At 41.9% G+C, this 64,550-nt stretch overlaps 4 protein-coding genes across 6 annotated transcripts in view; 2 read left to right on the top strand and 2 right to left on the bottom strand.

Annotated features, from left to right (window-relative positions):
• Positions 1-6,312: 6,312 nt before the first annotated feature.
• Positions 6,313-31,810, top strand: LOC137875503 (A-type potassium channel modulatory protein KCNIP1-like). Of its 2 annotated transcripts, none has more exons than XM_068714809.1 (8): positions 6,313-7,028; positions 27,532-27,656; positions 28,646-28,715; positions 28,806-28,876; positions 28,976-29,083; positions 29,208-29,312; positions 29,645-29,707; positions 30,208-31,810. In XM_068714809.1, exons 1-8 carry the CDS (start codon positions 6,971-6,973, stop codon positions 30,253-30,255), a joined length of 648 nt encoding a protein of 215 aa, XP_068570910.1. In that variant the 5' UTR covers positions 6,313-6,970; the 3' UTR covers positions 30,256-31,810. The 2 variants fall into 2 exon arrangements, with proteins under 2 accessions (XP_068570910.1, XP_068570911.1); XM_068714810.1 differs by lacking the exon at positions 6,313-7,028 and adding an exon at positions 16,153-16,498.
• tlx3b (T cell leukemia homeobox 3b) lies at positions 31,784-35,821 on the bottom strand. Its single transcript, XM_068714808.1, has 3 exons — positions 35,112-35,821; positions 33,930-34,167; positions 31,784-33,244 (listed from the first exon to the last, which is right to left on the bottom strand). Exons 1-3 carry the CDS (start codon positions 35,536-35,538, stop codon positions 33,061-33,063), a joined length of 849 nt encoding a protein of 282 aa, XP_068570909.1. The 5' UTR covers positions 35,539-35,821; the 3' UTR covers positions 31,784-33,060.
• An 11,925-nt stretch (positions 35,822-47,746) lies between these two features.
• hrh2a (histamine receptor H2a) lies at positions 47,747-57,323 on the bottom strand. Of its 2 annotated transcripts, XM_068714806.1 has the most exons (6): positions 57,234-57,323; positions 55,203-55,341; positions 50,327-51,582; positions 49,972-50,143; positions 49,455-49,631; positions 47,747-48,436 (listed from the first exon to the last, which is right to left on the bottom strand). In XM_068714806.1, exons 3-5 carry the CDS (start codon positions 51,330-51,332, stop codon positions 49,622-49,624), a joined length of 1,188 nt encoding a protein of 395 aa, XP_068570907.1. In that variant the 5' UTR covers positions 51,333-51,582; positions 55,203-55,341; positions 57,234-57,323; the 3' UTR covers positions 47,747-48,436; positions 49,455-49,621. The 2 variants fall into 2 exon arrangements, with proteins under 2 accessions (XP_068570907.1, XP_068570908.1); XM_068714807.1 differs by lacking the exon at positions 55,203-55,341 and having other exon boundaries at positions 57,234-57,320.
• A 3,559-nt stretch (positions 57,324-60,882) lies between these two features.
• Positions 60,883-64,550, top strand: part of dock2-like (dedicator of cytokinesis protein 2) — a 90,424-nt gene continuing 86,756 nt past the window's right edge. The window contains exons 1-6 of the mRNA XM_068714803.1: positions 60,883-61,156; positions 63,325-63,408; positions 63,869-63,909; positions 64,108-64,163; positions 64,254-64,350; positions 64,438-64,550. The exon at positions 64,438-64,550 is cut by the window's right edge and continues 36 nt beyond it. Coding sequence (XP_068570904.1) covers positions 61,114-61,156; positions 63,325-63,408; positions 63,869-63,909; positions 64,108-64,163; positions 64,254-64,350; positions 64,438-64,550 — 434 coding nt within the window. The 5' untranslated portion in view covers positions 60,883-61,113. The remainder of the gene's footprint in view (positions 61,157-63,324; positions 63,409-63,868; positions 63,910-64,107; positions 64,164-64,253; positions 64,351-64,437) is intronic.

The following is a 64,550-nucleotide window of genomic DNA, read 5'->3' as shown; positions in this document are numbered from 1 at the left end:
TCTCTTCTTCCTGATCGTGAGTTTCTCAGACTGCACAGCAGAGGGCGTTAGATTCCTCCTCCTTATTTCTTCCCACTACTGAAGTCAGAGCAGATCAGAACAAAAATGAAGTTGAGTCTTAACCAAACAAAGCATTAAATATTCAGCGTCTCAAAGTGCTTGCTGATGAAGCAGCTCTTCCTCTAATGGTTAATGAATGATGACGGACACTGAAGGTGAAATTTCAAGCTGTGGGTTCACCAGCATCGGCGAGGACTCAGATCTGAAGTGTTTCTCATAAGTGCTTAATGAAACATTCTGCTGCTCCTCTTTTTTTTCTTCATTAAATATTCCCTTTAGGTCCTCCCTCTTTGAATCAGGGGGACTTGGCTTCACTTTTGTATTCAGAGAGGAGAAGGAGTGAAAGTAGGATGGAGGAGTAAATGAGAACAGAGGGCTGGGAAGAAGTGTGTGTGTTTGTGTGTATGTGCATGACTGCACTATTTGCACATACTGTATGTAGGTAAGCATGTGTGTATCTTTGTGCACACAAGCTTTGATGTGCATATTAGTGTGTGTGTGCTGCTCCCTGTGTGTGTGTGTGTGTGTGTGTGTGTGTGTGTCTGTGTCTGTGCACTGCTGCTTAGCTCCAAAAAAGCTGTCATATCACTTTTAATGCGCCATAGGGGACACAGAGTGCATGTTTAATACGAAATATAATGCATAATAATTCATATGGCAGAGGCACTCAGGGGAGGGGACACCGTTCTGTCCCCCCAGCTCTGTAATCAATCCCCAAGCTGCATAAAACACTTCCATCACTTTTTATCTGCTGAGGAGGGAGGAAAAGTGAGACATAGAGAGGCAGAATCAATGGAGGTGTTTGTATTCAGTTCACAGAGAACAATTGGGTACTTTTTTGTTTTTAAAGAAATAAGACTTTAGTTAGTTTAGCTGCAGTTAGCAAAAATGTAAATTGCATTTTCATCCTGGTGTGTGTCATGTGCTAACTGTCTGCGTCTAGGAACAGTAGTGACAGAGCTCGAGTACAGTTACCACCCACAGAGAAGCTGAAGATGTCTGTTAAACATTTATGGAAGTAAAACAGTAAATAGTTCACACAAGCTGAAGGGTTAACAGCTTGGTGTTAGTGTGCTTCTTAGTTTATGTCCTGTGCAAGTTCATCTCGAGCTGACCGGGTTTTAAAGAGCTCTGAGAAATGTGTCATCTGTGTGTCATCCAGAGGGAGTAGGTTAGATGTTGGCCGCAAAGAGGAGTTTTTCCACATCCTGACAGGTGACATAAAGTATGTGGGCGGCGTACAGCAGTGAATCTTCCCGAGAGATTCAATGTGGGACAGGAAAACAGCAGCCGTGGGCGTGGCCTTGAGGAGAGAAATAGACTGCTGTCTTGGAGAGGAAGCTCAAAACAGTACAGACTCACCCATACATGTCCCTGTTCTTTCAAACATAACACATGCTACCAGGATCGGTCCGGTAGGAATGGACACCAATACAAAAGCTGTGGCTCAGTGGTGGAGCGGGGTCTGTGATGCTTATTGGAGCTTAAGAATCTACAGCCATGCTAGCATCAGCATGCTCATAATGTCACCTTAATTGTGTTAGCATGCTTTTTAGCACTGAAGTAAAGCTAGTCCTACAGCTAGTACAGCAAAAATGTCCTCTGTAATATATCTTCCCTTTACTCTGGATTGTTTACAGACATCCTTTTGTGCTGCAACGAATGATTAACCTGCCTATTATTTTCTCTGTTACTTGATTAGCTATTTGGTCTCAAACGTCTGAAGATAATGAAACATTCCTGTCACAAGCTTCCAGAACCCACTGTATTTTAGAGAGAGATTAGTTGAAAACACAACACTGTGATATTCTCACCTCTTAAATTGATATGACGTTAGCTGTAGTCCCCGTGTCACCACACATTGGTAATGGCTTGTGGACTACACTTTGGCTTTGGAAGCCTTGAGTTTGGCATTTTGGCCGTCGCCATTTTGATTTTTGGCCCATGCCATTTTGGCTTCTTGCAATCAAGGGTGCACGCATAGTGGAAGGGTTAAAGTTGTAAGTTGTAAACGCAGACACCTCCCAGACTGGACAACTCTGTGGTAGAGACATGTCAATCACAAGGTAACCACGCCCTAAAGCATTTGTATTTATTTTGTCATTTCATCGTTAACTCTTGTGTCCATGGCAGGATCTTGTAGGAATGATGATATTTCTATTCCAGTGCTGTGATTTGTCAGTGGTCAGGTCTTTTGGTCTTCATTGGCAATATAATAATAGAGATTATAGATTACAGTCCAAATACCACAGTTTACAATCATAGAATACTGAGAAATCAGCAAATATGAGAAGCTGGAATCAGCGATTTCTTTTGCATTTTGCTTAAGTCAGAATGATTGATTATCGAAAATGTTGCAGATTAAATTTATTGGATCGATTTACTAATTAATTATTCAACTAGTCATTTCAGCTTTATTGCGAAGAAATAGTCCTAAATAATCCCATTTATTTATTTTTTTTTCATTTTCAGTGTTTTATCACCACAAGTGAAATTCCATTTACCGCAATTGTTCTGGTTTTACAACAGAAGTCTCAAAACGTGGATAACCAAAACAAGACTAGCAACATAGCTTGGTACTGATAAAAGTAATTCATTTTTTTGCAGTTTGAGTGAAATGATCCTTTAAGTAAAGATGATTCGTGTCAGCATTTGAAAAAATAGCTTTGGCAGTGTCATCTCACTCGCTGCACATTTATTGCAGTCAGGCCTTGCTGCACAGCTTGGACTCGGTAAGTTTGTAGTGAATGTAGCAGCAGCTGATCTCAGCAGCATGACACCTCATTCTGTCAGGATGGTTGAGTCTCCTCCACTCCTTACTCCAGTAAATCAACCTGTTTGTTCTGATGACTCAGACGACACTGAGCTTGTTTGAGCCAGGTGCAGTTTTCCCTCCTCGTACGTCTCTCTGTCCCGCCATCTTGTTTCTGTCATTTCCTCCACTCGCTCCTTCACTCCATCCACCCCCTCCCTCCTCACCTATCTCTCCTCCATCTACTTTGTCCCACTAGTTCCCTGCTCTAATTCGCTTCTCCCATTTCCCTCCCTAACCTCCTCCCATCTATCTTACCTTTCAAATTCTCCACTGTCATAGTCTCACTCTCTTCTCTTCCCTTCCTGTAGTTTTATTATTATTGCTCCCCTGTCTCACTTTCTTTACTCGCTCCCTCTTTCCTTCCCTCCCTGCCGCCCTCCCAATTCTCTACTCTCATCTCCTCTCTTCTGTGTGGCCATCACTGTCACAGTTTCCATCCAGCCTTCGTCTGATAAGACCGGGCAGCGACTGACCAGCCAATTTATTATTCACTGCCTGCTCGCCACATTTCCTCTGCTTGTCAACACCTTCTTTCTCTGCTGTCAAATGCTTTCTGCCTTTCTGTCGAACTCCATCCTTTTCCTCCCTTACCCTCCATCCATTCATTCAGGCAGTCATCTCAATCTAGTAAACGGTCCATTGTGTAATGGTTAATAAATGATGAGAGAGAGGTGGGCTTGCACTCAGAATGATCAACAGCACCTCGGACAGGACTGTGTAGCAGCACAGACGATGTCAGGCTTAATGTCTTGGAAGAGTTTGGCCCTCGGCCTAATGTGATGAACCTGTTGCTGCTTAGTGTTATTGCACTGCAAGTGCAGGTCTGCAAAGCTATTTCAGTTTCCTTGTTTAAACCACTTAGACATTAATGCCTCAATTACTTTGTCTCTGTGTGTGTTTATCAGCAGGATATCTCAAAGACTTATGAATTAGATTCCTTGAAAGTGATTACAGAAGATATTGGTAAAGATGTCTGGATATATGTGATAAAATATACTAAACTAAGGTTCCTAAGGTTACCCGCTTTCTTTATGTAACGCTAAATTTCACTGATCGGTACATTCCTGATCATTTCCAAACTATTTTTTATGTTTTTCCAGGAAAGAAGCTGTGGTATTAATTATAGGTAAACTAGAGAGTGATAGGACACACGTAATTCCAGTTGCTAACCTAACATAAGTATGTCTAAATAATACAGACAAGCATACAATTCAGCATATACGAAGAGTATAATTTCCAACAATAAACGAATGAAGAATAAATATTTTTGTGGGATTAAACAAAGTAATCCTTTTAAGGAAATCAATAAGAAAGCCAACACAAATAAGCAGTCTCTGAACTTTCTCTCTGTTTTCACTCTAATAAGTACCAAATTAAATTACAAAGAAAGACAATTGTCAGCATTGTGTGTGGCCTGTCTTTAGGTTTAAGGAACAAAACCCTGCTGAGGCTGTACTGTAGGAATTATGACTCTTGTCCATCAGGAGCAAAGGAGGAAGCTGCATTAGAGATGGGGGTGGTTGGATGGATTGTAGAGACCATGTCTGCCTGACAGTGTCTGACTATTAATGTGAATATTGATCTTTCTCCCCTCCTCTGACTCCTGGTCGCTGACTTTGACCTCTTTCCAATTGATGTTGTGACCTCTTTTGGTCTGATGTTCACAGACAGCTGATGTTGTCTGTTTCCAATGCTCTTTCCCTCCCAGGGTTACCCAGGGTCCATTTTACCCATGTAGCGTCTAAAACAGTTACTGCAAGTGACGCCACCACCCAAGTCTTCTTATCTTTAAGTTGTAAGCAGAGATCCCACTTATTACAACCGACCAAAGTTCTGTTGTTTTTTTGCTCAGTTTTTTCCTTTAGATAACTTTGCAGAGACAACTTTTGGGGTTTTTCAGTTTATTCAGTGGCTTTCCAATGTGTTTGATCAACCAAAGGCTTTCCCTCCACTGATAGATGTGTATGTAACCCCTCCACTGAAGTTAAACATCATCACTACAGCAAATCACGTAGTCTTATCTCGTCTGTTCAGCCGAGCTCTCAGAATTTAATCAGCGTTTCAGTGTGTCGCCGCTGTAGTGTGTATTTAAGGAAACCTGTTTTCTGTCAGTTGATACATTGCCACCTTTACTCGTGGGTGTTTGTATGTGTGCATCCGTGCTTGTGTGTGAAATGTGTTTGTTATTGTTTGATTTTGATTGGAAGCTGCTGCCAGATCTGCCTCTGTCTGCATAGAATAGGAGAAGGAGGAGGAGGTGTGTGTGTGTGTGTGTGTGTGTGTGTGTGTGTGTGTGTGTGTGTGTGTGTGTGTGTGTGTGTGTGTGTGTGTGTGCGTGCGTGTTGGGGTGAGCTCTTGCATACCCAAGAAATGTCTCTCACCATTACCCTGCTGTGGTCCTTTTCCTCTCTTTCTGCCTCTCTCTGCCTCTCTTCTCTTCTTAATTCTCTTTCTGTCATCCACTCCACACCTCCTCCTTCTCTCTCTTGATTTGTCTCTGTATTGATCCGCAGCGTGCAGCCAGTGGCTTTTAATGAATGCCATGGCCTAATGGCTTTATCATTGGCCTTGATGGCTTCAGCTCAGCCACAGCCATGGCCCGGCTGTAAATTGTTTTCTTAATTCAAGCCACGTGAGGAATTTCAATCGGGGCTGCAGTCGATGGCGTCGGTGCAGCCCGCGAGGCGTAACATATAGAGGGCAGCAAGAGGTTAATAGTGATTGAAAGAGGGGTACATGTGTGAGGTGGACTTGCGTCATTCCCCTGGTTGTGTTGTCCTGTATTGGCCTGATTGTGTATCTGTGTGATGGATTTATCAGCAGGCTCAACAGCAAAAACATGTCCGTTACACCGCGTTAATGTCGGCGCTGACATATGCGAGGAGGTGTTTCTGCAAATGTAGTGGTGTCAGATGTACGGGGCTTTGTCCGTGAACCACACGCTAGCATAATAATTACACACACACACACACACACACACACACACACACACACACTTGCAGACACACACCACCTGTCAGACTCATGCATGTAGAGATAAAGCAGTAAATACATACTCTACACAGTCAGACCATTTGCCTGCTGAATAGCAAAGCGGGCTGGATCAGTCTAGTCCTCCCTTAGCTCCCCTCACCTCTTGCACTCTTCATCCCTTTCTCTCTCTCTCTTTTTCACCCCCTTCCCTCCCACCCTCACTCTCTCACTTTGCCTCTGTCTCCTCTTTCTCTTCTCCTCCCTTTTTCTGCTCTTCGTCCTCGTAAAATTGTCACTTCCTTTTCCTCCTCTCCTCTCAATATCCCTTGAGGTTTGTCCTCCCCTCCTCTCCTCTCAATATCCCTTGAGGTTTGTCCTCCCCTCCTCTCCTCTCACACAACCCTTCTCTACCATTCGCTCTCTCTGTCTCTGTCTTTTCCTGTGAAACAGTGTGCAATCCCTCCTCTCACACCAGACAGGCAGGGAGACTGAGACAAATAGTAGAGGGGAAAGAGGGAGCAGAGAGAAGCAAAGACAGAGAGAGGCAGATACGTAAAGAGGCACAGAGGAAATGATGGAATGAGCGGAGGACACTAAGAGAGAGAGAGAGAGAGAGAGAGAGAGAGAGGGAGAGAGAGAGAGAGAGAGAGAGAGAGAGAGGACAAAGACGAAGACGAAGACAGGGAAGAGGGAAGAGGGAGGGTCTGCATGGTAGAGAGAGGCAGAAGGGAAATAGGCAGTTTCGGTGACAGCGTAGAGGGAGCTCCAGTTTGCATGTGCGCCAGCTATTTCATTCACACTCTCTCGCTCTCTCACACACACACACACACACACACACATACACATCCTCTCTCTCTCTTTCTCCCCCACTCACTCACTCATTCACTCACACAGACACACGCACACACCCTTGAGCAGAAGCAGCAGCATCGTGGGTGTGAAGCAGCATGAGATGTGATATCTGTTCTTCTACACATACCGCTGGCTGAGGGACTAACTTAATTACAGCACACCAACCCACTATACGCACACTCACTAGCACACCTTGATTATAGGTGGGCAGACACACACACACACACACACACGCAAGCACACTCCACCTGTCTGCGGCCAGGAGTCAACATGGGTCTCGTGGTGGGAACCTTTTCCATGCAAACTAAGCAGGTGAACTACCGCAAAGGTAAGAATGAATTTCTTTCTAAATGACCAAATTTCTCTCTCAGACACACACAATATCCGTGTCTGTGTGTGTGTGTGTGTGTGTGTGTGTGTGTGTGTGTGTGTGTTCACATGCATGTGACTGCCTTATGAGAAGATCACCTGTCATGCTGCGTGTTTATGCCTTAATTACGGAGTCGTGTATGTCATGAATATTGCACAAGAAGTGCATTATGGGAATGAGCTGAATGTATACAGAGTGGGGATGTAAAGTTGGCAAAAATGTTTTATTCATAATTGGTTTATGATGCAATCTCTAGGCCATCTGCCCTGTGGATTTAGAAATATGTGTGTGTGTGTGTGTGTGTGTGTGTGTGTGTGTGTGTGTCCTCTTTTAAGTGCAGCCGTGTCATTGGGCATGTCTATAAAAGGTGATGGTATTTACCCCTGTCTGCTCTCCAAACCAACCTGCTTCCTGTCTGCCCTGCGACTGTTTGAAAGGAAGAACTGGCACTGACATGTGTGTGTGTGTGTGTGTGTGTGTTTTATAGACATAAATAAGAATGTGCAGCTTTGTTCATGACAACAGTTATGTGCAAAATTCCCTCCTGAAACATACGAGGGTGTAATGGGGTCAAACATGTTGTGTATGTTGTGTGGAGGCTGTGGCAGAGGTGCGTGTGGGCAGTAAATCAGTGCGGAGTAATCCGTCAGCCTTTGGCCATGGTCTGTCTTGTGTCTGTTGACCTCAAACCTGATGGTTATCATCAGCAGACACAGAGCTGCACCCTAGGGACTGAGGAGACCAAAAACAGTCAGATCATGTTTCGCCACACTGTCACATGTAGGAAACTATCAAAACATGATATCATGTAAAACAGGCCATGTAAATGTGCTGTGAATCTCTCAGCTGTCTGTATTTTCTGTGATATACCTGTCAAATACTACAGACCATGTGGAGTATTTGAAATAGCTGTAAAAACACTTTAGAGACCCTATGAATGGTTATAAAATACAGGCATATATAGCATCCTGCGTGGGTTGTTTATTTTAATTCCCGACCTGCGTCTCATTTCACTGCATGGCAACAGCTCTCAGCAGCTACTTCAGATCTGTGCTGAGCAGATGAGGCACTTTTTCAAGATGGAGCCTAAAATATGAAACCTATAGAAAGATTACTGAGGCAACAGGGAAAACACACGTGGCAGCCGTGTTGTCAAACTAACTATAGTTGGTGATGGCAGCAATGCTTACAAAGCAACTGAGATGTATTTTTAGCCCATTTTACAGTCTCCTCTAGTTAGGGTAACCTCTAAATAGACAAATACACTTTGAAGTTTGCACTGTTAGGGTGTCAGTAGGAGGCTGATAGATGCGTAAAAGTGGGAGTGAAAAATTGAGAAAAGTTGAGGAGAGGTTGCTCCTCCGGGGGCTGCAGTGTGAGTGCAGTGAATGTGTGTGCGTGTTTCACCATCTGCTGCTGTGGTATAAAAAGTGTCCTAATGAAAGCAGGGCAGGATTCATTTTGCATGGAAGGTTGGCCCATCCTCAAAAGTCCAGTGTCTTTAGAAACACCCAACATGAGGTAACGGCCAGCTGAGTCAACTTGCTGAGAATACAGAACTTTTCATTGTAAACAAAACATTTTCTAAAATACAGTCCCTCTTTGGGCAGAGGAGTGTCAAGATTCAAAAGTCTACAAAAAAGTGTGCTGCCGATCATATCTTTCATATTTTTAAACCAGCACACAGACTACAGATGACACCCGAGATTGTCACACTTGAATGAATAAGATGATGAGATAATTGCTCTCTCCGGCGTTGACTGTTCTCTCAACCTCTGTATTCACTGTCTGTCCTTTTTAATAAGTAAAATTACAAACATTATATACACCTTCTTTATTTTAATATTTGTGTTTCAGTTTGCATCGATTTGGATTTGGATTTGATTTATAGAAATGTGTCTCAAACTGTACAAAAATGAAGCAAACTCTTTTACTGTGTTACGTTTACATCTCTGTGGTAATTACATTGTTTGAATTGGATCCTATCATGGGCACAGTGGACAGTACCTGCTCTTCCTCTCTTCTTCTTTCTCCTCTCCATCTCCATCACCTTCTTTAAACAAACGTACAAACAAAAAGAGTGTAACTAACCTCCACAACCAGCAATTATTTCACGACTTTTGTTATATACCCCCTCGTAAAAACGTACAGCGGTCCGAACCTCGGTGACCTCAGTGATGCATAAGTCTGTGCCTCTGGTAGAGCAGGTTTGATGGTTTGATCCCCAGTGCTTCCTGTCTAGCTCAAAACATCCTTAAGCACTTAACTCCAATTGCTCTTCATATCTAGGCTTGTGCCATGCATGGTGATGATAGGCACTCTGCACAGTGCTTTGGTTTAAAAGCATTAAACAAAGGCCGTCCATTTACAGTCCTATTCCGAGCTTTTTACAGTGATGAAATGCGTGAAAGTAATTCATAAACGTTGCTGTACAAATTGACCGCTGTACGAGCTTACTAAATGAAGCCACACTGATGCTGTACATAAAGTTGTAGCTTCCCCACTAGAGAAGCTAGGCAGAGATATTAGCTAATGTCCTGCCCATAGGTTGGCGATAAGCAGATTATCTATATGTATTTGTCGTCATCCGGGGCAACAAAAAAAAAAGAAATACATCTACTGTCACTGTGCACAAACTACTCTGCTCCTGTGAAATATTTCCCAGTGGGTATGTAATAAACTACAAAACCTGCACCTTGCCGACACATTCATCTCCCTGTCTGTTCGCTCCATTTGTTTTTGCCTCTGCTTTCATTTCTCCGTACTCTCTCGCTCTGTCAAGTGGATTTTCACCTTCTTTCTGTTTGTCTTACCCGCTCTCACCTCATTTCACCTTCTCATTTTGTCTTTTCTTCAAGTTTTTCTCTTCTATTTCCCGAGCTGCTCTCTTCTTGATCTATGGCTATTCGTCTGCCTTTGCTGTTTATATCAAGATTTCTGTCTCTCTGCGTCTGTCTCTTTCGCGCTCTCGAACCCTCACATCTCTTTGTGTTTTTTTGCCCAGAAGATAGCCTTGGCCTACTCGAAGATCACTCCAACTGCTTTCATGTTGAGTTTTAGTTTGGGGCCGGTAGAATATATGTAAATATATGTGGGTCTGCTGGAGAACAAGTGTGTTTGATTCAATGTATCTGTCTGCTGCAGGGCTTAAGAGCTGACTGGAGAGGAGCCCTGTTTCCTTGATAGGCTTTACAGTTTCCACCCCTCTATCTCATCCCTACACATCAAATGAAGTGCACCAAAAGGGCCAATTAGGACAGCAAAAGAGCTTTATTAGGCACATGGCAACATAAAAACAGGTTTATGGCTAATCCCATGCCCGAAGCATGTGTATGTTAGTGTGTGATTTAGTATGGGCCTAATGATGGAATTGTGATATTACAACTTCATATCTCATATTTTTTTACACTCAGTCTCACAGTCTAGATTTTCACGGGAAGCATAATTTCCATTTAAAAAAATCTGCCTGTCATTTAAGATCCTCTGTTAGCGTTTGATCTTTCAGTGTTGAAAATGAAACCCACATTGGAGCATTTCATTAAATAAAAAATCTATATATTGCATAAATAAAGATACTTTATTTGCATAATATTTGCAGGCAAATACGTTGCTCACTTCTTCAAAGATAAACAATATTTTCGATGCAATATATCCCCGTAGACAGCTCAGCCCTGTGTTTGCCTTCAGGCCTTTGTAATACTGAAGCCAATGAGAGAAATGCAGATGATGAATATAGATAGCTACTTAGCTCTGACTATATGGTCAGGTCTGCATGAACAGCTATGACAGCAGTGACGCACATCATTTGAGCTAAATTAATGTGACAGCTGGAAAGAGACTCAATGTTGTCAAAGTAGCATTTAACTGTACGAAGAACTGAAATCTCAGTGAGTTTGAATTGAGTCAAAACTGTCCTCTTTTCAGCAGTTAGTGAACATTAAGAGTAAACAAGCTGTCCAATGAGCATGTAGTATAGCTCTAGTAATCCACTGAGTAAAACAAAAGCACATCAAATGCACTCCAAAAGCTGTTGCTTCCTATTGGAAAGACGTGATATGTCGTTTTAATTTTATTTAGCTTACGTTCTCATACCAATCTGTACAGTATCTGTGTAATCTAAACATTGAGGGAGGAAGTTATGCAAACACAACAAATTAGTCATTTATATCTGCATGTTCATTACACTAATTAGGCCCTACAGGAAAGGTTCCGTGCCTGAAAAAAAACAACTATTTTTTAACTTTTAAATGGGGCAACAGAGGAACAGAAAATAACTAATCCAATAGCGTCACACAGAACAGTATTTTTTTTTTGTTTTTAATTTTTATTCTGAACGAACAAGCTACTAGCTTATGAGGGGTCTATGTGTTACCAAGTAAATCTACACTTTAGAGCTTGGTTTGTGACCTTTGAGAAATAGGAATCTGTTGCAGACAATGTGAAGGAAGGACAGAAGAAGAAGAGCAGCTTCAATTATCTGCTAGATAAAAAAAGAAATATCTTAAGTGAATGTGTAAGAGAAAATGAGCAATGGGGGTCGTTTATCATCTCTGACATTCAAACAGTATGTTGTGTTTCTGTTTGTTTCACTGCGCCACTGTTTGGGTTACAGAACAATGTGACAGTGGAAATAACTCACTGATAAATAAGTACGTCATCTGACTTTATGGATGTGTGTGTGTTTGTGGTTTTGCTGTAAATAATGCATGACGCATCCTTGTGCCCGTATAATCAGGCCAGTGAGTCAGGGTTCACAGTTATGTCATTCGCTTGATAGGTATCATATTCATCTCTGCAAAAACAAAGCCACAAAGCAACAAAGAAATACAAAATATTACAATTTAGCATTGTTTACAATCGTTACACCGTAGGGCTGCAGCTGTATGATCACTTACAGCTCTGGGTGTGAAACTGCCCCAAAACTGTAACTCCCCTCTTAGCCTCTTCAGTGACTGACTGTCACTTTGAGCTCCTTTTGTTATTTCTGTTTCAATCCAAAACAACTCTTTCAATAACCTATTGAATCAGGAATCAGTATTTACTGCATCTCCTTCATTCTCACAGTATGTGTGTGTGTGTGTGTGTACTAAGGCAACACTTTCAACGTTAAACAAGCTAAGAGAATAGCAGCGGTGCATAAACTCGTCGATGAGGAAGACGACTCTATTCCCTCTGCCGTCTTTCTCTCTCTGACTCTCTTTAGTTTCTGTCATCGATTCCCTCTTTAATCACTCTCTATCACCCATCTAAACTTCCCCTCCTGCTTTCTCTCACTTTGCATTGTTTTCCCCTCTCTACATGTCCATCACTATTTCTCACTCTCCATTTATTTATGTCCTTACTTAGCCCCCCCCCCCCCTTTTTCCCCTCTTTTTGCTATCTCCCTGATGACAGATCAATAGCAGAGGCTCCTTTAATTATTCCCTTTTTCGTAATGTGATGGGAGCCGGCAAGAGGCTCAGCGTACATCCTCTAATAAAGATACAGACGGGTGTCTGTGTGAGAATTCATTTGGACAGCTGTAGATATTAGTATTGATTTTCCTAATGGACATGTTCTTCTCGGTCCAAAGCCTCGCTGGCCCTCATGAGTAATTGCCAAAGCCTGGTGTGCCGACAAGACAGTGTCATCCAGCTACATTACACATTCATAATCTATAACTGCAGAATGGCACGGTTAGGACACGGTCTATGTTGAAGGCCTGCATGTGAGGTCTGAATGTGCTGCTTTGAAGGAGTGAGCTGATTTTCTGAAGCTTCCTCTCGATGGTTTAATCTTAATAAAAATCTTTAGAGTTTAATTTTCTCTCATGCTTGCTCCCCTGTTTTTTTTTTTAAACCTCATTCTCTTTGTTCTTCTATCCCCTTCTCTGGAAATGTAATATTTGCATGTCCCACTCACGCTCTTCTCTGCCTTTTCTTTCTTGTGATGCCACTCGCCCACTCTCCTGGCTCTTGTTACCCACTTCTTTCTCTATCTTCCGCTCTCTGCATCGCACTCTAATCTCCAGCTGGAAGCTTTCCTGGTGTGTTTCCTCCTTATCCTTCTTCATCTTTCACTGCCAAATATGTTCCCATCTCTCCCATTGCTGCCTTTTTTCCTTCCTCCTGATGCGCTGCTGTCCTACCTCTTCCAACCCTTGCTGTTTGCTCCTCTCCTCTGTCTCTTATCTTTCCTCTTTCCTCAAAAGTGTGACAGGGGTCTTGCTAAACAGTCTGTAGCTATTCCCGCACATGCCTGCAGGGAAACACCAGGCAATTCGGCAGCAATGTTGCACACACACACACACACACACACACACACACATACACACACACACACACCAACCTCTGGCTCTTTCTCTCTGCTCTACAGACAGACTTTGAAATGATTTTTAGAAAGTGAAACATTTCTGTCAGTGTGTGGAAACGGCCTGTCAGAGACCGAAGGGAGATGGAGATGAGAGATTGGAACAAGCCGGGAACAGTGTTTGAAACGACAGAACACGAGGCTGATACGTTTCGGAGAGATTTATTGGGAGAGATGTGCGGATAAAGGTGTATTGGTTTAGGCCGTATGCTTGGAGACAAATTTATAGAGAAGATAGTGGAGAGAGATGGATAGATAGGGTTTAAGGCTAAAGATGAAGTAGGTTGCAGTGAAGATCGGGAGAAATAACTGCTTGTAAATTCCTATATGCACACTGTCTTTTATAGCAGAGCAAGCAGTGTGTGTGTGTGTCAGCAATCAGCCATTATTTCTGCCCATGGTTTGTGAATGTGCAGAATGTATGTGCATATGTATGCTTCTCCGTGAATAGCAGCACGTGTGTGTGTGTAAGCAGGGTGAAAGCGTTACTTCCCACTGCTGTCCATCCTGTCTCGCTCGCTGTTGTACAAAAAATATCCCACACATCCGAGCATTCAAGAGCCGATTTTCACAGAAGCAGATTGCAGATTTTTTTTTTTTTTGTCACCAAACAAAATCTTTCCAGCTTAATCGTCCCATATGGCTTCCAAACAATCACGCCTCGTTCATTATTCACCATCAGCAGACAAAAAGTGGCCCATATTCGAAGCAGTTGCCACACTTGCAGATGCATTATTATGGACGGCTGGCTTGATGTAACAGGACAGCGTGTCTATTCTCCAAATCGATGACTGAAAACTGACTAATGCATCATTTGCAGAAGCAATTGCAAATCTATTAGACATTATGTTTTGCTCATTTAGTGGCAAAAAAAGAGATTTGAAATGTTTTCACCCTTGAAGCAAACTGTGACTTTGATCATAGTTGACAGTGACATGTTTACATGGTGGGTCCTCAGGCTTGCTGCTTTTATATTGGAAAGCCATCATGAGTGGATGAGATCCAAGCATCCAGCTAGTTCCTGTTGAGTGTCGATATTATTATCTGAACGCACAGAATTTCTCCATTACATTCATTGCACAGCTATAGTTGTTATAGCCCATTACAGATTCAAACTTAGACCAAACCACACATGAAGGAGATAACATGTGTTCTAACTCAACCAGCTTCTATCCCAGTAATGCATTAAGAATTCTAACCCTATAATATAATTATGTCAGTGGCAATTCATCCTGGACAATATTTTGCATTAATGGGGGTGTTGCACTTGACTTCATTATATTGAGAGGTGTTTATCATTCTTTCTGTCCTCCCTGTTTACACGGGGGGGGGGGGGGGGGGGCAGAATATTATAAACAACTCTGATTATAATGCAGTCACACACAAAACAACACTAACTGAATGATTGTATGATTTTCGGCATCATAAAAGTAGACGTTTGTATTGGATTGCATTAGATTGTATCGGTGTAGCTGATACAATGTATATTGCAATATAACACTGAGGGACCGTTCCACATTTTACTTTTCATTAGATTCTGCTGTTTATACTTTTGTACATTTGGCTTGAGCACAGAATGCAGGACAGTGTGCTTTTACTTAAAAGTAAAACAATCTGAGTCATTCTTCCTTGGTAAATGTTTTGTATGTGCAGTGTTTGACAGGTGTACGAGCACACTACACATTGTTTGTCATCTGTAACTGTTTTAGAGTTTGTGTCGTTGTACTTTCATCAATTCAGACCGTATACCTTGTTTGTATCGATCAGGCTTTAATTATAATGTGATTTCATCTGGTGTGTGCGTGTAGCTCTGACAGGCAAGAGCGTGCACTCCTGCAGTATTATCTGACACTCGTCATGATCCCTCTATTTCTACCCTATTAAATATCTCATTCTTCTCATCCCATGCCTTTTCCTGCCTTTAATCTCTCTCGCTCTCTCTCTCTCTCTCTCTCTCTCTCTCTCTCTCTCTCTCTCTCTCTCTCTCTCTCTCTCTCTCTCTCTTCTTACATTCTTGACTTTAAGCCTTTTCCCTCCGTTCTGCTCTCTTGCTGCCTGCTGTCTCTCTTCCTCCCTTCCTTCCTTCCTTCCTTCCTGCCCTGGGAGCCAATCTGCTACAACTCACACACTCTCTCTCCATCCCTTCATCCATCCCCTGTTAAAGTCTATGTGGGGGTATTATGGATGGATGACCAGGAATGATGGATGGAGTGAATGGAGGTGTTGATGGATTGAAGTGGCCTTTTTTATGAACAAGCCCTGATGTTGAGGGAGAAGAGAAGTGACGCACGGGGCTCTTCATCATTTTTGTCACATGCGCATGTTTTCTCTTCACTCCATAATTCATATTTACCTCTCAAATCAATACTTCAGGCTGTATCTATTTGCATATGTGTCCTCCATCAGAGGGCAACAGATGCTGTTATGTGTGAAATGTAACATGGCATGTTTGTTGTTGTTTTTTACCAGAGTGAATCACGGTGCGTTATCATTTACAAATCAATGGGTACACTCATATTCATTTATAATTTAGTGAATCAACATCCTGGCGATTTCATACTGAATCACTGATGCTCTGCTTGGCTCCTGGCTTGCGGATGTATGTGGGAGTGAGATAGAGATAGAGAGAGAGAGAGAGAGAGAGAGAGAGAGAGAGAGAGAGAGAGAGAGAGAGAGAGAGATGGAGGGAGGGAGGCTACAACCCCTAATAAAAAAAACAACGGAATCGGAGGGAGGGAGTTATAGAGTGGGAGAGTGAGGGGAGAAAAAGGGGAGAGAGAGGAGCGCCAATGAGAGGAGGAGCGCCGTGAGATAGGGTGAGAAAGCGTGAAAGGAGAGATGATAGAGAGAGGGGTTTCTGCCGAGAGCAGCCATTGAGAGAGGAAGAGAGGGAGGGAGAAGAGGATGAGAAGAGGAAAGGGGGCGAGGGAGTGTGCGTGTGCGTTCTAGCCGTCCAAACACGTGACAAAAGAGATACAGACTTCAGCATACAGGCGCGCTTGTTTCCACGACGACAGCAAACATGGGGGCTGTGGTGGGTACGCTGACCATGCAGACCAAGACGAGGAGGCTGTCCAGGGGTGAGGGAATACATACACACACATGCATGTGCATATAAATATAAATATAATGCATGCACACATATGGGCAGGGAAACTTTTGACAATGTGTTTTACTGTATCATCCACACACACACACACACACACACACACACACACACACACACACACACACACACACTCACAAATATACAGCGCACGTACACAAGCTGCCCAACACAGATTAATAGCAACTGATATTTCAGTTACGATACAGTGAAAAAAAGAGGGCATATGGTTTGTATGTGTGTGTATGTGTGTGTGTGTGTGTGTGTAAAAGAGAGACCAACAGGTGTTCTCGGAGGAAAAAGAGCATCTTTTTAATCCTACAACAAAGTTTTAATGCGACAGTGTGTGTGTGTGTGTGACAGTGTGTGAGTGTGTGTGTGTGTGTGTGAGTGTGTGAGTGTGTGTGTGTGTGTGTGAGTGTGTGCGCGCAGAGCAAACCGAGGGAGGAGAGTGAGAGACAGCTTCTTTGGCCGTGTTTGAGTCAGCGTGTGTGTGGTTGACTGATGTGTATGTTGCTCCGTCTATCTGGCTGTGTGCGCATCGACGCTGGTAAACACACACATGTCGAAGGTATTTGTCACTCTGCTCACACACTGCTTTTCCATCTTGCTGTTACCTTGGAAGCACGGTAGCCATGGCAACAATAGATGTCAAATTTGGGGTGGGGGGAGGGGGCTGGGGGGGGGGGATTGGGATATTCCTAAGTAAGTCAAGGCCATGTGAAAGAGGCCAAGACAGTGAGAGATGTTAATTGTGTGGATGTTTTTTTTAAGACCTGTTGCCTGTGTGAAATGTCTTACTCCGTCCTTACTCATTCTACTAAAAGCCTGTAAACCTCATTTACATACATCTAAGGAAATCAAACTGCACACTGAGCAGAAGTCCAATGCCAGAGTGAAAATATGCCTTATTAATTGTGTGCAGTCATTTAAACATATTTGTTGCAGCCGGCTATTATTGGTTTTTCAGTGCAAATTAGACCATGCAGGACGTTTTCCAAGTGTGTGCATATGGCTCGTTTCATCTTTTGAATCAGCTTTTTTTTTTTGTGCTCCACAAGCACAAAACAAACACCTTTCCCCATGGGTGATAAAACGCCAAGGCGTAAATGTGTTGCTATTTTGAATAATGAGGTGATTGTAGATGCACTCCCATTGTGCAAACGTGTGAAATCTGACTCGTCCTGCAAATGAAAGCCGAGCCTATTTACCTCCACGAATGCCCTGCAAAAACATAAAGGAGTGGGATGTGGAGCCGCGGCTATTTGGAGGTTGTTTGTAATTCTGGTGTTGTGGTGCTCGAGCATCGCTGCCGCTCGTGCTCTAACATGTTGTCTGTGTGCAGGATTAGTGCAGCCGGGCTTGTATGTGTGCAGCTGCCCATTCTGTGGTGTTGCAGATAACTTATTATCCAGGATTGTGACACTGACAGTGACACACAAAGGGAGACGGTGCACAGCTGTAATGTTGTGAGATTAGATTCCTACAATGATTGATCCTCTGAGCACGAGCTCATCACTGTGCGCTGGAGAAGAAGAAGAAAAAAAATGTGTTTGCGCCGCGCTGAATGTTTTCATGCCTGCTTGTCTGTTTTCATCAAGGCTGCTTGTTGCTCTCTCGACTTGCTTTATTTTCTGTCAAGTGGTCTTTTTTTTCCCCCGACAGCCTCTCTTTGTCTCTACTTTTCTCCCACCTGTTGTTTCGTCTGGCAGGCTAGCTGCTGTTTTCCTTCACATCTGTCGTGGTGACCTCCGACAACTCATCTCTCCTGCAATCTTCTCACCTGGCATTTTTCTCTCCTCCCTGGTGTATTTTTCATTTCTTTTTCAGCCCCCGTATCTCTGAATTCGTCACTTAGGCTGCTGCCTGCAGCAATGTTGTCTCAATCATCTCCCTGTCTCCCTTCCTTTTCTGTCTGTCACTCCTCTGCTTCCCTCTCTTATCTTGCGTTCTTTGTGTTCTCTGCTTTCTCCTTCCCCGCCTCTCAACCTTGTCTTCGTTTTTTTTCCCACTGTTTCTCATGTTTTTCTCTTCCATTTTATCCTGCTGCTTTCTCCTCTCCTTGTTGATTCCCCTTTTCTCCCTCCCACTCCCTCTCCACGCGTGTTTCTCTTTATCTTCACTTCTAATTTCCCCCGCCACACTCTCACATGGCACCGCCACAATCTGCTTCTCCTGGCAACCTCATCCACATACCTCTCTTCCCTCTTCTCTCTCTTTTATGCCTCTATTCTTTCTCTCATTTGTGCCCTTTCTCCATCACCCACGCTCCCATTAGCTGGTGTGAGTGCTTATTAAGTCATTTCGTCATTCTCCTCTCTTGGCATCCAAGTGTGTGTGTGTGTGTGTGTGTGTGTGTGCGTGTGTGTCTTTGAGTGTGTTTGTGTACTTCTGCAGATTAGACATGTATTTACTCAAAAATCAATATTGGCATGCTGGTACCTACGTGTGTATGAGCTGTATTTGACTCACTCTTCCCAAACATAATCAGCAGTGGCACACTAACATGTGAGGAAGTGAAATGTTGATTTCTGTGTGTGTCTCCGCCTTGCGTACACACAAACACACAAACACTGCAAACACCCTCCAGCACTTCAGTCCTCATTCACAGGCTGAGGGTTAGTAAGCAAACAGATATGTGTGAGCATGCAAGCATGAGAGTGTACAGTCTTTTATGTGTACTTGTGCTTGATATTTCATCTATGACCCTTGAAATAATGTGTTCATGTTTGTTTTGTTTGAGGGTGTGCGACTGCATGCATGTGGCTATCTGCGTGTCAAAGTGTGTTTGTGTGTGTGTGTGTGTGTGTGTCATCAAGCAGAGCGTCTCATTGGACTTTCAGTGAACCACCCAAAGGCCCCTCCCTGTGTCCACTGGCTTGGATGTTTAATGTGGAAGACAATGCATCCCAGAATGAGAGCTTGAATTGTTGTGCAGCTTTTGCATGGCGCAAATAGGACTGTTCCAGCTGAAATCCATTTTCAAGATAGTTGCTCCACTCCACCAGGGAACCCATGGCCAGTAGAGCTGCTACCTTCTTGGAGAGCGATCCCCGCCTTTAATGAGGCCGGTGAGAGCGAGTCCTCTCCATCGCCGCCAGGACGGCAGATTAGGCTAATTCAGATTATGCAAATGACACACTCTCTGGCAAGGATTACAGGCCACTATACTAGAGGAAAGCGAGAGCATGGCAGAGTGAGGGAGATAAGAAAAGGAGGAGAAAGGAGGATTCAGTGGGCATCAGAAAAAAGTTAGAGATGGAGGAGAAATGAGAAGCTAACATTAACAGCCAGCGGTAGTTAGAGGAAAGTTAGGTGTTAAATGTTGTTTCTGGGCAGTGTGTGTGTGTATTCATGTGTGAGGTGTGTTGTGTGACAGGGTGCTGGCTGGGGAGAGCGACTGGCAGTCTTTTCTTTGCTGATAGTTCAGGTCGTTGCCTAACTCTGTAAACAATGGTTGAGGGTCTTGGTCACTGTCAGACTCCGTGTCTGATACTAGCTTGTGTAATATTGGACGTATAACTATCAAGGTGGCTGTTTAGGTTGGTTTTATCTCAGTGTTCCTAAGTTTACAGATTTAGTTTTAGAACACAGATCCTGCAGGTTTCTATACAGGTTTCTATACTTAGAGAAAATAGTAAGTATGCCCTACAATTAGACCTTGGGGAAGTGTCTCTTACACTGCAGTAAGATCCAAATTATTCACATTTTCAAAACTGTGCACTTGGACTGGCAAAGGACATCCACTCTCCCTAATATCCATGAATGGATTAAAGAACAGGCCCAGTGGGTCAAGGAGCCCCTATAAGCTTGGTTTGATATGATCATTTTTAAGACGTTTTGTTTGTAAGTCAAAGCCGTCAGTCAACTGACCAGATAACATTTGTTTTCAGCTGATCCCAGACCATAGCCTGCTGCTACCATTTGGAAAAATTCACGTTATACTGCGGTAAAGGACGAAAAAGCAGATGTTCGTGAAGTGTGAATTCATCATGCTTGAAATGTTATATAGATGTGAAACAGAATATTTCACATCAGCATGCGCTTTTATGTTTTGTTTACCACATGTCGTCTCTGCTTTGTTTTCAATGTTTCTTTTTCTAGCATCTTTTCATGTGTACATTTTATCAGTGCACGCTGCAGTGCATCTGTTTGTATGAAATATGCTTTATAAATTACGTTTTATTTCTACAGTATTATTATGTGATAGACATGTGAAATTGTGTTTTGCATGTCATAAATTCACAAGTTATTTTCAAATGCCCTTCATTCGAAAGAACTCAGGCTGCATTAAGTATTTTTTAGTCTGTTTGACATGCTCCACACATTATTTTTTAATATTTTTGGTACAGTATGACTGAAAGTATGAGAGTGTTGATAAACTGTGGCAGGAGCTTTCTTGCGCACTATGTTCGTGAAGACAAATGTTGCTGATTGGTCACAGTGAGAGACAGCTGATTGAACAAACACAATATACATTTAATCATCCACAACAGGGAGCATCTTTTGAATGTCTGGCAAATTAAATTGAATGCTTCTCTTGCCACTAAATTGAATTTTACCCAGCACTACCACTTCAATCCCAGAACAGTAAATAAAGCAAACCTTCAACTGAAGACTCTGTGGAACCCTCTTGATCCAGCAGAGCCCCCTGCGGCCTGCGAGTCCGTGGCTACACTTCACCTCGTCGGGCAAACGCAGCTCCTCTCCATTCACATTAAGACGATGAATGAGTGCCCGCTGGTAGTGCATGTTTATTTCATCATTTAAATGCTTTACATTTTAAGAACACGGCACCTTCTCACTACAGACAGAGCACATAAGAGAAAAACAAAAACATTAAAAAAAGGATCCGGTTTGCTCTGTCCCCTCAAAAGCATGATACATAAGAGTCTTAACGTTAACATACAAACAGTGTCCATTTCTCCCTCTTCTCACGACATCACTCCTCTTGTGCTCTTCTCCTGTGAGTGAACAGTTCCATATCATACATTTCATTCACAATTATCAGCCACCCATCTTGTGATGGTGGCTCTTCCTTGTACCATCTCTTCGTAATAGCCTTCTTATAAGCTGCTAGCAAGATTTTCAGCAGGTACCTGTCATCTCTGAACACAATATCTGCTGTCATATTACCAAAGCAGAGTAACATACATGACTTAGGTATATCATAGCCCAGAATTTTGACTATAACCATATGAACATTTCCCCAAAACTGTACAATTTCAGGACATGGTACCAAAATACATGGTCTGCATGTGCCTCACATTTCCTCCGACATGGCTGAACAATAGACAGACGTTTCTTTGTAATTTGGGGGGCAATAAAGAATCTAATTACATTCTTCCAGCAATGTTCTCTCCAAGTACGCTAGGATGTTGAGGACTGTTGTGTCCTCCAAATATAAAACCATTCATTCTTTGTGTTCACACAATACAAAGTTATTTTTCTCATTTCAGTTTCAGTATTATTCTATATTTCTTTGAATTGTAAACTCCAACTATGGTTGTAATTATTCCATTTTAATCCCAGTTAACTTTATGCTGTATTTCTCTGTCAAAAAAGTCCCTTAATTGCGTCTGAAGTGGTTTTGGTTATTTAGTGAAGACTTGTCTTTCAGCTCCTGGAAACTCACAACACTCCCATCTTAATTTAACTGTGCATATTGCTGTTATTCTATATGAAATACATACATTGCTCTTCTTCTAATCTGTATTTTCGTACCAATTCAAACCACATCTCTAATGTAAATCGGGTGACAACATCCATCTGTTCATGTAAATCTTTTGCTATATATTTCTGTCTCCAATAAGGCTTTGAATTTCCCTTCCTTTTACATATCGTTCTAGGTTTTTCCATTGCTTCATAATCATTGGTACACCAATAAATTACTGGTGTAATTTGAGCTGCATGGAAATATTCCCTGAGGTTTGGTAATGACATTCCCCCTTTTTGTTTTCCAATGTGTAATGTTTATATAGATCATCAATACTTTTTGTTATGGTAACCCCGAGATATGTCATTCTTTTAGAACTCCAATTCAAGTCAAGTGTTTGTCGTATAATTTTGGATTGTTTGTAATTCAAATTCAAATTCAGACAAATTCAATTCATACCCAGAGTAAGAGCCGAAGATCTCAATTTAGTTGATTAATAAAGGAAGGTGTGTGTCAGAACACGGCACATTTTATTTGACAAAGACATTTTGTTCTCATCTTCTGAGCTATGTCATGATACGACTAAACATATCAGCGAAATCTGAGGTAACACACGTAATGAAATGTACAACACCTCTTTATTAGAAGCCTTGATGCACACTAGTGTCCTCTGTTAGTCACTGCTGCCCCCTGCTGGTACATGTAGGTTATAGCAGGTTATGTCTACTCTTCTCAGCCAGACACGTTACAATATTTAGACAATATAAAGGGTGTGGGTCCTTTTGTCTCACTGGGTGTCTTCATAATTACTGATCTGGATAAAGTGCTGTTTACAGTGTAGAGTAAGTCATTTTAAAAGGACGCAGGCTTGTTTATTTAGAAAAGTCACTTTGTAGTAAATTAAGCCTCCTGTTGTTTGGGGAGGACTGTGTGTCTTAATGGGGCCGATTAATCAAGTGCTGATCTGCTCATGAACACACACAGACACGCTCTCACACACACATGCACAGTCACAAGACAAACACATACGGTCGTACAGTAGAGGGTGAGTTTATCATTGTTACGTCCTGAGTGCTCAGGTCGGACACGGGGACTGTAACAGAGGGGGGATGTGGGGAGACGGGGGAGGGAGTTAGTGGGACGGAGCAGAGGGCAGGATGAGAGAGAGAGAGATGCCCCAGGGAGTCAAGAGACAGGGGGATAAAAAGACAGAGTCAGAGAGAGGCAGGCGAGTGCTGGTCTCACAGTAGGAGAAAGCAGGATGGATAGAAAGTTTAAAGGCTCAAGAGAGAGGGAGAGAAACACATTGTAGTCAGAATAGGGTGGCGAGGCTGAAGCATGTCCACGTTTTAAAGTTAAGAAAGTGGACCAAATAATGGAATAAGAGGTGAGTTGGAGACACAAAGCTTCTAGAAGCCAGTGGAAAGAAAGAAGTTAATCAGAATGGAAAGAGAGGAGCAGAATGAGAACAGCTTACATACTATAGCCGTCATTCTGCTGTGCTGTGGGGCCGTCAAAATGCTGCATCTGCTGGGAGTCATCACTGTAGAGGGTGAGTCAGTACTACAACTGCTATCACTGTGTTCACACAACCAGCAAGGTTGGAACGAGGACTTGTTTTCACCGATGTCTCTGAGCAAGCTATTTAAATAATGACAAAAAAAGGGTCTGGATTATTTATTCGGAAATGTTAGGTAGGTGAGACTTCTGTTGCTACTTCTTAAGACAGTCAAAGGAACACAAATACATAATGGAACAGTGAATACATTTAAAAAGCTGCAGGCTGACTGTTCACACTCCCAACTGTAATGAATTCTTGACTATTGACAATGACTAGTATAGACTTGTGGTAGAGGACTTGCATACTTTTTCTGCTACTTTAGACTAGCCTGTTTGTTTTCTTCCTATTATCATAATGTTGCATATTGCATTTATTACTGCATGTACATACTGTGTATCTTACTTTTGTACATGCTGAAATAACTTTGCCCTGCTGACCAGTGTGATCATAAATTCAGTGATGAGAATAAATTACTGAGTGAAGGGGTCAAAAACAATTTCAAAGGGACAGTTCGCCCCCAAATCAAAAATACATGTTTCCTCTTACCTGTAGTGCTATTCATATTGATGGTTTTGGTGTGAGTTGCCTAGTTTTGGAGATGCTGTAGAGATGACTGCCTTCTCTTGAATTATATCGGACTACATGGTACTCGTATTTCCATATACGTACTGTATGTCGTATGTATTTGTTGGTGCTTTGAGCACCACAAGCCGATTGCCATGTAGTCCCATTATATTGAAGAGAAGGCAGACACCTCTACAGCCGATATCTCCAAAAGTAAGCAACTCACACCAAAACAATCTAGATTGATGACTGCATTACATTTCGGAGGAAAAACATGTAGTTTTGATTTGGGGGTGAACTGTCCCTTTAAACCTGAAAACTAATCGATCCTGACTCTCACACAACTTTACGTTGCACTTTGAGATGGGACTTCCTGAGCTGTGGCAGTTTTTAGTGTCAGCATGAAGTGTGACTGTGCAGGTGCCATCAAGGCTTTAGCGTGGACAATAGAGTCGCAGTGAAGCCTGACAGAGGAGAGCACTGGTGTAACCCTAAAGGTGCATGAATCGTGTACTGATTTAAGTTTAAAATAGAAGCGGGGGTACAATGGTTGGTTCAGTATGCAAGACCATCACATCAGGATCTGTGTTGTGACTGCATTTACAACAATATGTGCATGTATATCACACTTTTTTTGGTATGTGTCTTTGTTATGGTGCGAGTGAGTGTGTGTGTGTGTGTGTGTGTGTGTGTGTGTGTGTGTGTGTGTGTCATACAGTAGGCCATACCTGAAAACCACTGGGATTCGGGTGTGAATAGCCTCACCTTCATGAGTGTGAATCTCCACCTTAATGTGACACTGAGAAACACTGAACTGCCTGAGTTGTGTGTGTGTATGTGTGTGTGTGTGTGTGTGTGTGTGTGTGTGTGTGTGTGTGTGTGTGGTAGGGGAAAGGAGCTATATAAAGACTGCTTAGCAACTCAACAGAAGTTATACAAAATCATGATGTGATAATGCACACACAATGTAGATGAGTGGGCACATTGTAATAAGCTCACACTAGATTACATAATATGTTATTGTATTTAATGTGGGCTATTACAATTTAAAATGACTTGTATTTGGTTTTGCAATACAATCATATGAACATGTTCAATGATACTAATCCCATCATTTAAGAGTATATACAGTATAATATTGGATTAGAGGTTCAAAGGTATGTAACATCATAATTGGCATTTCAATTCAAACCTACTTTCACACTTAAAGCCGTCAATGACAGGCTCAGATTGTAGATTGTTGAAGTTTCTGACAACCTATAAAAAAATAAAACAACCTTTTGATTAATCAGTTCTTTTCTTTCTGAGAAGACTCGTCCTCAAATCTTATGTTGCATCCACATAGTCTATAATTATCTTTTAGATAACACTAAGCTATGCTTTACTCCAACACAACAAACTCTGACAACACTGACACTCCTCTCTCCAATTCTCACTCACGTTTCCACCTCTGTCTTCACGATATGACACGAGGAGAAACATAAAGTAAAAGAAGAGAAGAGAAGAGCATTTAATTTCTCTGTAGGGTCCTTTCCATAATGTTGTCAGACACAAATAACAACAATCTGAGCCAGTTGGTGGAAAAAACAAGCAATTTTAGTAGACGTACGTTGACGGTGAGGAGTTGAGCGATTACACTGCATCCTGTTCAGCAGCTGCCATCTGTAGCGTTCTTACTCAACACAGGACCATGTTCAAAAGTTTTTGACCCCATTAGTCACTTAGACACAAAAACATAGAGAAATAGGGTCCAAGTTGAAAAATACCAAAGTTCCACTTTAAATCATGAATACCAGCATCTTTCGACTGAGGTTTAATTTAGCAGTGCTGTCTTTGCCTGGCACAACAAATATGCTGACCTGTTACCCATGATTCCCATCATTTGACGAGGTATTAATGAAGCTTTACAAAGCACTAATGGTCTTGCCACACAGATTAAAAAAAAAGTTTCTATTTCAAGACTGTCGATGTTTTAAAATCTGGAGTGCCAAGGACAGTGTGAGCACTGCACTCTGTGACACTTCATTAAAGCAGGACAGGAGCCCTTTGAAAAGCTTAAGCTCACACACTGTATCTACACCAGACACTATGACTACCAGCTTCCATACAAACCACTGGCTGCTTACATTCTCTGATAATGGTGCAATAATCTGTTCACTGATTGCGGTAATTTGCATGTAAATGCTAAGAGAGAGAGAGAGAGAGAGAGAGAGAGAGAGAGAGAGAGAGAGAGAGAGAGAGAGAGAGAGAGAGAGAGAGAGGAAATTATACTTGATCACCAAGCAGTGCTTTGGATGGTAAGTTAGCTTCTATAAATAATTAGAGGTCTACACAGGCAGCAATCTAGACTGAGAACCCAATGTCTAAATGCCCAACAGTCTTTTCTCCAAAACATCCCTATACCAGTATGCTTTTTAACGAACTATAATGACTCAGGAGACGATGATACCTGCAGGGCTCTCTCATATGAGCCGCACTAAAGCTAACACAGCTGGACAAGGTTCAGGCAGGTCAGTGACGGACATTCAGACTTTATTCTGAAACGGTATTCATAAAGCGTATTACTTAACCACCAATACGTTTTTTTTTTGTTCAGCATTTTACTGCTGCACATTATGACTACTTTATCATGTTCCGTTTTTTTAGGACTATTTCTATTAAATAATGCATGGTTTTAAGATTATGCGTAATTATTACATTCTAGCTTGTTTCAGGGAGTGTGTGTGCACTTGTGCAAATGTGTAGACAAATGGGATTTTTTTGGCATGTTCAACCATAGGCACTATGAGGCTGTGTGTGTGTGTGTGTGTGTGTGTGTGTGTGTGTGTGTGTGTGTGTGTGTGTGTGTGTGTGTGTGTGTGTGGTCTCAGAGTCAATGGTTTGTCCTCTCTCCCCTCCCCTCCGGCGAGAAGAGTAATGAGTTGTTAATGATAGCGCCGGTGAGAGGAGGAACATGGAGCTGTTAGACTGACCTCTACTCTCATCCTCTCATCCTCTCCTCTCTTCTCCTTCCCTTTTAAAATTAGAGTCGTATTATTTCTGCCTTTTCCAATGGATTAGAGATTTCAAACTTTAGAATATTTCACTGTGTCCCCACTCCTGGTCATATGTCCACTTTCTTCTTCTCTATATGACTTGGATAACCTATCCTTCCTCTCTTTTTGCTGCGTCACTCTTTCATTGTATGTTGTGTATGAGTTAGGAATATTGCTTTATGTTTCTTCAGACAAATGTGATGATGACTTGGAGATGACCATCGTGTGCCATCGACCGGAGGGCCTCGACCAGCTGGAAGCGATAACCAACTTCAACAAAAGAGAGCTCCAAGTGCTCTACAGAGGCTTTAAGAATGTAAGTGACTGTATGGGTTCACGTCATACCTCAAAGATACATACAGTACAGTGCGTACCAAAAGTGTCCATGTGTTGATCAGTAGACTGCTACTAGTGCTAACATGTAGGCTACAAGGAACTTCACGTTGTCTTCTCAGCAAGCATACCAGGAGATTGTCTCTCTTGGAAATATACTTCCCCAAATATTTTTAATTATGTTATTATATTCATTTTGTGAACAAAAATATATGTACGGCTTTAATCTTTCAGTGCCACCCTGGCTTGTGCAGTAACCCATCTTACCCCTAGAGCAATCCCACTATACTGTAAGGGTTAATGTCCAGAGACATGGACGGATCCAACATGACCTGTGTGATAGATTCATTGGGCCTCCTGGTAAAATCTATAGTCTCCCTAATCAAATAACAGGTGCATAACAACAATTGTTGGAACACAATCAGAGTTCATTTCAGCCCCAGGAGCTCTCCACAGTATCAGTTTGTCTCTTGAATATGATCATGTGTTATATATTTACATTGCTGTGCTGTAGCTACAGTCGATTTATTATTAAGATCATTCATTTGGAGCAGGGGCTGATTATTTGTTTCCTGCTAAACTTGTGTATTTTTGTTGGTGTTATTGCCTTCAATTTATTGTTGATATTGTTAATTATATGTAGATCTTGTTTTCAATATAGCCCATTCTTTCTTTTTAACTTTTGGTGTCTCTTTTGCCAACTTACAGCTAAATTAATAAAGCTCTTTGTAAAAAGTAGACTGACTAGTGACACCATGGACAGATGGTCAGAGTTTGCAACTGCAGTCTGTTCTACTCTTGGTGATATATGACGACAATAAACTACAAACTTTAGAGGTTAGACCAATAGCCAGTCTCCAATCAACTTTGTTTAATCCTTTAATTTATACCATGAACACTCTCTCCATCAGCCTCCATCCGTCTCTGTCCACCTCTATTTGACTGTCCCCCCCCCCCCCCTTCTCTTTCCAGGAGTGTCCAAGCGGCGTTGTAAATGAGGAAACCTTCAAGCAAATATACTCCCAGTTCTTCCCACATGGAGGTAAAGAGAGTGTGTTTTGTGCTGTTTGAGTCTAATCCCGTAATGTTTCGACCAAATGTACTGACGAGCATTCTCTTCTTCTTCCTGCAGATGCCAGCACCTACGCACACTACCTGTTCAACGCGTTTGACACAGCACACAGCGGCTCCATAAAGTTTGAGGTTTGCTTGATTCTTCCTATTCAAATAGTATTCTTGTTTTATTTTCCAAACTAGCTCTCCAATTTCGGATTTTCATTCTGTCCCTTTTTGTCTCCACAGGACTTTGTGACAGCTCTGTCGATCCTGCTGAGGGGCTCAATCACTGAGAAGCTCCAGTGGACCTTCAACCTTTACGATATCAACAGAGATGGATACATCAACAAAGAGGTGTGTCTTTGTGTATGTGCGCATGCCTGACCTTCATTATTTCCCCGATTGTGGTCATATTCACTTTGTGTTTGTATTTCTATGTCTCTTTTGTGTGTGTTTGCACTCGTGTTCTGTTTCATAGGAGATGACAGACATCGTCAGAGCGATATACGACATGATGGGGAAGTACACTTACCCGGTCTTGAAAAACGATGCACCTAAACAGCATGTGGAGGCCTTCTTTCAGGTAACAACATTGGAGTCCTTTAATTAAGACTAATAAAAAAACTCAACAACACAATTATTGGTGATTGACCAAACAGGGATGCACCAGTCAATTGCATGCTTTACATTTCCAAAAGCAGGAACAGCAGAAGAAAAAGTAGGTTAGCATGAGCAGCGATATCCTAATGGCTAAAGAGCAAAGAAAAGAGTGAAAACACAAAAAAAAAAAATCACAGAGTACGCCTCTGATTTCAGTCTATGTATTTATAAACTAATTTGTATCTTTGATTAATATCTTAATATCTGAGGCACCTTTGAGAAATGGACTGACAGTATGTGTGTTGCTCTCCACAGAAAATGGACAAAAACAGAGACGGTGTGGTCACTCTGGATGAATTCATCCTCTCTTGTCAAGAGGTACGCTTTTCTTTCATTTCTCAAAGTTCACTTCTCTCTTACATAATCCTGAGGATCCCTTTAACTCTGCAACAGAAATGCACAGGTGTAAATGATTCAATTAAATGTGGCTTGATTACATTTGTAGAGCAGAGCCATCAGTAATGTTATTAGTAACACTTTTGCTTTTGCTTTTTTTCCTACTGTGACAAAATGTCTGCTGTGAAAAAATGCCTATTGTAGCTTTTTAAACAAAAAAAGTCACTATTTTTCTTACTATTTACAAAAGGCCTTGTTTTTTGCTTATCTTCTTCCTTTGCAGGTCTCACTATACTGGCTATCGATTAAGATCTTTGCTACCTTTGATAAAATGTGTTTGTCTGTCTGCAGATAGAGCACTGAACCAACATTTTACAGGTCTTTACTGCCCTCTAGTGGCCAGTAAAATGAATTAAATGGTGATTGTTGGATGACTTTCTCCACACATTCAGCCTCTTTATTTCCCATCTTTTCTTGCACAGGATGAAAACATCATGAGGTCTCTACAGCTCTTTGAAAATGTCATCTAGACGACAAAGAAGAGGGAGACGGCGCAATAGACGAAAGCACAGACAGAGATAGAGATGGAGGAGAAGGAGAGATGAACATGCAAGAGAAAAGGAACAGCATAGCTTGCCATTGAAACGAAAAATTGGATCTTGTCGCTTTGTGAAGGACGGTTGCCACAAAACTTCATAGAAGGCATCTTGCTGTAACAAATCTGTGGCGACAAACGTTTTGGAAAACACCCTTTGGACTCAAACCCTTTATTTGACGTCTCTGTACCCATTTACCTCGTCTCCATCTCCCTTCTTTGTTGCTGTCGCCTCAGACAGTGCGCGTTTCATGGCATTGTGTAAATACTGATTCCTCTAACATTTGGTCCAATACTTTTCTGAAACGTGTACATTGAACCATATTATCAAGCAGGACTGGAATTCCCAGAAGCAGCATAGCAGTGAGATCAACCCAATGCATACTTTGTGCATTAGAGGCTTACATAATAGCTGTTTTCATCATGAATTTCTGTGTCAGTACAACAAACGTGAGCAATATTGTGAAGCATGCAAGACGGAGGCCTATTTAACGTGTATGTGCCGTAAAACAAACTTGGAGCCACCTCATCAGGCCTGTTAAGGTTTGCAGAGCTGAATTCGACCTCAGCCAGCTTGCAGTCTTTTGTCTCGTGTCAGCTTGCAACAGTCCTTTTTACACCTATTGTGTGTGTGTTCCAGTGGTGTCAGTCAGTGTTTCAATGTTGTAACGACTCGACTGTAGATATGTAACTGTTGTATTTGTGGCCTCTTAACGCCGTGTGGATTTATTCATGTCTTGTCTGCGTGTTTCTGATTCTGTCTATCTGTCTATCTTTCTGTCAAATTGGATACAACTAATTATTCTACATGACACTCATTGTTAAATAAAGAGTCCGTTCAGAGGTTTACTGGCATACAGATGCAGAGTTACACAGGGACGTGCATGTGTTTATTTGTGTGGTTTTGTTGTCCTAAAGTTTACGTTTGCCTGAATATTAGTGTCTTTTTTTTCCCCTAGCATGTAGCTTCGTCTCGGGGACACCACAATCAGTCCAGCTCAACTGGCCGTGTTTCTGCCAGAGAGGAGAGTTTCGTCGTCAGTTCTGTCTGTTAACAACGTTGACCCGGAGCGACCAACCTTTCACTGTGAGGGAGCGACAGGAGAGGGGAGCTAGAAGGAGGCATTGTGGAGAAAGATTAGAGGAAGATGAGAGAGTAAGACAGAAGACGAGAGAGACCTTGTCACTGATTCTGAAGGAATGGAAGCCATGTTTCGAACAAGAGCCATCGTTTTGAAGATTGAGCAGGAAAAACAGATTTATAAATGATTTACCGTCATGCCCACTCACTGTGCTACCAATAGTGTAATAAAAATCCTTGCTGAGACATGCTCATCTCAAAAGTACCCAGACACACTTTCAGATAGACTGACAGACAGGAAGACAAACAGATAGACATCTTAAAACTGTCAGAATGAAATAATGTGTGTATTGAAATATTGTATAAAATCATTATATTTATCAATAAACTTTGCAAGAAACAAAATGAATTCATGTCTGCTATATTTTACCTTGTCGCTCCATAATTACTTTTTTCATAGCTTATAATTATTGCGTATTAAAACCGTACAATCATTTTTTTATGGTGCACCATAAAGAGCATGAGCAAAAAGGGTCACAAGAACAGTTTATATTGTTATTTACACATATACAATGAAAGTACAAAAAATGTTGTACATTTGTGCCTCAATCCCAAAGGACACACAAATAAAGCATGATAATGTGCATATGAAAAAAAAATATAACGTCACCACCATCACAGAACATGCATCACTCCCCTTATTACCCATTCACAGTCTCTTTCATATTTTCTTCACTTCTCTCCCTTCTAATCCTGACATCTATTTTCCTTTTATTAATGCGCACAAAAGCATTTCTCCCATATAATGTAACATTTTTAGGCATACTTTTTGGGGGCTATGGTGGTGCACCACACCTGTGTATGTACAGGTGATTGTGCTGGTGCATTGTATTTGGAGTGGGTATATTTATAAATGAGATTTGAAGAAGGTTTAAGCACCAGAACGTTTAAAAAAAAAATATCTCTGAACCAGCTGTTATCTGCATTTTTGTAACGACATCTTTTGGTGTCTTTTGATAAAACAGTGCAGGAGTTTTATTTATAACATTTTTTTGCAGATAGCCTACTCTATTTTTGTATGTGTTCGGGTGTAGGCCTTGCCTGTATATGGCTGGTGTTCTTCCCCTAAAAAAAACAGAGCCAACCCTTTGAAAGCGTTGCAAAGTCTGTTTCAGAATAAAGCGTTGGTTGTTGAGAGTAAAGACCTTCACAGAACTCAATCATGTCTCACTGTGGAGAACGACTTGCCTCCTTCAGGTCTACGGGGTAAATATCTTTCTCCTCTTATTCTAATACACATAATAATAAGTAAGAGCATAAGAGGACAATCACAGGGTGACGAGAATTTTTAAAGACAAGTTCTGTTTCCTGTTTGAAAAAGTCTTACGGTTCCCAAGTTCAGAGTTGCGAGATTTATTCCAAGAAAGTTCTGTTTCTGCTTCAAGACAAACATCACTCACCATCATTTCAGGTCCATTTTTCCAACCGTCCACTCAAATGGTTTGGACCCATTCTTCAGTTTATCTGGTCCAACATTTTTTTTTATCCATTGCATGGATCAAAGTAAGTCCCACTGTCCTCATGTGGGTCTAATTTAATTGATTTATCCTCCCAGGGATAAGAGCGGATGCTTATTGATTACAGCGTTGTGCCTGGCGTCTATTCCCTTTCCTCGGCCCAGGGTTGGAGGTTCTGCAGGGCATACAGGGAGGAGTTATGGGCGCACAGTGGATCCGACACCGCTGATTCGCTGAGGGACTTCTGGAGGGCGGACTGCTGCAGCTGAAGGATGAGGCGATTGGCCTGCTGACGCTCCGCCTCCCTTTCCTCGGCTGTCTGTCTCCTGAATAAAGACAGGGGGAAAAAATAAACATTAATAAATAAATCAATAGATAAATAAAACGTGAGGTTATGTAAGATTAAAGGAGAGCAAGAAAAAAAAGCTACAAGTGTGTAAATTCCTAAAAGCTGAAAAAAGAGCAGTGATAAATTCTTAGAATACAAATAAAATTATATCGATGAAAGGATGTTAATGTTTGTTTCTAGGAACAGTATCTAATATAATAATACTAATAATATCTATCTAAATACAAAATATGTAGTAATTCCCTAGCTGTAGCCTAATAATCGTAACAAATACATGTTTCTATATAAATGATCTATATTTGTTATTCTTGAAGAGGGCGAAACAGAATACGAGAAAAAATAAAAGGTGTTATTAAACTCTATCAAAGCAATTTAAAAAAAAAATATATATATATATATATATATATATATATATATATATATATATATATATATTATTGGCGTTTATGTTTAAACGGTTGTGTTTTGGTTCCGTGTCGACGGGGGTCAATTCACAGGAAATGGTGCGTGGGGTCATGTGCAGAACTAGGGAAGTTTGGTTTTTGAACAGGGTAACTTTAGGCGGACGAAGATAGTGCGGATTGTTTACGGCTGGAGTGTGATGAAATGCGGTAACAAATGTTGATGAAAACTTCGACGTGAATATGACATTTCATACCAACCTCCACTTGGTCCTGCGGTTCTGGAACCAGGTTTTGACCTGTGCGTCTGTCATCTTCAGACTCTTGGCCAGGGCGGCCCGCTCGGCGCTGGCCAGGTACTTCTGCCGGTGGAAGCGCTTCTCCAGCTCGCAGATCTGAACTCTGGAGAAGGACGTGCGGGGCTTTTTCCGTTTGGGCGGTGTCCGGTTCTGGTACGGGTGTCCTATCCGCCGCGTAACGGCGAACGGCACCAGAGCCGCTGCAAGGAACGGAGAGACAAACCGGTGAGTGGAAGACGATATTTTCTACTGCAGCAAACAGACTAATTCACTTCCCACTCTGTATGGAAATTCAAGGCCATATATCACAGATATCTGCCCTGTTTGACAACAATTCCCCATTTAGACGGTGTAAGCCATATGTGAAGTATGTGAGATGAAATTTATTGTGAAAGATTAGTCTGGCCAAGTAGCCTATTGAAAACAATGTAATTATAAGAAATAAACGGATAGTATCCGCCCTGCTAATTACAGCAGGTCTATTGGCCTATTTATCTTTTCTTCACACACAAGGCCTTTGTTAATAAAGACTCCTGTTCATCTTCAATGTATCTTCTTAACCTTTGTATTAAATACACAAAACATATCACACACACATTTGATTATTTTGGATAGTATTTTTTATTTTAGATTGTATTTTTATTTTACGTTTTTCTATAATTTCTGAAGTAAATTATTTGACAACCTAATCTGATTCTTAGTTATCCCCCAATTTAGCCTTTTAATCACATTTTCAGTTGTTTTTTTTGCACTAACAGTAATATATTATGATAGACCAATGCTGTTTGGTTATACAAAAATACAGCGTTATGATTGTGCATAACTATATTTGTTTTTGTAGAAATTAAATATTTAAGTCATAAAACACACGTGAAGTCAGTTACGCTGATACAAGACGGTTAATAATAATAATAATCTTTAAATGTAGTATATACCATTATTTAAAAACACTTTAAAACATGTGTCCTGTTGTTTCTTTCTTTGTTTTAATAAGGCAAATTAAACGTAAAACATTTCAGTCTGCTGGAAAAGCCTTCACACGTATTTGGCACCGGTGTCTTCAATGATTCAGCAGCAGTTACTAATGTTTTAAACAAATCTATTATTAATGAGGGGAACCCGTTAGGTGTCACAGCTGGCCTACCTGATATTCTGTCCTTGGCGAACCGGTTTCCTATCCAGGGGAAGCACAGCCCTCCAAAACCCGGGACAGCGCTCTGGACGGGAGCCGGGGGTCCCGGGGCTGTCATGGGTCTGTGGGCCGGAACACGAATCACTCCACGGCTGCCCAGACTCCTGCTTTCCCCGTATGAACCTGAAGCCTCCACCGGAGGCATTATACCGGAGAGGGAGATAGACAGCGCGGTGTACGAGGGCGCGCTGGACCCGGTCGGGCTTCCTAAACTGTAATAACCGTCCCCGTTGCTTAAATCGGATCCACTTTGTCTTCCAGACGTGCGCCCGTTTTCTGGCTCTGTACCGGCTCCCAGAATCTGGTCGATGCCGAAGCTGATGGGCTCATGGTGAGCCGGCTTTGGAGGAGGACTCGGCGCGCTGGGTGCTTGCTCCATCCCCGTCACACTGTCGCAAAAGGACGAAAAAACTGAACAGGATATTTGCAGGGAGAATCACAGCGCGGTCAAACTGTACCAAAAGTAACCGCCAGTAGTGTCTCCATCGCTGTCCAGCCGTCTGCCCCGATCCCAGCGTGTCCTTGTTGTCTCTAACAGGCCTCTTTCAGAGGACTGGGTCCTCTCTACAGGCTGTGGTGAAAGTTTGATGGGCGTTTGGAGAGATGTGACGCTCTGTCCTCTCTGCGCGTCAAAACGCTCAGTTTAGCAGCTCCGTCCTCCTTCATCCCTCTCCACCATTCATTGGCTGGCACCAGAATGACTGATTGAATGTTAATGGGGGGTAGGCCCACACTTTGGCACAATAACCAATATTTCCCATAACCACGGGCGTCAGCTTGTTTTATATATATGGCAAAATATGGCATCTCCACGCCATCTGAGTGATGTTATCGTTTTTTGTCATTATAACGGAGAGTAAGGAGCACGCGACGGCTTCATGGTTATTGAAGTGGCATATGTAAAATAATCGCACCAGGGCTCACTAAAGATGTAGGCGTTTTTGGTGACGAACATCTAATATTTTATCATTTAAACCAACTGCTGTTTGGTCATCTGTCAGTGTTCCGCTCGTCCCCATAAATGTCTTCACTATATAAGTTTTGGTGACAAATGATATCAGATGGAAAAACTTTCTGCACACCTTCGGGTCTGATGAAATGACGCTTCTGCCTATTACCACTTTTCAGGCGAGACAAAGTGCGCATCGTTTGTCCTCTTGCTGTCTGTGTCACCTCTTCAATCTCTATCGTTTGACACGTGTGGAATGTACGTGAATAATACGTTTACTCGACAACTGGATGAAAGCTATTAGGAAGTGCTTTATAACCTGAAGACTATTTATCGTGGATGTATTATAAAGGAGAGACCAAAAGGATGAAATGTCGCTCTGAATTTCTGTTCCCTTTTTTCGAATCCCTCATCCTCCACGATTTATTGTCAAATATGGAGAGTTATTTTTTACATGTCTTCAACATTCCCCTGCTCAAAATGTTAGATGTTTGAGCTGAAACCAAAAATAAGGTTTTCTCCAATATTTTATTTAAAGCCTTAAATGGTCACAGCTAGAAACATAATGTAAAATCATTGAACACACATTTACTCAATAATCCATTCCAGTAGCTGTTATTAAATACGTGTGAGATTATTGAGAAAGAATACAAACGTTAAATCCACGCGCGTAATAACGCACATGAAACCCCTCACGTCTGTCTTTAAAATTAAAGGACAGCAGCCTAATTGACCACTGGCAGCACCTATTGCGCATATAGCAACGCATTATGTGGCCTTATTTGTTCCTGGTAGCCAGTGCCACATTAAATGACCTGACAAGGGAAGGCCATGGGCTACTTCAGATAAAGTGTCCGGGCTCTGGAAGCTGCTAACCGCTCAGATTCAATGTAACGGGTGCCCAAAGTGACCAGATAATCACATTTTCACTAACTTGTCAGACAAATGCGCGTCGGGTTCGGATGCGGCAGGTGGCTCTTTCGGCTATCACATTACAGTACTTAAACAAACTAATGGCCAACATATTCATTTAGTGACAACGAGGTTTATATTTGTAGGCTTTTAAAAGATCGGCTCAACCTGTTCATTAATCATCGTCTTTTTGTAGGCATGTGTTTTATTCTGTCTGAACTATGTACATAATTACATTTTAGTTTATGGTTATCATGTCTTCTTGGCAAAATTGTATGCCGGCTAATTGTCAGTGTTTAATGTTTTTGTCATCACTATCCATTATATATAATGCATCCCGAATTTAACTGCTACGGTATGTTTATCTGCATTTAAAAAAAATCATAAGAAAAAGTCAAATTAAATTATAAACTGTGAGGTTATATGCTACAAAACCGCACAGAAATGCAAAACTGTAGTAGGAAATAAAAAAAGAAGAGATCCGCATCTTGCGATTTACAATAAAGTCTTATGAAGCAATATGAGATGGGACAAGGCCCGAGGTGTTTGTTTGGCAATATGGACAGACTGAGTGTTGGCTGGTTCACCCCGCCATATGTGAGCTCACCGGTGGCTTTTGATGGGGGAGAATTGGTCTTTTATAGCTGTCATCTTTGTGGACATTTTTATGTTTCTCTTGATGACATTTGCAAGTGATAACAGTAATTGTGGCGGAGTTCGTCATTCGAACAAAACGCATATTTAAATTGATTTAATATGTTTATAACAATTAAACGACCACGTATAGGAGGAGACATACAGATCCCAAGTGAATAAGTGCTTCATGGAAAGAATAATTATTGCCTTTATCGCAGAGTGAAGGCAGTCCCTCCAGCCTGTACAGCAGACGGGGTCCCACTGGTTGCAGATGTTGGGGGTTAGTAATCCGGTGTAATCCAATGATTATGAAACATTAGCTCTGACCTACCGGGATACCACCGGTTACCCAAAAGCCACCAGAAGAAGCCCCAGCCCGCCTCCAGCCAGCTTCACTGCATGTATTGATAGTCTGAATGTTGAAAACGTAATTTCATTGCTTCATGATTACAGCAGAAAATGTAAAAAATAATTGATGCCAAGAGTCCACTTAAAAACACACACACACACACGCACACGCGCACACGCGCACACACACACACACACACACACACACACACACACACACACACACACACACACACACACAACCCCCTTTACAAAGCAACCTTGAGGTTATCTCGTTTAGGCCCAAATATTTAGATGGTGTTTCTGAAAAGCCTGCAGCCCACGCGAACAATTAAGATGCGCATCAATCCTCGTTTTTTTCCACATGGCAATATAAAAGCTGACACCCTGATTCCAAAAGTCCAAAAAAGAAACGACAACAAAAGAGTGAAAGAGTGCGATTTGTTTGAGAAATTACCACTTGATCTGCATAATCGGGGGTCTGGGCTGCTGCTCGGTACCCGGGGGCTGCGTTTTTATTGCGCGTCTCTTCGCTGTTATCAATTTCACCAGCGCGCCTGACTTTTTAAAAGGGGGACGAGGCCGGCTGCTTCTGAATAATGAATGACACGCTTTTATATTGTCGCTAAAGTGCCCGTGATGTTACAATATGAAAAGGCAGCGGTAAGTAATAGTGCATTTAAAGGGGATGTAGTGTATTATTATGATGTAAAAGAGAAGGAGAGAGGCGGTAGAGAGAGGGAGATGAGTGGATAGCAGCACCCAGAGAGAGAGAGAGATTGTTTTATTACAATAAGAGGAGATGAGTTTGCCTCGCAGCGAAATGGGGACCAGTTAATGAAACTTTACCGCGGCTAACGATTTCCCCTCCCTCGCTCTAAAAAACCGCCCTTATGAAATATTTAAACTATTTAATATAGGTAGTATTAAGCTGAAAGACACCGGCATCGGCCATCTGACAACATTTACAAGGCTGTGGATTTTTTAAAGTTGGGTAAACAAAGCTTTACGGCCCGCTTTCCTTCAACCCACATACAACAAAAGTCGTGTAGTAAATCACGCTCACGTTGAGTGCAATATAGAGAAAATGTGTTTTACTGTTGGGAGACTTGATTTAGTCTAATTTACACTTTTCTCTATACCACGCCATGCATCTTCTCACACACAGAGGCAGCAGTTTACACGCTCATCCCATCAATATAAGCCTGCCTTGTCTGTAATGGGAGGGGTAGCCTAGCGTGGCCCCAGTGTGGGGGGATAGTGTTTCATATTGACATGCTCAGTGGGATTGTTGGATGAGAAGAGAGGAATGGGATCCCCCATCAGGGACTCGGTCAGGGCCATCGTCATCCCTGGGCTGTCACTGGACCACCGCTCTGTGGACACTCAAAAAAGCAGATACACCATGTAAAATGTCACTGTAAATGTCAAATATATGGCTTGGTCGATCAGTATTAGAGGTTTTTAATTTCCAAATATGAAAGCTGTCATCCCAAAAGGTTATTTTTATTGGAGGAATGATAAGTCACGACAGAAAAAAAAAATTGCTGTTGAAATGTTGAAGCAGCTGATTATCAAAACATAGAGGTGGATTGTTTGATATATTCTCAGGAAGTCAAAAAGCAACCAATAGACAGACTTTCAGTGTATTTCTTTTATATACAAATCAGTCACGTACGCTTTTTCCTGCATGTATTAGGATGCTAATTTAAGATGCCCTGATATGGTAGATATTTGTTTCAGTGAGCATTGCATTCTTGTTACACTGCTTCGACTCTGTGTGTGCGTGTGTGCGTGTGTGCGTGTGAGGGTAGACCATGTAAGCCTGTCTGATGGTTGAATGCATGGCTGCCTCTTCACGCTGGTTAAAAGTCAGGGAGGGAGGGAGAGGAGGATGGAGAGGAAGAGAGTGAGAAAGGGAAGTAAGTAAACCGCACAGACGTGAATTATAGGGATGGACGGAGAGCAGAGAGCAAAAACAGGATGGCAGACTGAGATGTGAGAGAAAGAGTTAAAGCATTATTGGGGATCATTTGGGGCTGATGATAATTGAACACATGGCTTGAGTTTGGTCAAGAGGATTCCCATAACGTTGTCTCGTCTTTGTGCGTGTGTGGTTGTACTTTTAAGAGTTAATCTCTGTCTTTACATTTAGTGCTAAGTAAAAGTTTCTCCGCTGTTTTTATGGAGACATTTTTAGCCTCTCATCACACTCGATGGCTTTCAGGGGCATCTGCCATCCACAAAATGACTGATGTAATTAATAAGTGCGTGTGTTTGCTATTGCTTTAATGACTTATGACTGATTTATGTGTGTGTGTGTGTGTGTGTGTGTGTGTGTGTGTGTGTGTGTGTGTGAGGGAGTGTGTGTGTGAGGGAGTGTGCCAGTGCGGGTTCGTGTTTAAGAGCAGCTGAGTGCTCCTGAACGCCTCTGGTCGTGGCGCTAATGTGTTAATTCATTACGGCTTGTAGTCAGTTGCATTGTGTCAGAGCTGTGTTTCCCGTCTCTCTCTGTCTGTGTCCTCTCCGCTTCATAAAAGCTGATTATCCTGCATGTCGCCGCCGTTCCACCCATTCTCTCCTGCCTCTTGACCTCCTCACCCCTCCTGTTGCCTGCCCGCGGGGCGCTCATGCAGGGGAGGATGTGGGGGAGGGACAGAGGACCAGCTGCCACCAGCCATAGTGCACTGGTGCCTGGCAGAGGGAGCTACTCCAGCCCCCTGCTTTGCTGGGCCTTCTGGCCCCTCAGGGTGGAGGGGGGGCACCAGCCTCATGCCACCAGCCCCACCTGTCTGGCCCCAGGCGCAGGAGTGTGACCGATTAGACACACGCTCAGTTGTACACAGCCACATATGCATATTACTGCCGGATGACCCCAAAAATGTCAACTATCCATTAACTTTGATTTGAGCCAATGCGCTTTTAAAATGTTCCATAAGCTGCAGATTTACTTTAGCCTGTAGAAGAGCAAGTTATCCCCAATTTAAATTACAAAACATGTAAATAAAAAGTTCCATTTTGCACCAAGCAATAGGCCTTTATTTAAATTCTGATCCACACACACACACACACACACACACACACACACACACACACAGAGGCACTTTGCTGTGAGGCGTGAAAGAGCGAGAGCTAAGTGAAGCCACTCCAGAGCGCTATTCTCTATATTGATTTCCCATTATCAGACCCCAGTCCCTGTGGAGTCATTAGTGCTGGGATCAAACAGACAGACAGAGAAGGAGACTAATACCAGTCACTTACACCAGCACAGGGAGATCACCTTACCTCCCTGAGGGTAGGAAGGCCAGGGAGGAGCAGAGGAGGAGAGGAAACGAGGAAGGAGGAGGGGGGGGGGGGTTAGTGGATGGACGAGTGCAACGGGCTAACAGATGGAGACGGCAACGTGTAGAGAGGGAGAGGAAGAGGAGAGAGGTGGAGTTTTGCAGTGGAACGTTCAGGGGCAAATGGTAGACACTCTTTGATTGCTTTATTTGGCCGTTTTGTTTTGTCCGTTGTGGCGGAAACGTCTTTATCGCTTTATTTCTCTCTCTTCGCTGCTCTCCTTTCCAGCTAGGCATCCACACTGTCCCAAAAACATGGTTACCTTTTCTTACTGCCTAATTCAAGTTTTCATGTTTTCACTGATGGGGGACTGTTCTCTTTGTCCAACCTTGTAACGTGTAGCCAATAAAGCTCCTCGTCCTCCTCTCTGTCAATAATTTTATGGTAAAGATGCAATGATGAATGGTTTTCATGTAGGCAGCAGCTGTCCCCAAACCAGAGGGAGCGAAAAAAGAGAGAGGAAAAAGTGAAGGAGGAATATGAAATGTGAGATACTCATTTTGGTCCCTTGCTTCGTAATTTCTGTGGATGTATTTATTCTCTATGGATTCAGGGGGAGCAATGAATTCAGAGTATGAATCAACACCATCCATCTTATTCACTTCTGCCTGCCAGTGAGCTCTGGAAGTGGTGGTCAGGCTACACACACATATGGAGACACATTCTCTCTCTCACACACACACACACACACACACACACACACACACACACACACACACACACACACACACACACACACACACACACACACACACACAAACACACACACACAAACGGCTCAGACGGGGGTGACCCTGGCCTGACCCCCCTGCTGACCCCCAATCTGTTCCCCAACCTCACACCATGAGAGACCGGGGCACACCAGGATAGGGACACACACGCTCAAAGACACACACACACACATACTCGTGCACACACACACACGCACACACATTGGCACAATGCGTGATCTGATGGATATCTCCTCAGACAGTACCATGTGTGTGGGCAGTGTGCGTGCGGACCGCGTGTGTCTGAGTGTGTGTGGTGCCGTACCCTCTGCCCCCTCCCACTGGTGTTAATTGATTCTTGGTACGCTTTGCTGATTGGTGTGAGGACCCCTAGAGGCGGACCCAGTCTACACTGATGCCCCCTCCCCATTTGTGTAGCACCTCTCTGACACACACGTGCAGTACACAAACACGCACACACACCGATATACAGTGTATTGTTTATCTCTATATATACGAACTTCATAGCAAATGAGGTGATTGTACTTGCACTGGGGAGAAAACACACACACACACACACACACACACACACACACACACACACACACACACACACACACACCTTGTCTTTCAGGGGGTTTTCACACCCCAGTAAAGAGGAAGCTGGCTAGCTGACATGAGCAGATTGCGGATCATATGAGACGATCCACACAGAAAAAAATCAGTGTCTGTGTCTTAGAGGAGATTCATGAACAATATAGGTGGGCAAAGGTGTGTGTGTGTGTGTGTGTGTGTGTGTGTGTGTGTGTGTGTGTGTCTGTGAGAGAGAGAGCCAGAAAGACAGTAAGAGAGATGAATCTCCGGTTATTAATTTCCAGCCGCGGCCCCTGGGTGAGATGTTAATATAGGGCTGATTGTGACTAATTTCTTATTAATTGCCATCAGCGATTACACAGTGGCCAGTAATGTGGCTAATTTGTTGAAATGAATTTGGGTTTTCTGAGGCATTTTAATTGCTGCAGGTGGGCAGCGTCCCCTGCACACTGTCGCTTTTGTTTTTCAGCAGGAAACTTTTGAGGTTGTGCTGCTGCCGTGTGTGACTATACTACAAGTAATGTTGTGTGAATTAGAGCGCATTTCTTTAACAGTAAAGTATGTGTACGCGTGTCTGTTCATGTGTAGTCTTTGTATGTGTGTCTGTCTGAAGCACACAAACAAATCTTTGCAGCATCACTGTAAATGCCACTGATATGTTATTCATCAGGTTTATGCATCCCCCTCCGTCCATATATCTCTACATGTTCATGATCATTACAGTGGGGACGGAGGAACATTTAAGTGGTTGCCTTTTGTTTGTTGAATGTTTATAGCTTCCGTTAGCACAGTCTCAACGACCACTGAGGAACCAGTAGATACAAAATCCAAATCCCTCTATAAAAGAAGAGATGCCCTCTGGGCAGCCATAGCTCATAGTTGGCCTGATTTAGTGGCAGCCAGGAATCTGGGCTTGAATAAAGACAGAGAGAGCGAGGGCAGAGTGAGAGAGAGAGAGAGAGAGAGGGGAAAAGATAGCTCCCCGTGTGATAAATAGCCCCGGCTCTCTCTATTGCATTAGCCGTCCGGGCCGATAGATTGCGAGCCCAATAGACCCAGACGTATGCGATTGGTTTCTCATATAAAAGTTGCATATTAAATTCCTTCACAGGACTGTGCCCCCCAAGCATGAAGGAAGGAAGGAAGAAATGGGAGTGAAAAAGCAGAAAGTAGAGAAAGGAGTGGAAGAGCAAGAAAAAGGCTTTTTATGAGAGGCGAAACGAACGCAGAGAGTTGGGGAAGCCGGAGTAGAAAGGGGGGGAAGATAATGGCAGGAGAAAAGTAGCTTGATGGTAGAAAAGACAAATGGTGATGTCATGTGTTTAATAGGTCCGCAGATATTGGGCGATGAGTGCGAACGTACGTCCATTTAATCAGTATTGCTTCCCAATGAAGATTTCTCTCTTGTTTTGTGCTCACTCACCCCCCCCCCCCCACCCCCTCCCCCTTCTTCTGTTCTCAGCCGTTCTCCACATGCTAACGACCTCTCTAATTGTTTCCAAGCTCATTAAGATGCTGATGTTTTAATAGTAATTAATCCGTCATTTGCCTACATGCAAACACGGGCCACTGAGGTTTGTTCATCGCTGTTTCAATACACTGATAATGCAGTAGCCTAGTCAAAGGAGACAATATCCTGCTAATTTAGCTCATCACTGTTAATTGGTTGTTAAGTGCCTTTAATTACCAAGCAGGCTTTGGGATTTAGGTCGGCAGAAAGAGGGGGATCGCTATGATTGTCCCTGCCTCTGTAATGGATCTTGTGTGAACTTTGAAAACTGGAATAAATGACCAAAGGGTGAAAAGAGACACACGTTGACCCTGTTCTGTTTTCTATCTCCGCCGTGTCTCTCTCCTCATTTCCTTTCTTCTTTTCCTTCCTTTCCTCCATCCTCCCATCCCTTCCTCCATCTCTGTCTCACTCCCTATCTCCTTCTCCATGATATTATTAACTCATTAAGTTTTTTTCATTATTTTTAATAAAAGATGAGTTATGGCTTTAGCCTCACTGTGGCAGCATCCCCCCACACCCTCCTCCTCCTCCTCCCTCTCTCCCTTCCCCTTCAACCATTTACTCTCTCCCCTCCTCCCCCTCAATCCCCCATTTTCTCCTTCCTTCTTGGCCATATTGTGCCTCCTCTGATACGTTTGACCCTTGAACTGCGTTTTCTGACCTCAGTGTTGCTGGTTACAACCTTCTGGCCATCTTCTTTGCTTTCGCCACAGTCACTCACGTCTATCAATCATCTCTCTTTCTCATAGCACTGAGCAGTCTTTAGATGGCATTCATAAGATTTATGATTCATGATTCCCTCTCTTCTGTCTGTGTCTGAGAGAGAGAGTCAGGGAGAGAGAGAATAAAGGGAGGGAAGAAGGGAGAGAGAGAGACAAAGTCAGAGACTAGAGAGAGGAAGGAGGAGTGGGGCTTGTCGATGACACAGTTGAATAATGACAATATCTATGATTGATAGCTTATACAGAGCTAGCCGAGTGTGGGTACTGTATGTGTGTGTGTGTGTGTGTGTGTGTGTGTGTGTGTGTGTGTGTGTGTGCATCAGAGTGACAGAAGGAGAGAGAGTCCATATGTTTTGTTTTCCACCACATTAATCTGATGTTAAAGAAGCAATGATGAATGGTTTTCATGTAGTTTGAGCTGTCAATGGTCAAGAGATGGAGACGGGTAGCAAGTGACCAGAATTACCGAAGGACACATGATGTTTATGTAGGAATAGAGAGGGACTAAAGGAGATGAAAGCCTAATAAATGTCTTTACGTTAGAGAGGACGGAGCACAGATAAGACGGACTCTCTGAGTTATTAACTACTCTGGTTTTCAGCCATGAAACCCCTAAATGAAACATTTACTGCATCTGTTTGTCATTTTCCTCTCACTGTGACTCAGATTTTTTTTTTAAAAGCCTTTTTAAAAGCACTTAAATGATACATTGTTTATTATTAGGTTAATAAAATACTCACTGCTCCATACTTGGAAAGAGTTGTTCACTGTAATCATTATCCTCAAGAAGTAATCCCTTCTAGTGCTGCTATCTTGTAAGTGATGGGGGACAAGAATATAGTCCTCGGTCTGTGCAAAAATGTATTCTAACGTTCAGCCGAGCCTAATCAGAGGCTTCAGGAGCTCGAACAAATGAAGTCAAGAGGCTATATTTCAAAGTGAAACTATCTTTAGTGTGAAAATCTTCTCTGGGTTTTGATCCACGCTGGAGGGATACATCCTGGTAGTCGCATTTCTGTATGTTTCTCAACAAAGCTAAACAATTTGCACGGCTGAACAAATGGTCAAGTATCCTTCAACGACGGCCCACAGCACACAGCCCAAAAAAAGGACGTAATGTTATTGTTCTGGTGCATGTAATAGATAAAGGTTGCAATTACTGCAAAATTACAACAATCCATTGACTCAGAACCCAACCTCCAATACAGAAAATTGCAAGACAGAATTCCAAGTCGTAAACTCAAGCAAGGTCCATCTAGCCCCGACATAAACAGACCTTATGTCACAGCAACATGACGGCGCACACAGTGAACCTGTATAACCTTTATACCAATTGTTACTTCATGCAATGTTTGTGTTGTGAAACTTGATAGAACAACGTTGAAGTTGCCATTTCCAGTCAGTGGATTTGTGCTTGATAGATGTCTTTGCGAGCAAGCGGTAAGCTACTAATCTACGCCTCCCGTCTCTTTTAACAGAGTTACACAGATCCTTAAATGTGCTAAATGCGAGATTGGGAACATTTGTATTGCCTCTCAACAGCTCTCAACATGGCTGTAACCGCCGTATGACAGCAGTGCAGAGTGGCGGCCGTGAGCTATTCAGTAGGGCTTGCTCATATGTAACATGCACTAAAGCGCGAATGGCCGGCCTGGCTATGTACACAAAGCAAGGAGACACTCGGATAACAACACACACACACACACACACACACAGAGGGAGAGTTCATTCTCTGCACAGGCAGACATTACTCCACGTATCTTTATACAGCAAATAATTGTTTGCTGCTATGTTAATGCTCTGAATTCTTTATATTTGACATTTGAAATGTCTTAAATTATTTTTTCAAAATTTAAGGTCATAAAGTTCTTAAAAATAATATTTTATTCTCTTCTCTAATGGCGCTGTGGTGTCCTCTGTAGGCGCCGGTGAAGCTCAGAGACTTGCCAGACAAACATCAGTTCCCTGCAAGCGGCCCTGTTTTCCCTGGCAGATGCACTGTGTCTAAACTGTGCCGCATTTAGATTGCAAGTCAGGAATACTGACTTCCGACCTGCAATTGATGTCAGCATATGTGTAATGTGCCTATATAGTGTTAAAACATTACATTTTCAGACATGCATTCAGGCATCATGCTTTCTATTGGCTGATCTCGGTCAAAGTTAAGCAAAGGTGAGCCGGCTGGAGATTGCACCGACTCAGGAAACTAACATCTAATCACATGTGCTAAGTGGCCTTTAAAAATGGCAAGTTCCCACTTTTCCCCTGCTGATTCCTAATGCCAACACTGCTTGCTGCCGCAATCTCCTCCTTACATGATTTATGATTTATTTATCTCGGATTCTTGACCATAACTGTATGTGTTTGGGGGGAGTAGCTCCTCTGCAGAATCCTTTTGAGAGATTAAGTGCAGAGCCTTTTTAAAATAATCGAACTGTAAAAGTGCACATAATTGTCTCTGAGTAACTGAGGACCGTGTATTTGTCCCTCTTATTTTACTGTGTAATCACAGTAGAGGGGATCCCTTCCTTGTGCAAAGTATTGATGGTTAGATTAAAATCTGTGGAGCTGATTTAAAGAAATTCCTGGTTGTTATAAATACCAAGTAAGTCTTTTCATTTTCATGTTGTGGAATGGGTTGTAACCCCCCCCCCCATCACTTGTTTCCAGCAAGTATCTGACATGCAGATGGATATTATGTACACTCCTGTCTCAGTCCTCAAAGGAAATAGCTTGAAGTATGGAGAAGGTTAAGTGTTAATGTGGCAATAGTTTGAGGCAATGTGTGCTGACAGCTGTGATGAATTGATTCCAATGTACTTGTATTACCACTCATACAATGTTTTCCACATCATCCCACATGATAATCGCTATCCATACATAATGACAGCCTATTCATATTGCCCTCTAAAAATGGTAGTATACATTATATTCTTTATTTAAGCTGCCCTTTATTTGTACAGTATGGTTGTAATTATGTATTTTAGAGGATCAGAACATGGCCATTTTCAGTCCTCAGTTACTTTTACAATATGATACAATACATACATTTACCAGCTTTATGCCACTGGATAAGCATCAGAAAAGACACAATCTGCATTCTTCGAAATTGACACATAACATTAGTTTCTACATGGAGAGGTTAGTTTAATACAAGTCCATTTATCACATTTCCCCCTCCAATCTCTGTTTGTGAAACATCCATTTCCATTTAGTTTGTCCAGGTTAAAGTTGTGATACGTTGTGTTTCCACTGGAGTGCACTCTCGAGTCAGCATAAATAATTAAGTTCATGAAATTGATGACCGACGTGTTAATCGGCTGGTCTCATTCGGCCTACCAGAGCTTCAATACTACCCACCGTTAGTTCTAGAGCATATCTGTGATTATTGCTGTAGCTCCATCCACATAGAAGCATCGTCATTTGTTCGGTTCTCGATTGGTAGAGGCCGGCTGTGTGTGTGTACAGTTGGTTTTTGCTGATGAGGTGTGGAGTTGCTGAGGTCCCATTTTCTCCAATTTTTGTTTGTTGAATTATGGATAGAGCGGTTGCTAACAGGCAGAAGAGACATGCCGGTCAAATAAGGATTCAATGACATTGGGTTTACTGTATGCAGAGAGGAAAGAATCATTCACTTAATGATGTGTGGATTAGCTCCATGCTGCATCAACAATCACTTACAATACAGAGCTGCACATTTTTCATATTTTAGGAGGTATGATGGGTGCTAGAGATGTTAAAAGTTGTGTGCACATACAAGATAATTTTAGCGCTCAGAAACTGTTTTCAAAGAAGCAATAATTTAAAAATAACACAAAATACAATTTCAATTTGAATAGTCAGTAAATACATTAGTAAGTGAAAGACCAAAAAACAAATTTCAGAACAAGAGAAGAGATTACAATAAAACATATAACAATACATTCTGCCGGTTATAATTCAGCCTCCATGACCTTTTTTAGTTTTTTTTTTAATAGATCATCCACTCGGCTTTAGAGAAATACCTCTCCAAATAAAGACAGTTGTAAGATGTGATGATTTCTCCTCTTAAAGAAATGACAAGGCATCATTAGTTTTGTTTTTTTTTAGCTGCACTGGCTTTTTGAAATATGACAGAAATCATAAGGCTTATGTTGGCTGACATGGAGAATTTTGGAAAGTGTTTGATGTTGCACATTTAATGTATACTACTAATGTATAAAGATAGATACTGATTTCAAGTTTGAATTACCAGGCAGTCTTTTAAAATGTATATTGGTTATCATGAAGATGTTGTTTTGTTGCTTTAACTAATTGATACACACTTACCAAAGCAGCACATACAAAAAGCAAACCATTGAGTCGATACTGTACACAAAGTGCGAACAAAGAAATTAGAGCAGGATGTGAAACTGGATAATGTATCTCCTCTGTGCTGAAAGCAAATTTCTTGGCCTAATAAGCATATTGCCATATGGCCTGATGCAGCGTGGATGACACCGCTAGGATCTGTGTGTCACAGTTCATTTGTTCTGGGCCCGACATCGTCTGTGGGGGGTAACGGGGATGTCTGTGTGTATATCTACTTACATGTTGTGTTATGGGTGCTTTGACTGCAGCACTGAAGGCTTCCAAAGAGGGACTTTAAATCCCTGTCCATCTTCCGTCGTCTGTCTGTTGCTCTTTCCTCTAAAGCTGATGGATTTTGGTTCTTGGTTGCAACCGCAGTACACAGCACCCACCTCACCAGCACAGGCTCAGCACGACCTGCACTCATAGAGAGGAATTAGCGAAGGATAAAATGTTTGTGTGACTGATTCAGATTTTGTGTTTAAAAGTAAGACAGAATATACGATGGGTGCAATTACATACTGAGAGCGGGGTGTCACATACAGACAGCGTAATGCACGGATCAAGGTCTTTTCTTGGTTTCATGGTGAGTGTTGTAGCATTTTTACCCAAATTTGGATGTGAAGTATCACCTTTTTGAGTCTGCATGCTAGAACTCCATTGCCAACATGAACATCTCAGCATCATGTCAGATCATGTCATTTTTTTGTTTGTGTTCATGAAGCATAATATAAGTATATGCTGAATAATAATTTACCTTTCATTGCCGTTGACATCGGTGACAGCAGTGCCGTTTGCAAAATGAATAGTTGCCGTGGCTGTCCTGCTGTTCACTTCTTGAAGCATTAAGTTTTGCTCTGTTTGACCTGCCCTGCATGTGGCAGGGGTGTGTCCACACAGCAGTGTCACCTCTGTAAGGTGGTCTCTGGCTGAGAGGGGGAAAGAAGGAAAAGAAGACAAAAAACTGGAGAACCTGGGATAAGAACGTATGATGTGTTAACCCTGGTTGTAACATTTTGTTGTTCATAAATAATCGTCCACTCTTAAATTAATTGAATTCTGAAACCTGAGCAATTTCACCCGTTCACACTTCAAGCTTTTTACGGCTTTACCTGCTGCTGCAGTCGGAGACGGCTGCCGGCTCATCCACCCACCGTAAGTAGGGCATCGACATCTCAGTAGGTGGGTGTAGGCTAACCTGAAGTCCCTGTTGAGGGCTCCATAGAGAATAGGGTTGAGGGCTGAGTTGGTGTAACCCAGCCACAACACAATGGAGTATTCTGGTACTGTGCTTGGGTCTGGCTGCTCCTTTAGGCCCAACACTGTGAACAGAATGAAGTACGGCAGCCAACACACCACAAAAGCCCCTATCACTGCTGCCAGTGTCACTGTGGCTTTGTGCTCCCGCAGAGCCACTGCTGTTACGCTGGAAACCACAGTGGTACTGGTGGAAGGGTTGTCCCTGCAGTTGTAGCTTGTGATGCAAGTGGGTCGGGCGCTGATAATGCGCTTGGCCTGTGCCCGGGCAATGCGAAGTATTCGTAGATACGTCCAGCACATAGCCACCAGAGGCAGGTAGAAAGTGAGAAGAGAGTCTGTGAGTACGTAGGGCCTGTTCAGCTCAAAACGACATTTTCCCACTGGAGCCCAGGGCCCGTAGTTCTGCACCGTGCCATTAACAGTGTTCCACCCCATTTGGATGGGCAGGAAAGACACGGCCACAGACACTGTCCAAACACTGGCCATGGCCACAGCAACTCTCCACGGCAACACCAGTGAGGCGTATCTCAGAGGCATGGTCACTGCCAGGTAGCGGTCCACGCTGATGGTCAGGAGGGTGAGGATGGAGGCCGTGCACAGCATGACATCCATGGAGATGTAGAAGTTGCAGAAGGCCGGGCCGAGCGGCCACTCGTTGTTGAGCTGGAGGAGGGCGGAGAAAGGGAGGACCAAGAGGCCGAGCAGCAAGTCCGTCACAGCCAGCGACACGATGAAGCAGTTGGTAAGGCAGCGGAGGCGTCGGGAGGCGCAGACAGCCAGGCACACCAGCACATTACCACTGATGGTCAGAAGGATGAGCAGGGACAGGATGACACCCAGCATCACTTGTGACAACATTATCGCTGGTGCTTCACTGGAAACAATCTGATGACTTCATCGCTGGAGCTTTATGCAACCATTGTTACGTTTTCCTTTCAGTTTTAAACTAAATGAGAGGTCACTCTTTTTTTCCAAAGAGGACATACACATTATAAGTCTTAGCTTCACATATACCACTATTACATATGATCATTCAGAGTGTTCCTATTCTTGTTGGTCCATGGCATCGCTTTGGCTTCAACACCATCTTCTGTGGTTGTAGTGACATCTAGTGGACAGAGATGAGACACACAGTTGGTAATCGGCACAGGATTTCCTGCAGTGTCAGTTATTGCACTGGCATTCAACAAAGAGGTTTGGTTAGAACTGTAGCTTGTTACGTATAATTTATTGATTTATTTATAGTTTATTTATTACACTAGCCTACTTTACATGCATTAAAACTATTTATGTACCACATACTTTAACTGGGTGAACATTTAAAAAGCACTTATGGATACATTCTCATTTCTCTTGTTTAACAAAAATATTGAGACACAGTATTTTCATTTCAGTGTGTGTGTGTGTGTGTGTGTGTGTGTGTGTGTGTGTGTGTGTGTGTGTGTGTGTGCATTTGGGCACTCTGAGATCCCTTTCTCCATCCATGGACTGATACAGTACACTAAACAATGGAATAGACTATTGCAGAAAAATATTTCACAAACTATCACGAGAACGGAGAATATAAAGAAATCAAGTGAAAAAAGTGAAGTCATAAAGACAAAGTGCTGAAACTGAAGTCATGATGACATAAACTATACTGACTTGGCTCCAGGTCTGATGTAGCTGATAAAGATAATGAATTGGTTATCACTGACAGAAAGACTCACAGTATGTTGGGAAAAAAAAATTAGCCTTTGGAGCTAACTCTGCTGATTTATGTTTACGTTTCTGATTTTATGCTCTGATAAGCTTTCAATGAACCGTGTGATGAATTTAAAATATTTATAAGCGTAACTGTCTAACTATCTTTTGCTGATCAGTGGCCACTATGGTTTCATTTGCAGCACCAGTTAAGGTCTTGCTCTTGTACAGCTCGCTCTCTGTCGCTTGCTAAACTTAAAGCCTTTGCATGCATGATTTATGGCGGTAAAGAGTTCAGTATGACAGCAGCATAGAAATAGGAAATCCAGCCACAACTCTTATTATGCATCATCACAAGGACTATGGTGCTACGCCTGCTATCAAATATAAATTCATTTGTTTCTTGTAATGTTCAGTTATTTCACGTCGGTCATTTTCTTGCAGGCAAAAGTGAAGCTGTCATTTCAGACCGTCCGCTAATGGGAATTCCAATCCATCTATAATAAAACCATGAACCAAAACAGTAGTTTGTTTAGCTTAGGCCAAGATGTGCCACTGTGTAAACAGCCAGCATGACTAAGTATCTCTTAGCAAACTGCTGCAGCTGAGATGAAGCCATGTCTTGTTTTGGTATCAGTTAAATATGATTAACATTTTGATGCAGCCATGTCATGGATGGAAGGTTTGGTTTGACTGATGAGAGCAGTGAGTGAATAATGATATGATAATATATACAGTTACCAGATAGTGTCCATGAATAACAAAAAGGTTGTTTGCCAAACAATCAACATAAACATCATTTCTACTAGTATGTAAAGGTAATTTTGACAAAAATCATTTTCTTTTTGATATTTCAGCTTTTGTTTCTTACATAGCTTACCTTGTCGAGAGAGTTTTAGAGTGTTATTTGTCTTCTGGGAAGTCATTAATGGCATGCCGGCATGAGTTTTTAATGTGTGCTCGGAGGAATGCGCATAACTACTTGATGTGTGTGTGTGGAGTACATGTGTTTGCGTCAGTGGGTGGTGGGTAATGTTTGCTCGTCTATTTTCTAACTCTGTAATGGACGTTGGGACATTTGCCAGACTTTATCAGGAGCCACTCACTTATCACCTCAAAGAGAGAGAGCGACTTGGAGAGGTGCACACGCTGGCTTCACATGAAGACGAAAGAAGAAAAAAAAAGAGCCACAGAAAGAAAGATTTTAATTAAAATCTGGGTCTACTGAAACCAGAACACCGTCTCTAATCTATGAACTCCTCTAATCTTGGCTTCTTTGTTCCATGGACACATTTCTGTCATCGACTCACTGCTTTGAACTTCATCCAGAGCAAACACTGATAACACAACCACTAACGTATGAAGTGCGTTTTCTCAAATGACCATGACATCTCAGCCTTTATATTTTACAAAGCCACAGACTGACTGACTCACTGAGACCTCACATTTCAACTGTTTTCATCATCAAAATCTGTCTCTCCCACTGTCAACCCTTTTCTTGTCTCACTCACAAACACGTGCACAGTTTTGGCTTGGATCCAACACGCGTCTGTGAGGAATGTCCCCATGTGGACATGAATTATAGTCCAAAGAAGCTTTCGATTAACCTCGTCTCAACCCTGGGACATAATGTATATGAGGGTGTGTGTGTGTGTGTGTGTGTTCACTTATCTGCCTTTAGCCAAATGCATTAGTTCCTTTTCCCATGTTACAGTGCATGTGTGTCTGAGCATAACCATAGTCGTTTCCTGTTTATTTTTGCATAAACATTTGTGTTATAATAAAACTGTATTAATATACAATCCTGGCCACTCTGTTATCAAGAATCATTGGTGAGCACAGGCTTAGTTAGCACAAATGACTTGCATGCAATTTTACTTCATCAAGTCGCTGTTAGTCTGCTCAGACTGCATTACAGCAGAAAGTCAAAGTCATTCACCTTTAGAATGATAGTAAATAAAGCATCATTCATTCGGACAGTGTGCTACTTTATTACCGACCATCTGTTTTCTTTCACAAACTTCTCATTAGTTGTCCCTAATGGAAAACAACGGTGAGTGTTACTACATCTGTATATACTACCAGGGACCCACATGCGCACACACTCACATGTTGGCTTGCATGCACACACTAGCTCACAACCTGAAACTTATGTCTTAGTAATGGATTTTGAGGACTGTAATGGATTGTAATGACTGCTAAGAGCTGTGTTTTCCACAGGATGTAAAGGCTGCTCTACGTTCTGTGGTTTTCTGCAAGGAGAATGCTGTTTCATGTTTTCAAGAGACAACCAAAAGGGTGCACGGGTCTGTGGTTTTGAGGACAGCACTTTCAGAGGTTGTCTTGGCCCAGGTCTATCTGTATGTAACAGTTGGTAAAATGAAATATTAAGCGGTTAACCTTAAGGAACTCCGAGACAGCTTCCTCGCACTGTCAGCTATCTTCCAGCACAAGAACGATGCAAATGAGCTAGAGAGGCTTCAATCTGCCCCATCTAGACCTTCCATTACTCAGTAAGTGTTCTGGTGAAAAGAGCCCAATTTGGGTATTGAGATAAAAGGCAGGCAGAAAAGAACTTGGAGCAGTGGCTCTTCACCAGACACGGTCTGAGCTCGGAGATGAGTAATGAGGTTATTTACCTCCCAACTGGGACTCGTTGCTTGATTGGAGATTCTCCAAATACCAAGTATTCATTCTGTGACCTTTTTTTACCAGCCAGCTGCGTCTTTTCTAGAGATAAACATATCTGCTATTCTTCAGCCCAATCATTAAGTAATCATGTGTATTGTCACGAATGCAATGTAATGTGTTAAACTATGTTTACACGGAGGAAATTGCTTAATTCTGCCCTACTAAATATCACTGAAATATTGGGATAAGGGTGTCAGGTTTTTATGTGGTTGCTGCAGACTAATTGCAGGAAATAACCCATTCATTGATTCATTGATTGATTGATTCATTCATTCATTCAAGCCATTAAAACTCAATCACAGTCAGCGTATCTGCCTCCTAACGGTTGTTAGGAGGTTTGGCAAGATGACTCACCGAAACACACCGCTTGCCATGTGTCTGCAATGCTGCTGAAACGTGTGGAGAGCTTTGTGTCAGCAGCACCGCACGGCCCAAGTACACGCAGCGACGCCATGCACTCAGTCACATGGATTCTTTGGGAGTGGTTGGTCAACTGCAGAGTGGTCAGAAGATTAGACAGGCGTGAGAGTGAAAGCGGCAGTGGCTCGTGTTCATTATGCCATCTTCTGAACTCTTTAGCAGAGTTGTAGATTGTTTATTCTAGATTTACTATAGGCCTACATAAAAGAAAAGCAAGGAATTGTTATGAGGTCAATAAACATTTATTTAGTGAGGACTGTCATACTGAATTGGCCCACAGATGTCCCTGCGAGCAGTGACCATCACAGCGACATAATGCAATCAGACATCTGAATGCTTCATTTATTCTGATATAATTAAATTGAGCAAAAATACTTGGCTCACTCGCTTCCCCTGCTTTTGCAAATAAATCTATAGCTGTCTTAATTTTTGTGAATGTGCCGTGGATGTGAGTGGGTCTGTGTGTGTGTGTGTGTGTGTGTGTGTGTGTGTGCTTGTGTCTTTCTTCCTGTTTGTCTTTGTGTTGTCCTTGACCAAAAGAGGGATGTGGTGGGTTGCTTGGTAACAGTTGTGTGTCCTGACCAGCAGAAGGAAGCTGTGAATTCTTGACGAAGCGTGAAAATGAAACACGCTGAGCGACAGACGTGAGGTCAGACAGGTACATAGACAACGGGGGGGGGGGGAGCAGGCACATAAAATATGCATTATTACGAACAGCATGCATATCTGCGTCTCAGACATACACAAACAACTTTAAGTCACACAGGGATAATTAATTGCCCTCAATGTGTCGGTCTTGTCCTCACCACACCTCTGTTATGTCAACATTATGACTTCTGGATGCAGTAGCTCAAGTTAATAGGTGTAAGTACTTTCAGACATTTGTATAGATAAAGGCACTCGCACAGGTCCAGAATCAACAATGTTACTGTCATTTCTTATAGTTGCTCTTTCTGGTAGTTATTTAAACCAGGAACTAGAATGTATGCGTATGGTTCCCTGACCAAGTCATGACACTTAACCACATTGTCTCTATTTTTTCCGTTGGTTGCTTCAGCAGACACACACGTTGCACACACGTTGCACACACGTTGCACAATGACTTTTCGTTGCTCACTTGGGTTAACCCCCACAGTTTAAGCTCTAAAAATAATGACGTGCAACATTTTCGTTGTTATACATTTTTGTTTTACTGGCTTTTGTTAAGGCTGCTGCCTTGATAGTGATTTTAGTGATTTATTTTTAATATCTGACATTGAATAGTACTTCTCCAGGTGAAGTATGTTTTTATAGCTTTAGCAACAGAAGTAAAACAAGCTGGTTAGCATTAATAAGCATTAGCTGTATAAAGCGCAATTTCTGTATACATAAAATATGAAAAGAGCAGTAGCTACAGAAGCTTTATCAACTGAACGGTGTTCAATTGTAGAACTTCAAAATATGTCATGTAGCAGCCAATAAAATATAAATTACAAACACACTCACAGCATAATCTCACTTCCTCATGTTCAGTACTGATTAAATGACCCCTTTGTATATTTGTCTTTGTGCAGAGTTGACATGCTCACACCAGGTTCAGGATTGACTTAGTTGAGCTCTCCACAACCACAAACATAGGAATTTGAATCTAAGATATAAGCACAATTACAAAAAAAGAACTGAATTGTTTTCCTATGACTAAACTGACACACAGTAACTGATGCTATGAGTCTGTTCAGGACAGAGGTCGAATGTAGTACTAACCAATCATAGATTACTGCCTCACTGTCTCTGCCTTTTACTCTAATATTCTTGTTTAGCTGCTGAAATGCATACCAGCAAATCAATGCAGACTTAGAGTAAATATTGAGTCAAACTCAATTATGCTGTTAGACCACAAGCACAGCTGGATTGACTACATTTTGCACACACACAACTCATTCAATTAATTTTTAGCAATTATAAAGTAGGAATTTATCAACTCACCTCCGTGTCGCTTTTCCTTTTCTGAGACGACTGCCCCCGCTACTGTGTTCTGCTTCCTGAGAGCGCAGAGAACCACAGTCTCGCTTGTGAAGCGTGTGCGTAATGAGTGTGTGTGGGAAAGACAGGGGCGAGAGAATAAAGCGAGGGAGCAGCAGAAACTCGCACACAGCTCCCCGCCCCCCTTGCGTCGCCTCCTATTATTCTTCTCCATCTCTTTAGGGTAAATCGCTTTTGAAATTATTCTAATAGCTCTTCCATTCTCTAATCATGCCCTCTAACTTGCATGTGCCAGGTGCTGGGCTAAAGTGGGAACAAACGTTTGCCTTTGGAGACTGGGCAGAATAATCCAAGCAACCTGTTGCATTCTGCCTTAATGGAATTGCTGGCAAATAAGTCCAGTCTGTAGTGGGCAGACCAGGGGCAGACACACAGGAAGGCATGGTATCCATGCATACATCATTTCATGTCTTTTAAGATTTGTTTTACTTTGCGTGTCCCATGCTGACACAAATACCACTGCACTCTAAACTTTAAACAGTTTAATGATTCTTTAGAGCTTCATGGATGGATGGCTTTCGGGTAAGTTTATGAGAACTGGCACTAGTTGCACTGGCGGGATTTCAATGACCTGAAAGGTCACAAAGATTTCTAAATCAATCTCTCTATTTCTGGTGCAGCCTTTTACTCTGCCTTTATCTATTCCTCATGCGCTATGGCCCTTGATGTGGCTTCTCTATCATTTCCTATAAATGCATCTCCTGGGTTGCAGGCTAACATTCACAACTCATTATTGTGTCTCTTTTTTATAACTTTAGTCTTTTTTTTGCCTCCCTTTTTCTTATCGATCTCACTTCGTGTTTGGCTCTGTCTCATTTCCTGTGGCCTTCTTTACGTCATAGCTGATTCTGAATTAAATCTTTTTTTAAAATCTCTTTTTGTTTATTATCCTGATGTTAAAGCCTGCTGTCTCTTTTTATTCCTTCATCTATAGCGTCATCTCTGGTTATATCAGTCAAGTTTTTTTTTCCACGCACCTTTTAGCTTCACCCTTCTTTCTCCTTGTGTCACAGCAACAAGGTTCCAGTTTTGTTCCACTACACAGTCCGATGTGATAACATATCTTTCTTATCTTTTTTCTTTCTTTCTTTTGTCCTTATCTCCTTTCTTCATCTGCCTGTCTGTCTTTAGCTCACTCTCCTTTTATAAAGCAAACACATCGTGTCACATGTTACTGAGTGTCACCTCCTCACATGTTCGTATAGCTGGGGATGTTTCTATGCTCACCTTTCTGTCAATGTTGAATCCAAATCCAATCCGTGTTGGCAAGTTCTGTCTCCCCTCATGTTTCCATAACAACACACCCTCTGATGTTTCTGAGCTAGTGAAGATACCTCTGGAACTGCCACCTCTGGGTCGACAGTGTCATCAGTGATATCTTTAATAATTCACTTCATAGTTGGTTGTTCCTTGGCTTTGATGCCTTTGGGCTAGAGTGTTCCCATGCAAGGCAGAGTACGGAAAGGGAACATTTATTTGTCTGGTAGTGTATAAAAAGGCAGTTGGCAGTGATACCTCAAATTCCATTAGCATTGAAATTTAAATCTTTACTGTGGGAAATAAAACCACAGCTCGCAGTCTAGGTAAACGACGTGTTTAAAATATGCCATATTTTGATAAGATAAGATGAGGTAATGCAAGGGGAATGAAACAAAAAACAAAAAATTATTTAGAATTGTCTACCACCCTCTATTGGATCTGCAAAGAATTAACTTCATTTCTAGAAATAAGCCATTTGTTAGTGTGTTAGCCACAGGAAAACAGGCAAGAGAAATTTAGCCAAGAAGTGACTTAAGCGGCTTGTTGCATACTGTATAGTTTCACATAGCCAGCCCTATCTCCACAGCGATGTGTCAGCGCTAAATAAAGGTCTGGCTCCACACATTATGCTATGTATGTAGGGGGAAAAAAAACGCTCTGGCTCATTTGTATTTCTTTAAACCAATCACAATTGTCTAAACACACGATGCAGCGATGGCGCCTTTGCAAAATAGATATAGAGGCAAAGTCCCGCCCCTCCTGTTGACCAAATAGGTACGGTAGTGAAACAATGTATCTTTCGCTGCTGATTAAATGCTGCTGATGTTTTGAATCAGCTTTGTTGTTCGTCTATCAATTTGGACAACCTCATTGGTTGAGAGCCAACCTGCAAAGCAAACTTTTATATCATAAATGCTACTTTGGCCGTCCAAGAAATGGTATTGGCTCATTGAAAGTGCTAAGAACATGGAGGTATGTTCACTTACAGTATATGTGCTGTTATTGTGTAAACTAGTGATTAGTACTGGATGACTTTCCACTTAGTGGGACTCTTGTTGCAAGTCTTTACCACCAGGGTTATAGAATTGACTTAAGAGGAAGGTCAACTTTAATAAGTGAGTTAATTAAGGTAACCAGTGGAGTTTCTTCTGAACGAACAAAAGTTATGATTGCATTGTTTCTCACCAAAACACATGTCTGTATCCTTAAAGCTCTAACAAATGTTTTGAATGCATTTCCTTTCTCAAAACATCTGAAAAGCTAATTTTTAGGTATTTTAACTCCTGCATTGTTTACATCCATGATTACTTGCTAGCAGTCTTCTTCTTCCCTGTTGCAGGCGTGTGCATGGGATAAACAGAACGTGAACTCACTCATGGAAAAAAAAAAAAGCTCAAAAGTGGTATTTGAGGTCAAAAACTCAGCATGGAACCTTCATGCTGATGATAAAACCTGAAAGGATGGATGATTTTTATTTTAGAAATGCAGCATTTGGATGCTAAATCATACTATTTTATCCATAAATTAGTAAAAATACACGTATCTGAGAGTAGTTCATAATTATTCTCAAGAGTGGGGTCAGTAAAGTATTATGGAAGGCTCTTACCAGCTGTTTGTCTTGAGGATGTTCTCAGCACTGGAGATTTATGGTTACCCTGGAAACATCATCTGAAGTGGCTACAGGGAAGGTGAAGGAGTGTATAACTAGATTCATCTCTGAATTGAGTTCCTGAAACCAGCAAATTCAGAAACTACTTCACACTTTGTTTCACAAAAAATGTATTCTGTGAAATCAACAGTCCAGATGCCGTTTGAGCTGCTGCTGTGTTGCTATTTGCATATTTGTAATAAGTGAAACTATTTTCCAGAGTAACTTCTTGTAACATAAGCATTTTATATTCGTAATTTTTGAAAGGTGGAGAGATGACAGGTGACACAACATCAAGCTATATTGCCTGTGGTGCTGCGTCTTCCACCTTCAAACACTTTGGATTTCACAAGGTTGAGGGATGACACATAAAGAGACGAGGTGAGTGCACAGTGTGAGCTGGTAAACTATCGATCGAAGTTATCCACTTTGTACGCCGTGTGTTGTCCAGTACTCATTTTGATCAGATTGGAGAATGAATCACGAATAACACTTGCATGCTATTTACATCCCTGTTCAACCCCTAACATTGTTTTACATTCAATTATAATACAGATAAAGTAATCAGCTAAGTCCAAATGAGAAAAAGGGAGACTTCACACACGACACAGGCCTGTGGGCTCTACAGGACTCCACCTTGTTACACTCACTCACTTCCTCTTAACGGCCTGAAGTCAGGAAGAGACGAGAGACAGAAGAGGAAGAGAGGCAAAGGGGGATGGGCCTGTTGCTTTCATTTGAAATAAAACAAAAAAAAATACAGAAGTAAAAAGTTCAGCAGGCAGTCTTCTTTAAAAAACAGAGAGAGATAGAGAGAGAGAGAGAGAGAGAGAGAGAGAGAGAGAGAGAGAGAGATGAATAGGAGGTGAGTCGGAAAGACAAGACTCAAAATAGAAAGTAGGGCTACATGAAATCATGGCTCCTTGGACGAGGACCACCACGGAGCGGTATGGTGTAGGTAAGTCAGTATGAGCTCACTTGTGTGTGTCTTTGTATGTGTGCATGCACATACGTGTTTCTATAGTGTCTCTCTGTTTAGTCGTGCTATGAATAAGAAGGAGAAAAATAGATGCCCAGCGCTTCCTGCTTAACAGGATGTGAGCAGGTGCTAACGGCCTTACAGAACTTTAAGATGTAAACGTAAGATGTAATACCCACAAAATAACTTAACTCCTAAAATCATATTCACCGTTTACCTTCAATGCAACAGAACGTATAAGAGCTAGTGGACTGTTTGGTGGATGAAATCATATTTAAAGTTACAATCCATCTTAAGAAATGAGTGGCAGTTAGTAGGCAATCCTAATGCATTACACTATGCAGCTCATGAATACAGAAGTAAGCAGATGACATTTTTAAGTGTGGAGAGATTGCTTTGGGCACCAGGAAGAAATCATAGATGGTTAAAGCTCAACTTCTCACTACAATCTGTAGTTTATCTGGTTTGTGGGTTGAATATGGCCGAGTTGATCACCATGTGTTTCCGTTAGATATGCGTGACAGACACAAGCTTAGCAGGAATACTGATTTCTGACTTCAAATACAGAATGACAGAATGTAATAGCGGAGGTTCACTGGCTTGTTGCAGACGATACATTCATTTATCAGTTACTTAGGCATATAGTTAGCATCGTAAGTCAATGATGACATTTAATTGAAGTCTTTTACCGCTTTATATCTTAATATATCTATTTTACATTTTGCATCGATTATTAATAACATTACTCAATGAAGTGTTGTTTATCTACTGTATCTAGACTGAATTTCTTCCTGGTCTGTGTAAGACTACAACACAGGAAGTGGAGGAAGAAGGAGGGACGCGTTTTCTTTGAAGCCGAAATACTGTCGAAACCACATAATGTTATGAACTGTACACACACTTACCTTTTCATTTTGAAATAATTATGTATTTCAATTGAAGTATTGGTTCAGAAATAATGTTCAACTTTTCACACAGTCAGAATTATGTTATTTAGCCTTAATTCTGTGTATAAGTGCTTGTTTTCCTAAGCCATGAAATATAGGAAGGAGGAGTGGGGGAGCTAGTGCAGACAGTTAGACAACAGCTTCACTACTACTCTTATTTTCTGCAACAAACTGATATCCAATGCAAACAGTAGTAGTAGTACAGCAGTTGCTGCACTAAGGCTGCTAATGAAAAGCATAGCCTTTAAATTACTGATCAATCTGCAGATTCATTTTTAGGTCAATCATTAAGTCTATGAAATGTCAGAAAATAGTGACTTTTTTTTATTTATTCACTTCTATCTTAATTTATGTTATGTTATTTTGTATTGCTTATTGTTTTTAAATGTCATTTGAATAGTTTTATTTGAATTGCCTCTGTTTTGAAGTGTGCCATGTAAATAAAGCTGCCATCACAATTCCCTCTGAGACAGAGACATCTTCAGATTGCCCGCTTGTCTGACCACCAACAGTCCCAAGCTCAAGGAGATGTAGTTTATATTTGATGTATTACAATTTGAGAGGCAGAAACCAGGCAATGTTTGGCATTATTGGTTAAAAAAAATACTTACTTCTTTTAATGTAATCATTTCAGCTCAGTGTGAATATTTTATAAGCAATCTGGCCTGCCAACGGTCCATCCAGTGACCATGCACTTTTTTAGTTCACTGACCGAAGAGGCCTGGAAAAAGGGAGAGAGAAGGTGTTGACAATAAGAACAGGCAGGAATAAACCTACACGTTAGTTGGATCTGTTGGTGACAGGTAATCCACGCTTTTAGCTTGACGTGAACTATTTTCAACATTTGTTCATCTTACACTAGGAGTAGCTTTCTTCTTCCACTGATTTACTTCAGTGTTTCTCCTTCTCTGTGAACGATCATGGACGTGCTCTGGTTTTTGGTTCTTTAGTCGCATTGCCCTAGCCTCACATATGCACGTGTCAGTTTGGCAAAGGCGGTTGCAAAGGTTACCAAAAGAACTGCTGCACCTCATCAACTAAGCTAACACTAGCTTACCGCCTTCTGCTAACATTCATAACATGAGTATCAGCCCGGCACAGTTGGTGTTTGTGTGCTTGGGACGTTATTTCACTGTATTGCCATTAAACAGCGGTCTATCAAATGCACCCCTCATCAGACTGTAATTATTTCCTTTTTAGTTAAGTGGAATTTTGACGGCAGTGGAGAGAAGCAGCTCTCCCTCGAGGTCGGCGATGCAGTCCAGATCCAGGAGGTCTGCGATGGTAAGACTATCTCAAAATATAAAAATGGGAAGTATTATTTTCACTTATGCTGTATGGTGTCCCTAAAGAAACTTTCCATGTTGTTTTTTTCACATTTCTCTGTGAAACATTTAAGATATGTTAATATTTTACCAAAATAAAAAATGACAAAAGTTGGTGACTACTTATAGTTTTCATAAACATAGTTTAAGTAAAATATGTTGGCTGTCTGCATTTCTTGTCATCCTATTTCATGTATTTCACATAATCAGATATTAAGAATGTGTATTTAACTTTCCTGTACAGTAGAATATATCTGTTTGATTTTTGTATCAGTTAAGTATGCATCATAGTTTTTGCACTAGGTTTCAGTCCTCCAACATATGGCCTTGACACGTCCACATTTCAATGTGAACACCTCAGGCCTGCTCATGCAGACACGGCAGTATGGAAGTAAGGTGACAGTCAATTTGTCTTTCAGGATGGTACAGAGGCTACTTGGTTAGGAACAATGCCCAACGGGTAAGACCTCACACAAACATATCCTGTTTTTTTACACCAGACAGCGCATCACATTGATTTTAGCAGGGAGGTGACAATAACACAATCACTTTTATTCAACTGGGAGATCCTCTTTGCTAGTTTTGTTGAGAGGAGAGGTGAAAGCTGCCACTGATTACATGTTTCCCCCTTATCTCCCCCATGCATATTCCTCTCCAGGGAGTGTTCCCTGCCAGTTTCATTCATCTTAAGGAGGTCGTCATTGATAAACGAGGGTGAGTGCATTTAAAAGGTCTTCATCTGACCCCAAAAGTTATGTTTTTTGACTTTGTATGACTTTCTTTGGTTTGTGTGTGCGACTACAGAGATCAGGAGGTAGTGATGTCTTCAGAGATGCCCTTGGTAAAGGAGGTTACCACCACATTGAGGGAGTGGGGAAGCATATGGAAGCAACTCTTTGTGGTAAAAAAAACAACAAGTGAAAACCATTTGTGTATGTGAATGTGTGTGTGTGTGTCTGAGAGTAACGCTATACATCTACCCTTCCAGGCCAATAAACTGATGCGTGTGAAGCAGGTCCAGAGGCTGATGTGGGAGCTAATGGAGTGGCGTTCCCAGCTCCTGTCTGGCACTCTGCCCAGTGATGAATTCAAGGAGCTCAA

Source organism: Cebidichthys violaceus, unplaced genomic scaffold, assembly GCF_023349555.1.
Source record: "Cebidichthys violaceus isolate CVI_PGR_0920_01 unplaced genomic scaffold, fCebVio1.0.p SCAF_2, whole genome shotgun sequence".
Taxonomy (NCBI): Eukaryota; Metazoa; Chordata; class Actinopteri; order Perciformes; family Stichaeidae; genus Cebidichthys; species Cebidichthys violaceus.
Note: the sequence above shows the minus strand (reverse complement) of the source record. Positions and strands in the feature narration are given on the sequence as shown.

What these genes read in the sequence shown, in the direction of transcription:
- LOC137875503 (XM_068714809.1), top strand. Translation starts at nt 6,971, where the DNA reads ATGGGTCTCGTGGTGGGAACCTTTTCCATGCAAACTAAGCAGGTGAAC. An exon ending in TCTACAGAGGCTTTAAGAAT is followed by an intron (nt 27,657 to 28,645) that starts GTAAGTGACTGT and finishes TTCTCTTTCCAG; the next exon opens with GAGTGTCCAAGCGGCGTTGT. An exon ending in GCGGCTCCATAAAGTTTGAG is followed by an intron (nt 28,877 to 28,975) that starts GTTTGCTTGATT and finishes TTGTCTCCACAG; the next exon opens with GACTTTGTGACAGCTCTGTC.
- tlx3b (XM_068714808.1), bottom strand. Translation starts at nt 35,538, where the DNA reads ATGGAGCAAGCACCCAGCGCGCCGAGTCCTCCTCCAAAGCCGGCTCAC. An exon ending in CGCCAAGGACAGAATATCAG is followed by an intron (nt 34,168 to 35,111) that starts GTAGGCCAGCTG and finishes CGTTCCTTGCAG; the next exon opens with CGGCTCTGGTGCCGTTCGCC. An exon ending in AACCGCAGGACCAAGTGGAG is followed by an intron (nt 33,245 to 33,929) that starts GTTGGTATGAAA and finishes GTCTTTATTCAG; the next exon opens with GAGACAGACAGCCGAGGAAA.
- hrh2a (XM_068714806.1), bottom strand. Translation starts at nt 51,332, where the DNA reads ATGTTGTCACAAGTGATGCTGGGTGTCATCCTGTCCCTGCTCATCCTT. An exon ending in GTCTCCGACTGCAGCAGCAG is followed by an intron (nt 50,144 to 50,326) that starts GTAAAGCCGTAA and finishes TCCCCCTCTCAG; the next exon opens with CCAGAGACCACCTTACAGAG.